General features: G+C 37.7%; 3 protein-coding genes and 1 pseudogene across 5 annotated transcripts; all 4 read right to left on the bottom strand.

Annotated features, from left to right (window-relative positions):
* Positions 1-405: 405 nt before the first annotated feature.
* On the bottom strand, positions 406-2,129 carry LOC131682331 (retinaldehyde-binding protein 1-like). Of its 3 annotated transcripts, none has more exons than XM_058963720.1 (7): positions 2,105-2,129; positions 1,662-1,843; positions 1,394-1,488; positions 1,180-1,333; positions 803-1,107; positions 579-729; positions 406-520 (listed from the first exon to the last, which is right to left on the bottom strand). In XM_058963720.1, the coding sequence occupies exons 2-7, from the start codon at positions 1,840-1,842 to the stop codon at positions 483-485; spliced, it is 924 nt and encodes a 307-aa protein (XP_058819703.1). In that variant the 5' UTR covers position 1,843; positions 2,105-2,129; the 3' UTR covers positions 406-482. The 3 variants fall into 3 exon arrangements, with proteins under 3 accessions (XP_058819703.1, XP_058819704.1, XP_058819702.1); XM_058963721.1 differs by lacking the exon at positions 2,105-2,129 and adding an exon at positions 1,978-2,034; XM_058963719.1 differs by lacking the exon at positions 2,105-2,129 and having other exon boundaries at positions 1,662-2,027.
* Positions 2,130-2,348: 219 nt separating this feature from the next.
* On the bottom strand, positions 2,349-33,927 carry LOC131682329 (clavesin-1-like). The gene is made up of 4 exons (XM_058963717.1): positions 33,170-33,927; positions 3,182-3,486; positions 2,966-3,116; positions 2,349-2,903 (listed from the first exon to the last, which is right to left on the bottom strand). The coding sequence occupies exons 1-4, from the start codon at positions 33,600-33,602 to the stop codon at positions 2,854-2,856; spliced, it is 939 nt and encodes a 312-aa protein (XP_058819700.1). The 5' UTR covers positions 33,603-33,927; the 3' UTR covers positions 2,349-2,853.
* An 18,360-nt stretch (positions 33,928-52,287) lies between these two features.
* On the bottom strand, positions 52,288-53,344 carry LOC131679393 (retinaldehyde-binding protein 1-like). Its single transcript, XM_058960106.1, has 3 exons — positions 53,129-53,344; positions 52,606-53,067; positions 52,288-52,538 (listed from the first exon to the last, which is right to left on the bottom strand). Exons 1-3 carry the CDS (start codon positions 53,342-53,344, stop codon positions 52,362-52,364), a joined length of 855 nt encoding a protein of 284 aa, XP_058816089.1. The 3' UTR covers positions 52,288-52,361.
* A 413-nt stretch (positions 53,345-53,757) lies between these two features.
* On the bottom strand, positions 53,758-54,829 carry LOC131682335 (alpha-tocopherol transfer protein-like; annotated as a pseudogene).
* Between the last annotated feature and the right edge of the window lie 6,119 nt (positions 54,830-60,948).

Below are 60,948 nucleotides of genomic sequence, written 5' to 3'. Positions count from 1 at the left end.
GGCCAGGAGAGAATTAAATGGTCCCCATGACGCAGCAGGCGAGCTGCGAAAGAAGGTCTCCGCTCGCAATAAAAAGTTGCGCGCACGAGGTCCAACGGACAATCAATAATATTTGTTTTTATTTTTTACATATTGTAAACACATAAAAGATCCACGGCTCCGTTAAGCTACCGCTATGTGCCGTGTCAAATAAACGAAATAAAAAGGTTTGGTATTTAAAAGAGAAATGGAAAAACAGTCTATAGCTCGGGAGGATGGGGGGGGGGGGGGTAAATTCCAGTATATGCGGTATTCGTAAAGAATTCAGTGAAAGTGGGAAATTTTTCATCAATTAAGTAATCATTTGCTAATCGTATTTTAGAAGAGCTAATCTTTATGAATACAAAGTATTCTAGGTAATTTCATGCGACAGTGAGATGCTGTTGTAACGATCAATATTGCTCACAGAAAAAAAGCAAGAAACGCGCCAAGGAATAATTTCTTCATTTGCATTGATCCACATATCCGTATGAGTTAAGTTCTACAAATTGAATAAAACATTAGAATTAAATCTTTAGTTGTAAAATTTCACAAATTACCGTCAAACTTCTCCTGAAATTGTTCCATAAACTCTACCAGCACCTTTCCGTCGTACTCCGGCAGATCGCAGTTTCCACCGAGCTTCACAGGCAAACTGTCCGGATCAATCTCCTTATGCAGAGATCCCATGTTTGATCCGTGAAAATGAATCTACAATCAAAAAAACAAAAATCCATCACCACTCGTACATCTTCAATTATTAGCAATTCAAATTCACACTTACCCGCTGGCCCCACTTCTGCCCGAGAAAAGGTTTACAGATCTTGAACAGCATGTTGAACAGTTTTGCATTGTTGATCAGATGAATCGACTTAATTCGCAACGGAGTGTACTGTTGCCCACAGTCGAGCACATTTTTCATAAACTTTGGCGCAAACTGGCCGAGATGGGAAAAGCTTAGCTTGTCAAAGTTCGCAATGACAACTAGACCGTTCAGCTGGGTGCTCGGTTCCAGCGAGAGCAGGGTGAGCAAAGCATGCTGCGCTCGAATTAGCTCCGGGAACGGTACCTTGGAACAGTTCCAGCTGGCTGAAATGGAGGATGTGTGTACGGTTAGGGTTGTGAGTTTTCAAATTTAGAGATTGCGATGTGAGGAGATACCTCCCGTTTCCATGTAAACGATTCTTCGCCCGTGTTGGTCTCGCTTTGGATATAGCTGAATTACGCGTTCTTCGAGAGCCACGGTGATGGCTTTGGCGGAAATGTTGTCCAGGATGAAATCTTTTTTCGCTTTCATTTTGTAGTAGCCTTTGATCTGTGCGGAGGAATAATAGAGTTAATGAAATCGGTTTTATTGTAAAATTTTAATACATACCAGTTCGTATGCGCTTTCAGCGTAGTATTTACGGGGTCGTAGGAATCTTATCAGGAAAGTGTCATCATTTATTGGAATATTCAGATTTTTCTCATCTAGAAAAGGACAGAAAAAAAAATTTCCAATAATATCACTATCAATATCACCTGGTTCAAAACAATATAGCTCACCAACACTATCAACTATTGCTCAATCTTTTGGCTACATAGTATAATATCACACAGGTAGTCAAATCACGTACAGCATAAATCTGATCGATCATACTCACCTTTCAGCAGTTCTCTCAACTCCCTTAAACTACTTTCAACAACATCGGCAGTTTCGCGCAATTCTTCACTGGCTTTCTCGAGTGACATTTTATCGCTATACTCAGCAAAATCCAATTCAATTCGAAGACCCGAGCCCAGGTCGATGTAAGGCATTTTGTCGTCGTCGAAACGGAGGGCCATTCTGTGCGATTGAATTTGAATTAAGGGTCGGAATCAGACAAACGCTCGAAATTGACCTTCTCGACCGGCTGAACCACTTCGAGACACTGGCCAGCTGGAGCGTTCTTTTTCGGTGGGAATAGTTTGCAAACATACCACGAGAATGAAGTGTATGAAAGGTAACCAAAGCAAAATGGAACGAGATCTTGTCCGAGGATCGTTGAAAGAAGCACATCGGAAAAAAGTGTAAAGAGAAAGAGCATATTTATGAGTTCATCAGTACCCGAATAAAACATAACTCCGGAATAGTGAAGAGCACACTGAACCGAGCTGCCTACTTGTAGGCGCTTGCAAGATGCGAGCAACACGATCGCCAATCCAAACTCGTCGATCGGTCGATTTTGAAAACGTGTTCCTATCTACCTACTTTTAGACTGAGGCTAGATGCGAATTCACTGATTATGAATTCAAACAGCATCAGAACAGTTTTACCATGCATGACGACACAGCAATTCGTCAGCCTGTCTGCAAGACTATTTAGCTCATACGTGGATCATTGTTTGGACCGGCGGTCCAACCTCGGCAGAGGTCATAAATTTTATCGCATTCCACAGGTGCACGTTCGCCCTATCGTCTTGGTCTTCTGCCTCAAGTCATACTACTTATGCCACTCGCAAATGCGCACATTTTGCAACATTCACCAATCACAAATAGTAGGCGATTCTTTTTTTCCGCGCTGACGTTAGTGCTAGATCTAAGCGAACTTTGCGTTGTATACACGTTAAAAACTAGTTTTGATTTTTATTTTGAATCACCTTCATCACATTGACATGTCGTTTCCGACCGTGGAAATTGAATATGTTTAAAATGAATGAATGCTAGTGTGTCGGCACCGTTCTTGTCCGTCCGACGTAGAACGACGTGACATCTCGTTTGCTGAAGAAGGGTTGTTGGCTAAGTAGGCGTAGTTGCACAGCACATCAACGAAAAGGTCACTGCTCGTCGGTGCAGAGTTTTTTTTCTTTCCAGCGCTTACTTTGACCTCCGCTTGGTGCATTCTTCGTAACCGTACGCGTCGAGAGCTACGAAAGAATAAACATACATATAACGATGCAGCTGGATTCAATGGTAGGCGGCGACTTACCATCAAAATATTTATCATAGAGCTGCAGGTAATCTCCTAGTAGGCGACCTTCATACTCGGGAGCCGCTAGCGTTCCGCCATACTTGGGCCTCAGACAGGCCGGATTGATCAGCTTCGTTAGAGAATTCCAGTCTTTGTTGTGGAAAAATATCTTTAAAAGAAAAAAAACAAACATCAATTATAATGCTGTCACTAATTTGAAATATAGTGACTAACCTTTTCACGCAGCTCTTTCGAGATGAATGGTTTAAAAATGGCGAACAGAATGTTAAAAATCATCGAATTGTTGACCACGTGGATGCCTTGCATCCGGAAGGGGCTGGCCTTCTGGACCCAGTCCAGGATCATCCGAGCGTGTTTGGGGCTGTTCTGGGCGATTTGTGCCATCGACAGGCCGTCGGTGTCGAAGATGACCTTCATGCCGTGCAGTTGCGTTTCCGGATCCAGAAGGGCCACCTCCACGCATAGCCGGATGGCCGCGATCAGTTCGATTATCGAAACCTTTGAGGTGTTCCATTTTTCTGTGGAGAACAGAAAACATAAATGTCAATAGGTAAATTGTTTATTGCATGCCAAATTAGCAAAAAAATGTAACCTTCAACAAACGCCACGTCGTATGTTGAAATTATTGACAAAAGAGAAACAGGTTTGGTCCCGATTTGCCTAGTAAACAAATCAGATTCTTTTGGAGTCTTTGTCGTGCAGCATTCTTGACTCGAGAAGAAACCTGCCGAGGACTGGAAGTTAGATTTTTTGCTGATTTACTAATGATAAACAAATATACGGAGCTGTGGTTTCAAAATTTCTTTAGCTTGACTTACATAAAAGATATTTGACGATCCATTTAAAATTGAATTGTTGATTGTGCTCGGCTTCTGGACTTCATTTATTTGCTTTAGTTTTAAATGTGGAATCAATCTCGCCGACAATTTCGATTGAAAGCTAATGACCTGACAGAAGGTTTGATTCGGAAGCTTCAAAATTCCTGGCTTCGCGATGATGAAATTGTAGATATTGTGTGTCTTTCACCCGTTTAAGCATTTTTAAAAACTTCCAGGCTTTCTAAAACCTCTAAGCATTTTTTAAAACCTTAAGTATCTATATAAATCGTCAAGCATTTTTAAAACATTGAAGCATCTTTCGAAACCTTCAAGTAACTTTTAAAATAGGGTAGATGAGCCAGTCATGCTAATAATTAACAAGTAACTCAGATATTTATTCAGTTTAATTTATGCATTTAAGTTAAAGAGCGTTTGATTGATCTCTAATGTGCACCTACGTAAATTTTATTTTTTTTAACAATAATAATTTTGTATCATTTCTTTGACATCGTTCATAAAGTTATTTGTTATCTCGAAACCTACTTGTTCGTTATACAGCGGATACAGCACTTAACTTCACGGCATAACCTGATTATATAAGTGAGTACACAAACTTTGTTCCGATTGTTTACCCCCTCAAACCAAAGTGTTCTGTTTTTTTCTCAATGTGTGCTGTTTAACCCGACGTCTTCCAATGCGTCAGCGGAAATTAATTAATTTTCAATTAAGTCAGACGAGACATACTGATTTGTGACAGTTCGCAAGGGCAAAATTATTTCATTCTGTAGCAACTATAAAGTGGACGAACACGTGTAAATTCATTAACCGGCACATGCGGAATTGGTTGATCTCGGATATATCTTATTTTATTGTTATGTCCGGTAATTATTTTTAGCAAGTCATCAAGCCGTACAAACTAAGTGCTAGTTTGCAAAAATTAATGGTTTCTATGAACTTGGGCAAAGTAGGTCAGATGATTAGTCATCATTTCGCCTAATGGAAAAAATGTATTATTATTAATCCTACAAAAAATTTCTGAATTCATAGAAAAAAAAACAAAATGGACACTTTTCAGGCTACGATGCAGAAACAAGCTGTTATATCACATCAGGGATACCCAAGGATGCTGCATATATCATCAAAAAGATAACCAAATTATGCGGAAATGTGCTTTATCTAGGAATTCTGCGAGAAACAACACAATAAAAGGTATTTGCAATCTGCAACATATTCGAAATCAAACGTGTCGAGAGATTTATTTGAGCACTTTGAGAGCAAAACATGTTCTCTGTTGAACAAGGAAATGCTACGTAAAGTACATCTTTGTGTTTTGAGCGATTATTTTGTTGATAAGCATAAATTGGTATAAAACACACATGAATATCAATACATTGTTTTTCTTATTTTGAAAAATCAATGAAATATGAAATATGAAATATAAACAACCAAATTTTTTGGTTGGATGAATACCAACCTGAAACTTAATTCAAAACAAAGTATTTTTTTAGTTTGTTTTTGTTGCTGTCATCACTGGTGTTGCTTCTCTTGGCTGTGTCCGTCATAGAATATTTCGCGTTACGATAAAAGCGTTGAGTGATAAAAACTAATTAAGCTGTGTTGATTTTGGAAGTGTTGATCTTGGCCATCACGGATTTTTTGCGAAACGCAGATATAGAGCTACAATTTCTTAAGATAAGAACAAAATGTATTGGCGCTTCTTGAGGCGGCAAGACTTCTATTAGGTTATGTTTAAGGCTAGAGCCTATCGCACACCCGTTATGGAAGTCAATAAATTCATTGCATGATCGTTCGACACATAAAATTACTTGAGACCAGCTTGCACATTTCCTTTGGGGCGAGTTTCTCTGTTAAGTCAATTTCGGATTAGCAAATATAATTTGCTGCGTGGTAGACTGCCATTCGTTTTTACCAGGGAGCCTGTCCTGTTCCATATCAACCATTTCTTTACATAGGGATTGAATACCAACAATCGAAGACGTGGATTAGACATAATGAAGATGAATGGTCCGGTGTGATGCGGAAATGGGAGTCAACGAGTCAGCTACGTATTTACGAAATATCTAAACTTGAGAAACGGTCTTGTGAATTGATCTTAGAGTTATTTCCGACTCTTCGAAAAGCAGACGGATATCAACTAGCGCAAATCGATTTTAACGCAAAGTTCCCAATAAAACAGTCTGCACTATTCCAAAAGCGGAATGATTTCATCGTAAAAGTAAAGCCCATTTTGTTGGCGAATGTCACCGATAAATCTGGAAAAGTGATCATTAGGTTACTGGAAAGTGATCTAACTGAAGGTAAACATTATCGTTCAAAATCAATAAATTCTACTAAAACCATGCATCTTTTTGTTTTCAGACTGCCGGGATGCTGCATACTCGTTGCTGTTACCTTATATTCTACCATGCTCTGTGCTAACTCTTTCGGCTAAATCAAAATGGAAACCCAGCTACATTGAAAACCGTAATAGCTTCCTATTCTGGGTGAAGAACACAACGGATCTACAGTCAAAAGTTCAAACCTTTCAAAACTCACGTGCTCAGACTAGGGGTATGATTCACTGTCCATTGGTGATCATCGTCGGACTGGAACTAACTTTGTTAAACTTTTTCATTGTATCGTTTGGAGACACATACTACCAACTCCCCACCTTCCTGAATGCTTTGGATATCTGCTACAAACTCTATAAGGCATACAATCTGTCGTTTGCTCCGGAATGTGCAGGATCTTGGAATTTACTTAATTACATTATTTACGAATTCCAACTTGAGCCCGCTTGTAGAGCGAAAATACTTTCGATCAGTAGTGTGATCAAAGCCAAATGTTAAAAATGCTTCATTGACCATTGTTCGGTTGTCGATTGGAAGGTTTTTCCAATGAGCAATATTTTCGCCATGTCCAACGGATGCATGATCCTTTGAATGGTTACATGTGCATTCAAAACTGCGGTCGTGTACTAACATCGATTACAAGTCTACGAAAGCATGTGATTTCGTGTAGAGAAAAAACTATATCAAACGAACAACCTACCGAGGATCTAATTAACTATTCTGAACGAAAATTATCTGTAGCGTGTACCCAAGACAAAATTGAATGTGACAATCAAACTGATTCTGGAGAAAATGAACAAATAGCAATCGAAGTCGGTAATCAGCTCTGTTATGGTATTGATTCCAAGAAACTGGGTATTGTAGATGTACATAGAGTGCCTTTGAGAATGACGTTAAAATGGTTGAGTGAAAATGGAATGGCAAGGAAAGTAGCATTTGATATAAATAAAGATATTATACAGCATGTTATCGAGCCGCTAAGTGCCGTCGTTAATGACTTACAAACGGCTGGATCTATGACGCTTGAGTGTAAGAATCTACTTGACTCGATGCTCTATAGCTATACGTTAACTGAAAAAGGACGGATTATATGAAGATCCGATATTTTTCACCATAAATGAACAGCCACTTACACCGTATGCTGATCTATGTCAGAAACCGGTAATTAATTCACTTTTTCATTACTTTACTAAAATCAGTTAAACTATTTCCTACTGTTTTTAGGATTTGGAAAAAATACAAGGAGTACTTATGCCTGTTAAATTCATACTACGAACATATCTGGAAGCCAACGGAGTTTTTAGTATGATTATCAATAGTTTAAAGCTATCAAATGATGGAGTGATCCGCACAATAATCGATGGTTCTATCTGGCAGGAAAGAACGGCAAAAATGTGCTGCAAAACCGTAATTCCCATCAATATCTATTTCGACGACTTCAACACCAGCGACACATCATCTTGTCATTCCAAGTCAACCTCTATTTGTTCGATCTACCTGAATATACCTCGCCTGCCAGCTTATTTGCAAGGAAAATTAAGTAATATTTTAACCGTAGGATTTATCTCGAGCAAAGATAGAAAACGTTTCAGTAGCGATAAAACCCTGCCCAAATTGATAGATCTTTTAATTGATTTAGAGGAAGAAGGCATTACGGTCCAAATTGAAGGAGAAGAGAAAAAAGTGTTTTTTGTTCTGGGTTTTATACTTGGAGATAATTTAGGTGTAAATGGAATCCTAGATTAAGTTGAAAGTTTCAGGGCGACGTTTTTCTGTAGGCTATGTAAAAGGAAACGTATTCAGACTGAGACAGATATTGAAGAACACCCAGAAGCTTTTCGCACAACTGTTGGCTACGAGCGTGATGCTCATTTGAAGATTGTTTCAGAAACAGGCATCAAAGCTGCTAGCGTTTTCAATAAGATTCCGTCATTGCATGTAGTTTATAACTTTGTATTCGATATAATGTACGATATTTTTGAAGGAGTTGGAATCTATGATCTTCAGCATATGCTGTTTTATTTTATTTATACGAAACAATATTTTGCCTTAACGATTTTAACGAGAACAAAAATAGTTTTATTTACGGTAGTCAACATTCAAATATAATACATGATATTCAAGAGTACCATGTTAAAATGAAAATAATCAAATGCACTGCCAACGAATCGAAGACATTGATAACATTTCTTCCATTAATTATTGGTCCTCTGGTGCCTGAAACAGATGTTGTATGGAAGCTTGCACGTGCTTTAGTAAAAATTCTTCACATTTTACTTCTGAGAGAAGTTCCATTTGTGTTGATCAATGAGCTAAGATTACTTATCACGTTCCATCATAATCAATATGTAAAACTATTTCTAGATACTCTTAAGCCCAAGTATCACAACATGATACACTATCCAAGCGCCATTTTAAAAGAAGGGGCTCTTAAGAACACATTGGTCAATGATGTTCGAGGCTAAACATAAGGAATCGAAAGCATATTGTAGAATAAACAGTAATCGTATAAATATGTGCTCATCGATTACCATAAAAGCCGCTTTGAAATTTGCTTATGATTGTATCAGTAATAATTTTTCAACCTCAAAAATTACATACGACGGAAGCCAAATATATTTTAACGAGTTCCAGCCCGAACAGCTTAAGTATATTGATTCTGATTCATTCAATATTACTAAAGGATCAATTAAGTTTTTGGTTAAATTAACCAAATGTGAATCGCTGTACAAAAGAGGATCGATATTTAGCTTAATATGGAATGATACAATTAATATTTTCAAAATAATAGAAATTTTCTTCAATGACGATAATGTTTTATTGATGCTTTGCGCGAAATATCAGATGGTTAAGTTTAACGAGCATTTGCAATCTTTCGAAATAGATTCAGAAACTAGAGCTGCACTAGTAAGCAACATTGAATCTGCTGAGAGTAAAATAGTCAATTTATATAATGTAAAAGGGACCACATATTTACGGCTTTGTAATTATTACAAAACTTAAAAGTAATACAATCTATTTTCCTAGAAAATAAAAAATGAGAAAAAAAATCATTTCGATTTTAAGAATCCAGCTGTCGTTTAACTGTTTATTTTACCTTACTTCAACTAAATTGCTTCTTGACTCCAAAAACAGTGTTGATTACATTCACCTTTCTGTTGTTTATTTCAAAAAAAATTCTCAGTTCACGTAACCCAAATTTTGTTTGAAATAAGTTCTATAGTTTGATTGAATTTACTAAGAGTTGTCAGTTGACAAAAATCAACAACCAACATTATGGTTGTTCAAAACAAAAATTTGTTGAATTTATGTTTAAAATGGAAGCAACACGCTCATTTAAAACTACTCAAAATTTGAGTTGCTAATACTCAATTTCAAAAACTGGGGCGATCTGTCAAAATATGAGTTTCGATTTGAGTTGAACTAACTCCACTCTTGAGTAACAACTAAATTTTCAATCTGTTGGGTGAAAAAAAACTTTGTTAAAGTTCATATGGTGGGACGCCAACTACGCAATGTTAAAAAACTGATCTAGCAGGGCAAGAATCGGGGAGGACACAATCAGAATCTGAAAGGTAAGTTTCGACAAGTTTGTTGATGTTTTGAAATAACATTCCTTCAATTTTTTGGTTGCTCCTGCCCGTAGAAGCGGTTCCGGTTCACAGCGAGAAAAGATCTCGAAATAGATTTTTGGGCATCGCCATAACACCATAAGATTCAGGTTAGTGAAGTTTTAAACAGTGATAAGTTTATTTGTTAATGTTATTAGATATACTAAATGGTTATTTTCCGTATTTGGCCTTTGAGTAAAAAGTACTCAAATTTGACATTTTTATCACGAACTCAAAATTTAGTAAAATAGAAGAACTCATCTTTTGACTACGTGCACTTTTTATGAAATTGAGTGGCTGGCTACTCACTTTTGAGTTATTTTTAATGAGCGTGAATAGCAACCTAATATTTCAGTTTATTTCTAGGTTCCCTGTTTGTTAAAGCTAACCAAAACTATGGTTGTGCAAATTTCAACGCAGAAATTCGATTGAATCATCCTAAAAAGTGGTTGTGTTTGCCATATTTTTTTCTCTGTGTACACTGGGCCAGGGCCAGGGTTCCCACGCTTAGAATGAATATAAAACCATTCAATAGACTAATTTTCAAAAAAAAATTGTTCGTAACTTTTCAGCGTGGGGGTAGATCTATAGATCTGTAGCTGCTTGGAACCGCACATTGCACCGTATCCCAGCTGATCTAGATGTTTATAGGGCATCAGAGCGGCAGGAAACGAGGCACTGCATGACTATTGAGTATTGAACCAATTAAAACGTCAATTCAACATTTCGATTTAAGTTTCAATTTATTTTTAACTACAGCAATCAAACTAACTAAAATATTTATTTCTCACATATGAGTCTGAAAATTGACAAATTCACATGGAAGTGCCTAAAAGTGACTTCTTTAGGCCTTACGAAGACTCCGCACTTTTTGGTGGGATTTTGTATGCTTCATTTTGCCTGGTCAGTTTTAGATTGACACAAGACAAATAATGTTGTTCTTTAGTATATCCGTCTTATCTAAAAAAAAAAAATTCATCTTGAAGACAAACATCATGAAATCCCAAAAAAAGGTTGAAAATGCCCTTTTGAAAGTGTTTACACATATCAACCCTGGCTTTCCTCTAGATTTGAATAAATGAGTCACGGCAAGTGTGCGTGTGTTTGAGGATATTTGAAGAGCCGCGGACATTTGATAACGTTAATTTTTTTATATATCATCAGTTTTCCTAGCTAAATTCAAACCCTCAGTTTTTGGACAAAAGGCGAATGCTAAGGTATATTGGTGGTCGCAGCAACGTGCACTCGGCGTCTTTTATATACCTGATATTGAAACAAATTTTACCGATCATATTGATAGATTCGAGTAATCTTTTGTGTCGTTTTGAAAGCAATTTCAAACAAACTTTATGTTACAACTAAGGTATTGAACACTTCTTATATCGAATAGTGAGCATGTTAATGGCTGTCTTCGAAACACCAATTTGTTGAATAGGGATACTGTTATTATTACCAGTTCTTTTTCTACTCCTCCCCGAACCGGTACACAATAAAAGAATGCACAAAGCGTCCGTCGGAATATATTTCAAAAATCTACAACAATTCATGCAAAAAAGAGACAATTTTTCAAAGAATTTTCGACAGAACCAAATGCGTACAAAAAGAAACAAATTTCGAGACGATTCGCGCGCTTGCACATCAAAATCAACGTAGCTTCCAACGTCATAAATCAAGTCACACTCCTCACCACCAACCAAACGTTAGCTGAACAGAAAAAAGTCATTTTCCAGCATCTACGCCAGAACGACTATTTAACTTCACTCATCAATAGATTGCTTAGCAAAATTCACCGATGCAATCAAATCAGCCGAAAAACTGTTCCAGAATCACCATCCGAGAGCATACAATATCCTAATTAAAAAGCCAAAATAAACGAAATAACGTACCGATCTCTACCATACATCCCGATATTGACCAACACACTCGTTCGATGCTTGAAACCAGACTATCCCAACGTCATAACTGCCCCAAAAAACAATCAGAACCGTCTCAATGACACTAAACAACATCAAAGATCCCGTTGATCCCTCACTACATTGCAACATCATCTACAGCATCCCGTGTGCGTGTGGTATGACAAAGAATTAATTAAAAACACGATTTAGCGGACACCGAACCAGCACCAAAAAATTTAAAAAAAATCATCGAAGCTGGAACAACCAATACAGATGCCGAAATGATAGAATTTGGAGAAAAAAAACAGCTCTCATTCTGCACAGCATCCAACACCAACACGATTTTTGTTTAACCGCAACTGAATTCATCGATCGAACCTACCGCTCATAAACATTACCAGTGCTGGTGATGTGTCATATAATCAACACACCCAACACGGTAAATCATTAATTCGAAAGCTCCTCAAATCCATATGCACTAACGCACAGTTCAGCTAAAGCTCACTATTCCCGAAGATCCCCGCTGGACACTTTGCGCTCACCATATCACTGTAGTTTTTTGAAAGGGATCTGAAATATCCATGACAATAGCGACAGATAGATAAGTGAGTTCACATGAAACACTAGAAATCTAAAACCAAATATCTAAATACAGATTCATTATAGTTTTCCTTGAAAAAGGCCACCAAAAACGGCCGAAACGTCGGACTATCAAAAAATAAGTTGTTTGACTGCGAAAGCCAATACCCAAGCGTATTCCAGAAATTATTAACACCAGTCTGCTTCGTTATGGTTGCACATTGTGGAGTAGGGGAACATGGTGAGACTTGACCAAGCGCAAAATTTTATTTTCGGCTATTGCGTCTTCTATTCGATTCTTAATTTTTTTTCAAAAATATTTTTATACTTGTTTCGATCCCTTAAGGTAATTTTGAAAGTTTGGAGTAAAAAATCCTTTCCTTGCAGAAAATATTACGTGATTAATAAATTTGCATTAAATGATGTAATTTTTTATCAAACTTTGTATGGACATATCTACTCAACTACTAATTACTATTAAAGGACTAATATACCATCTTAATCCTTGTGAAGCAGTGAAATGATTTTACATAAACTGGAACATTGGAATAGTTATTACTAGAATTTGCATGACATTAAACGCAATAACTAATGTTGGGGAGACTTGACCAAGATTTTATGGGGAGACTTGACCAAGTGGCGATCAGCTGAAGAAAAATACAAAATTCCTAATATTTATTATGCTTTGGTACCTACTGTTAATGTTAATCACGCCATAAAAAAACCCACCCCAAACATATATCTTTATATTTTAAAATTTGTAAGCAAAGTTAGCAATAGTGGGACTGATTTTGTGACGTGTGAACATGCAATGCAAGCAGTACAGTTAATCCTTAAAAAGAAATGCATTTAAAAAAATCAAAATTTATCAAATGCAACTCTTTTATATTTTTTACTGCTACCTAAGGATCTTGACAATAGGGAAAAAATAAGTACAGTATGTTTTATGTCATTATTTTTTGTTATGATTTTTCAAAATTCTCTTGGTCAAGTCTCCCCACGCCTTGGTCAAGTCTCCCCGCAATGGGGAGACTTGACCAGAAAAAACGATCACAGAAAAACTTTTGTAACTTTTCAAAAATTAAATTAAAAATTCTGCAAAAAATCATGAAGACGCGCAATAACTTTGCGCATTATATCTGAATGATTTTTGGGGGATTGAAGGCTTTTTTAGAGATTCATGCAGTTTTAGCTGAAAACCTGGTCAAGTCTCCTCATGTTCCCCTACTGTAAATGCAATGGACAATGGCAACCATGTAGAAACGCTCTACACGGACTTCAGTAAAGCATTCAACCGTATTGACATACTTTTATTACTTTTCAAACTGCAAAAAGATCTCAAAGAAATCATATTTAACGAAACGTGAACAAACAGTTCCCTTTAAGAATATATTCTCTGAACCAATTCGTGTAACCTCTGGCGTATCCCAGGGCTCCCACTTAGGCCCTCTTCTTTTTATTTTGTATATAAATGGAATTACCTTTAAACTCTAACATCTAAATGTTCTTATAAATATATGTAGAAAACATGAAACTATTTATGGAAATAAGAAATGTCAAACAGTACCGTCTTTACGCGTGCGTACATTGGGCCAGGGCCAGGGGCCCCGCGCACAGTGGCTCAAAACAGCGTTTTGAGGTACTTAATTCATTGGAGTCAAAACTGTCCATATTAGCGATTTAACATATTCTACGGTGTGTGTGTATGTAAAAAGCGCCATCTTTTGGCAATATTACTTTTTATTAAAATTGATCATAGTAGGCTACAGAAAATTTAACTTTTGAACCGAAAGAGATAGCGCTTGGCTGTCTTCGACAAAGTTGTAGAGGAGAGTATTTTTGTAAATTTTGCAGAAGACATGCTGTCTCTGTCACTCATAGTAATCGAGTTATGAGAAGTTCTCTATGGTGAACTGCTTTATTTCCTATTTTTACTTATAACTTTTTTATTTCTGATTTTTCGCATTATCAATGTACTAAGGTATTTTTTATCATCACAAAACACACAACTTTTCCGAAGAGACCAGATAGCTGTGAATGCTGTGTAAAGACTTATAGCTGGTTTTGATTTAATTTTGGCCTGTTTTCGAACCCGTGTAACTTCACTATCGGCAAAAATTGTAATTATGCTAGCAATTATTATAATAGGACAGGGTTTCACCTACAAAACGAAGGTAAAATTGTTTGTCCATAATCACCCGTTCAAAAGTTATATACTTTTGAAAACTTTATGTCTGGCAGTTTTGAAGTCGAGCGTATGGCTCACTGAACGAGTAGGCGCTGGTGTTCAAAGACGCTTTCGCTTGATTTCCTGAGTGACGCGCACTCTGTGTACTAGCGCGTCTGCCGGAAGTTTAACACTGATTTTGAATGATTTTCCAACGGGTGATATACAATTTCATCTCGGTCCGATTTACCGCATGAATTTTAGTTTCAGGATATGGATAAAGAAGTAAAAGATACACATTTTCCATATAATTGCTGCCTTAACCTGCTGGATATTTTCAAATATTTCAGACTGTGGTGAAGGCAGCAATTTTATGCATCATCTTTTTGCCCTGAAGCTAACATTCATACGATAATCTGGACCGAGATGAAACTGTATATCACCCGTTGGAAAATCATTCAAAATCAGTGTTAAACTTCCGGCAGACGCGCTAGTACACAGAGTGCGCGTCACTCAGGAAATCAAGCGAAAGCGTCTTTGAACACCAGCGCCTACTCGTTCAGTGAGCCATACGCTCGACTTCAAAACGGCCAGACATAAAGTTTTCAAAAGTGTATAACTTTTGAACGGGTAATTATGGACAAACAATTTTACCTTCGTTTAGTAGGTGAAACCTAGTTCTATCAGAATAATTGATGGTATAATTACAATTTTTGCCGATAGTGAAGTTACACGGGCTCGAAAACAGGCCAAAATTAAATCAAAATCAGCTATAAGTTTTTACACAGCATTCACAGCTATCTGGTTTCTTCGGAAAAGTTGTGTGTTTTGTGATGATAAAAAATACCTTAGAATATTATTAATGCGAAAAATCAGAAATACAAAAGTTATAAGTAAAAATAGGAAAAAAAAGTTCACCATAGAGAACTTCTCATAACTCGATTACTATGAGTGACAGAGACAACATGTCTTCTGCAAAATTTATAAGAATACTCTCCTCTACAACTTTGTCGAAGACAGCCAAGCGCTATCTCTTTCGGTTCAAAAGTTAAATTTTCTGTAGCCTACTATGATCAATTTAAAAAAAAATAATATTGCCAGAAGATGGCGCTTTTTACATACACAAACATTGTAGAATATGAGAAAGCGATAATACGGACAGTTTTGACTCCAATGAATTAAGTACCTCAAAACGCTGTTTTGAGCCACTGTGCCGCGCTTAGGATGAATATAAAACTATTCAATAGACTAATTTTCAAAAAAAAAAATTGTTCGTAACTTTTCAGCGTGGGGATAACTATAGATCTGTAACTGCTTGGAACCGCACATTGCACCGTATCCCAGCTGATCTAGATGTTTATAGGGCATCAGAGCGGCAGGAAACGAGGCCCTGCATGACTATTGAGTATTGAACCAATTAAAACGTCAATTCAACATTTCGATTTAAGTTTCAATTTATTTTTAACTACAGCAATCAAACTAACCAACCATTGGTATGCGATCGGAGGATGTGGAAAAATATTTATTTCTACGTCACATATGAGTCTGTATATTGACAAATTCACACGGAAGTGCCTAAAAGTGACTTCTTCAAGCCTTACGAAGACTTGGCACTTTTTGCTCGGATTTTGTATGCTTCATTTTGCCTGGTCAGTTTTAGATTAACACAAGACAAGTAATGTTGCTCTTTAGTGCATCCGCCTTATCTAAAAAATGAACCAGCTTGAAGACAAACGTCATGAAATCCCAAAAAAAAATTGAAAATGCCCTTTTGAAAGTGTTTACACATATCAACCCTGGCTTTCCCCTAGGTGTGAATAAATGAGTCACGGCAAATTTGCGTGCGTTTGAGGATATTTGAAGAGCCTCGGACATTTGGTAGCGTTATTTTTTTATATATATTCTAGTATGGTGACTCATATCAGCAGTTCTCCTAGCTAAATTCAAACCCTCAGTTTTTGGACAAGGGATATTAGTGGTCGCAGCAACGTGCACTCGGCGTCTTTTATATACCTGATATTGAAACAAATTTTACCGATCATATTGATAGATTCGAGTAATCTTTTGTGTCGTTTTGAAAGCAATTTCAAACAAACTTTATGTTACAACTAAGGTATTGAACACTTCTTATATCGAATAGTGAGCATGTTAATGGCTGTCTTCGAAACACCAATTTGTTGAATAGGGATACTGTTATTATTACCAGTTCTTTTTCTACTCCTCCCCGAACCGGTACACAATAAAAGAATGCACAAAGCGTCCGTCGGAATATATTTCAAAAATCTACAACAATTCATGCAAAAAAGAGACAATTTTTCAAAGAATTTTCGACAGAACCAAATGCGTACAAAAAGAAACAAATTTCGAGACGATTCGCGCGCTTGCACATCAAAATCAACGTAGCTTCCAACGTCATAAATCAAGTCACACTCCTCACCACCAACCAAACGTTAGCTGAACAGAAAAAAGTCATTTTCCAGCATCTACGCCAGAACGACTATTTAACTTCACTCATCAATAGATTGCTTAGCAAAATTCACCGATGCAATCAAATCAGCCGAAAAACTGTTCCAGAATCACCATCCGAGAGCATACAATATCCTAATTAAAAAGCCAAAATAAACGAAATAACGTACCGATCTCTACCATACATCCCGATATTGACCAACACACTCGTTCGATGCTTGAAACCAGACTATCCCAACGTCATAACTGCCCCAAAAAACAATCAGAACCGTCTCAATGACACTAAACAACATCAAAGATCCCGTTGATCCCTCACTACATTGCAACATCATCTACAGCATCCCGTGTGCGTGTGGTATGACAAAGAATTAATTAAAAACACGATTTAGCGGACACCGAACCAGCACCAAAAAATTTAAAAAAAATCATCGAAGCTGGAACAACCAATACAGATGCCGAAATGATAGAATTTGGAGAAAAAAAACAGCTCTCATTCTGCACAGCATCCAACACCAACACGATTTTTGTTTAACCGCAACTGAATTCATCGATCGAACCTACCGCTCATAAACATTACCAGTGCTGGTGATGTGTCATATAATCAACACACCCAACACGGTAAATCATTAATTCGAAAGCTCCTCAAATCCATATGCACTAACGCACAGTTCAGCTAAAGCTCACTATTCCCGAAGATCCCCGCTGGACACTTTGCGCTCACCATATCACTGTAGTTTTTTGAAAGGGATCTGAAATATCCATGACAATAGCGACAGATAGATAAGTGAGTTCACATGAAACACTAGAAATCTAAAACCAAATATCTAAATACAGATTCATTATAGTTTTCCTTGAAAAAGGCCACCAAAAACGGCCGAAACGTCGGACTATCAAAAAATAAGTTGTTTGACTGCGAAAGCCAATACCCAAGCGTATTCCAGAAATTATTAACACCAGTCTGCTTCGTTATGGTTGCACATTGTGGAGTAGGGGAACATGGTGAGACTTGACCAAGCGCAAAATTTTATTTTCGGCTATTGCGTCTTCTATTCGATTCTTAATTTTTTTTCAAAAATATTTTTATACTTGTTTCGATCCCTTAAGGTAATTTTGAAAGTTTGGAGTAAAAAATCCTTTCCTTGCAGAAAATATTACGTGATTAATAAATTTGCATTAAATGATGTAATTTTTTATCAAACTTTGTATGGACATATCTACTCAACTACTAATTACTATTAAAGGACTAATATACCATCTTAATCCTTGTGAAGCAGTGAAATGATTTTACATAAACTGGAACATTGGAATAGTTATTACTAGAATTTGCATGACATTAAACGCAATAACTAATGTTGGGGAGACTTGACCAAGATTTTATGGGGAGACTTGACCAAGTGGCGATCAGCTGAAGAAAAATACAAAATTCCTAATATTTATTATGCTTTGGTACCTACTGTTAATGTTAATCACGCCATAAAAAAACCCACCCCAAACATATATCTTTATATTTTAAAATTTGTAAGCAAAGTTAGCAATAGTGGGACTGATTTTGTGACGTGTGAACATGCAATGCAAGCAGTACAGTTAATCCTTAAAAAGAAATGCATTTAAAAAAATCAAAATTTATCAAATGCAACTCTTTTATATTTTTTACTGCTACCTAAGGATCTTGACAATAGGGAAAAAATAAGTACAGTATGTTTTATGTCATTATTTTTTGTTATGATTTTTCAAAATTCTCTTGGTCAAGTCTCCCCACGCCTTGGTCAAGTCTCCCCGCAATGGGGAGACTTGACCAGAAAAAACGATCACAGAAAAACTTTTGTAACTTTTCAAAAATTAAATTAAAAATTCTGCAAAAAATCATGAAGACGCGCAATAACTTTGCGCATTATATCTGAATGATTTTTGGGGGATTGAAGGCTTTTTTAGAGATTCATGCAGTTTTAGCTGAAAACCTGGTCAAGTCTCCTCATGTTCCCCTACTGTAAATGCAATGGACAATGGCAACCATGTAGAAACGCTCTACACGGACTTCAGTAAAGCATTCAACCGTATTGACATACTTTTATTACTTTTCAAACTGCAAAAAGATCTCAAAGAAATCATATTTAACGAAACGTGAACAAACAGTTCCCTTTAAGAATATATTCTCTGAACCAATTCGTGTAACCTCTGGCGTATCCCAGGGCTCCCACTTAGGCCCTCTTCTTTTTATTTTGTATATAAATGGAATTACCTTTAAACTCTAACATCTAAATGTTCTTATAAATATATGTAGAAAACATGAAACTATTTATGGAAATAAGAAATGTCAAACAGTACCGTCTTTACGCGTGCGTACATTGGGCCAGGGCCAGGGGCCCCGCGCACAGTGGCTCAAAACAGCGTTTTGAGGTACTTAATTCATTGGAGTCAAAACTGTCCATATTAGCGATTTAACATATTCTACGGTGTGTGTGTATGTAAAAAGCGCCATCTTTTGGCAATATTACTTTTTATTAAAATTGATCATAGTAGGCTACAGAAAATTTAACTTTTGAACCGAAAGAGATAGCGCTTGGCTGTCTTCGACAAAGTTGTAGAGGAGAGTATTTTTGTAAATTTTGCAGAAGACATGCTGTCTCTGTCACTCATAGTAATCGAGTTATGAGAAGTTCTCTATGGTGAACTGCTTTATTTCCTATTTTTACTTATAACTTTTTTATTTCTGATTTTTCGCATTATCAATGTACTAAGGTATTTTTTATCATCACAAAACACACAACTTTTCCGAAGAGACCAGATAGCTGTGAATGCTGTGTAAAGACTTATAGCTGGTTTTGATTTAATTTTGGCCTGTTTTCGAACCCGTGTAACTTCACTATCGGCAAAAATTGTAATTATGCTAGCAATTATTATAATAGGACAGGGTTTCACCTACAAAACGAAGGTAAAATTGTTTGTCCATAATCACCCGTTCAAAAGTTATATACTTTTGAAAACTTTATGTCTGGCAGTTTTGAAGTCGAGCGTATGGCTCACTGAACGAGTAGGCGCTGGTGTTCAAAGACGCTTTCGCTTGATTTCCTGAGTGACGCGCACTCTGTGTACTAGCGCGTCTGCCGGAAGTTTAACACTGATTTTGAATGATTTTCCAACGGGTGATATACAATTTCATCTCGGTCCGATTTACCGCATGAATTTTAGTTTCAGGATATGGATAAAGAAGTAAAAGATACACATTTTCCATATAATTGCTGCCTTAACCTGCTGGATATTTTCAAATATTTCAGACTGTGGTGAAGGCAGCAATTTTATGCATCATCTTTTTGCCCTGAAGCTAACATTCATACGATAATCTGGACCGAGATGAAACTGTATATCACCCGTTGGAAAATCATTCAAAATCAGTGTTAAACTTCCGGCAGACGCGCTAGTACACAGAGTGCGCGTCACTCAGGAAATCAAGCGAAAGCGTCTTTGAACACCAGCGCCTACTCGTTCAGTGAGCCATACGCTCGACTTCAAAACGGCCAGACATAAAGTTTTCAAAAGTGTATAACTTTTGAACGGGTAATTATGGACAAACAATTTTACCTTCGTTTAGTAGGTGAAACCTAGTTCTATCAGAATAATTGATGGTATAATTACAATTTTTGCCGATAGTGAAGTTACACGGGCTCGAAAACAGGCCAAAATTAAATCAAAATCAGCTATAAGTTTTTACACAGCATTCACAGCTATCTGGTTTCTTCGGAAAAGTTGTGTGTTTTGTGATGATAAAAAATACCTTAGAATATTATTAATGCGAAAAATCAGAAATACAAAAGTTATAAGTAAAAATAGGAAAAAAAAGTTCACCATAGAGAACTTCTCATAACTCGATTACTATGAGTGACAGAGACAACATGTCTTCTGCAAAATTTATAAGAATACTCTCCTCTACAACTTTGTCGAAGACAGCCAAGCGCTATCTCTTTCGGTTCAAAAGTTAAATTTTCTGTAGCCTACTATGATCAATTTAAAAAAAAATAATATTGCCAGAAGATGGCGCTTTTTACATACACAAACATTGTAGAATATGAGAAAGCGATAATACGGACAGTTTTGACTCCAATGAATTAAGTACCTCAAAACGCTGTTTTGAGCCACTGTGCCGCGCTTAGGATGAATATAAAACTATTCAATAGACTAATTTTCAAAAAAAAAAATTGTTCGTAACTTTTCAGCGTGGGGATAACTATAGATCTGTAACTGCTTGGAACCGCACATTGCACCGTATCCCAGCTGATCTAGATGTTTATAGGGCATCAGAGCGGCAGGAAACGAGGCCCTGCATGACTATTGAGTATTGAACCAATTAAAACGTCAATTCAACATTTCGATTTAAGTTTCAATTTATTTTTAACTACAGCAATCAAACTAACCAACCATTGGTATGCGATCGGAGGATGTGGAAAAATATTTATTTCTACGTCACATATGAGTCTGTATATTGACAAATTCACACGGAAGTGCCTAAAAGTGACTTCTTCAAGCCTTACGAAGACTTGGCACTTTTTGCTCGGATTTTGTATGCTTCATTTTGCCTGGTCAGTTTTAGATTAACACAAGACAAGTAATGTTGCTCTTTAGTGCATCCGCCTTATCTAAAAAATGAACCAGCTTGAAGACAAACGTCATGAAATCCCAAAAAAAAATTGAAAATGCCCTTTTGAAAGTGTTTACACATATCAACCCTGGCTTTCCCCTAGGTGTGAATAAATGAGTCACGGCAAATTTGCGTGCGTTTGAGGATATTTGAAGAGCCTCGGACATTTGGTAGCGTTATTTTTTTATATATATTCTAGTATGGTGACTCATATCAGCAGTTCTCCTAGCTAAATTCAAACCCTCAGTTTTTGGACAAGGGATATTAGTGGTCGCAGCAACGTGCACTCGGCGTCTTTTATATACCTGATATTGAAACAAATTTTACCGATCATATTGATAGATTCGAGTAATCTTTTGTGTCGTTTTGAAAGCAATTTCAAACAAACTTTATGTTACAACTAAGGTATTGAACACTTCTTATATCGAATAGTGAGCATGTTAATGGCTGTCTTCGAAACACCAATTTGTTGAATAGGGATACTGTTATTATTACCAGTTCTTTTTCTACTCCTCCCCGAACCGGTACACAATAAAAGAATGCACAAAGCGTCCGTCGGAATATATTTCAAAAATCTACAACAATTCATGCAAAAAAGAGACAATTTTTCAAAGAATTTTCGACAGAACCAAATGCGTACAAAAAGAAACAAATTTCGAGACGATTCGCGCGCTTGCACATCAAAATCAACGTAGCTTCCAACGTCATAAATCAAGTCACACTCCTCACCACCAACCAAACGTTAGCTGAACAGAAAAAAGTCATTTTCCAGCATCTACGCCAGAACGACTATTTAACTTCACTCATCAATAGATTGCTTAGCAAAATTCACCGATGCAATCAAATCAGCCGAAAAACTGTTCCAGAATCACCATCCGAGAGCATACAATATCCTAATTAAAAAGCCAAAATAAACGAAATAACGTACCGATCTCTACCATACATCCCGATATTGACCAACACACTCGTTCGATGCTTGAAACCAGACTATCCCAACGTCATAACTGCCCCAAAAAACAATCAGAACCGTCTCAATGACACTAAACAACATCAAAGATCCCGTTGATCCCTCACTACATTGCAACATCATCTACAGCATCCCGTGTGCGTGTGGTATGACAAAGAATTAATTAAAAACACGATTTAGCGGACACCGAACCAGCACCAAAAAATTTAAAAAAAATCATCGAAGCTGGAACAACCAATACAGATGCCGAAATGATAGAATTTGGAGAAAAAAAACAGCTCTCATTCTGCACAGCATCCAACACCAACACGATTTTTGTTTAACCGCAACTGAATTCATCGATCGAACCTACCGCTCATAAACATTACCAGTGCTGGTGATGTGTCATATAATCAACACACCCAACACGGTAAATCATTAATTCGAAAGCTCCTCAAATCCATATGCACTAACGCACAGTTCAGCTAAAGCTCACTATTCCCGAAGATCCCCGCTTGACACTTTGCGCTCACCATATCACTGTAGTTTTTTGAAAGGGATCTGAAATATCCATGACAATAGCGACACACAGATAAGTGAGTTCACATTAAACACTGTAAATCTAAAACCAAACATCTAAATACAGATTCATTATAGTTGGAAAAGGCCACCAAAAACGGCCGAAACGTCGGACTATCAAAAAATAAGTTGTTTGACTGCGAATGCCAATACCCAAACGTATTCCAGAAATTATTAACAGCAGTGTGCTTCGTTATGGTTGCACATTGTGGAGTATGTATGATGACATTTATGCTACTCTTGATAGCGTTCCAATAATAGTCGTTCAACACACCTTACCCAAACATTCCTCCTTCTTTATGGAAGCACCCTTAATCCTCAAACAACGTCTTCCAACTATCAAGGTGAGATTATACCGCCTGGCAATACTACAGCGTAGTTAATAAGTCCATGACAATATTTGGACATCAGCAACGTTGCTTATATTTTGAATCCCACTTTATTTTTTTAAATAATGTCAATATGGTTGACTGATTTGGCTTAAATTTGGGAAAGAGTCTCGGGGTGGTATGAAGTGGAAACGATACTGTGAAGCTGGGAATATTTTTTGATCATCATATTACTACAGTTGTTTATACTTGTTCAATTATAGGGGCCCCTTAGCCAGAGATGGGTAAGAAAATCAACCGGTACGTACATTCACCGGTACGGTTTTCAAAATCTCAACACGTGTAAACGAGTGATCCACATCGTGTTAGGTTTTGTTTTCGTTTACACAGTAAACGAAATGAAAACCTCAACCGAATCTCAGTATCTAAAACCAAACCGAGTCACTCAGCACCGTGTACATTAGACTGCCCAGAAAAATAATGAATTTTTGAAAACTCAATCGGCCCACCCCTGAGTCGATTCCTAGTCCCACCAAGAGTATTTGCTCCAAATTTGAAGCAAATCGGACAAGTCTAGCAACCGGTCCAACGTGCTTGAAGTTTGTATGGGATTTTTCGACAATTTAAATGGAGAAAACTCTCTTGCTCACATTTTCGCCGCTAGGTGGCACTGTATTCATCAGATTATCACCAAAAGTGAAACTTAAGAAGATAATTTTATTATCTACAACTTTGTTGAAGACTGCAAAGCGATCCGACTCCAATAGGAAAAGTTATTAAACTTTTAACGAAGTGATGTCTGAGTCAGTTTCGCATGGGGTCTAGCAGTGCATGATAGTGTATCAGTACTAGGTTCTAACAAACTAAACATTTTTGTGGATTAATGGTTAGATTTAGTTGAATAGTATGTTCGGAAGAATTGCAGTACCATTATTCCATAAAAATGTTTAGTTTGTTAGAACCTAGTACTGATACACTACCATGCACTGCTAGGCCCCATGCAAAACTGACTCAGACATCACTTCGTTAAAAGTTTAATAACTTTTCCTATTGTCGGATCGCTTTGCATTCTTCAACAAAGTTGTAGATAATAAAATTATCTTCTTAAGTTTCACTTTTGGTGATAATCTGATGTATACAGTGCCACCTAGCGGCGAAAATGTGAGCAAGTGGGTTTTCTCCATGTAAATTGTCGAAAAATCCCATACAAACTTCAAGCACGTTGGTCCGGTAGCTAGACTTGTTCAATTTGGCTCAAATTTGGAGCAGACACTCCTGGTGGGACTAGGAATCGACTCAGGGGTGGGCCGATGGGGGTCATTTTTTTCTGTCACTTGTGTTGATGTATTCTAAGCAGCGGTTTCGGTTCGACTTTAGAAAACCGAACCTGGTATTTTTTTTTCTATACACGGTGCTGCGGATGAAAGAAGAAGCAGTAAATTCGTGTGCAGTGCTGCCGAATAGACATCTGAATTGAGTTCAATTAGTTGTTGAGAGTCGATGGGGCAATATCGAAATGGCTGGTTCTGAGTAGTTGTTAACAGTTCAACAAATGATGTTTGTTTCAATACTGAAAACCAAGATGGCGTACAGCAAACTAAAAACCGCTATCTGGCGAATAATTGCTTGAAACCGATAAATGTAGATATAATTGATTCGGCTAAATTGTCTAGAGCATGTAAATTGATGTTAATGTCAAAATGTTTAAATTGAAATTAAAGAAAACAATGAAATCATCGAAGTCAATGAAATAACAAAAACAATAAAATCTATTAAATTAATGAAATCAATAACTACACATTCATTCAAAGAGGCATGTTGTATTTATAACGCAATAGTCGTATCAATGAAATCTAATCCATGTCTGGTTGTGCTGGTAAGGCGATTCTCGAATAATCTCGAATCTCGAACATTACGTAGGGGAACCCGGGGCTATTAAGACAGTGGGGGTAATTCGGACCCCCTCGATTTCTCAGAAAATAGCAAGACTTTCTGACTATCGTACATATTCGTGGAACCGCTACTCTGAAACATTAAATTTGAGTGATGAAGTTGATTCTTTGTTCTTTGTAGAAAGGAGATAAAACGTTTTTCGTTGTTTTGCCATTCTCAAAACAAAAATCATTATAATGGGAAAATCGTGATTAAAGCAACAAATAAAAGTGAAAAAATAAAAGGTAAGTGTTTTGGAAAGCTTGAGGCTCCTATTTTATGGAATGATTTTTGTTTGGGTGAAAATAGAGATATTTTCGAGACGCTCACCACCTTTGTGCGACATGAGCGAACGGGGCTATTCAGACCCCCTATTCCGTCAACCACCGTTCAGCGGCTTGCGGCTGCGCACACAATTGCACACACCACAGAAAAGAAAATACATGGGCCACCAATCGACAGCTGTGACATACCAGATTAAGTTTTTGTAAAGTAATTTATTATTTTTTTGCTTCTTAATAGGTAAACATAATTCCATTGTAAAAAAATTAAAGAAAAATGACGGTCTGAATTGCCCCTTAGGGAGGTCCGAATTACCCTTACATTGTAAAAGGATGGAAAAACGTAGAGGTTTGTAAATCGTCGACTAGTGCTGCCATTGAGTGGAGTAAATGAACCTTTTATGGCACCAAAATTTAGCTGAGGCTTCAAACTAACAATTAGGACTTTGGATCGGTAACTTTTTTCACATCTATCCACCTAAAGGCCCAGCCAACATTTTGATTCACTTTAATAAGTTGCAATTTGATTAACTGTACTCTTCAACGATATGAATTGATTGTATAAAATGCACAGATCTCTTCTATGTGAACAAAAGTGGAGGCCATATACGTAAAACAAATCGGTATAGTAGAACTATGTGATTTACGACGAGTTTTGATCTAATCAGAAGCATTATACAATCATCTAGCTTATCATTTATAGTTTATATATGATCAACTTTACAATCACACATGAAGGTTTATGCAGCTTAAGGTCCCCAATGTGGTAACGAGAAGTATTTTTTTTAAAATAATATGAAAATAAAAAATCAGGATGAAATTTCCATAATTCTGTTATAAGACACAGTAACGCCCACACTGGTAGATAGATATGTTTTTCATGGGTGAGGTTGGAGTTACTGGAACATCAATTATTAAAATTACCTGCTACGATTTACTTCCAGTTTCGAACCTGAGATCTTCGTATTCCCAGCATAGCCGCTATGTACTCATCTATTTATACACTGTCAAGCAACGATTATATTTGATCATTTTTATCGCTTTGTCAAATCACAACTTACACTCTGTACTCAAGCCATTTTTTATTGCTCAAATATTGAACTAGTTTGGCAGAGAATTTGCGAAGTGCTATAAGAAGGTGACTATTTTTTTGAACGATTTTGCAGTTTAATCCAATTGCAAATTAATTTCTATACTATGTTTCAAAATTGTCTTTATTATTCCGCATGTACAATTTTGTTTTAAGTTGAAGTGGACTAATAAATAACTTCAAGTCAACATTGTATTTCGATCACAGATTTGCATTTTATATGAACTTTTTACAACAAAACATAATTTTTGCTTGCACTATTTCTAATTTTGATGTAGTCTGTCATTATTTGTAAATTTATTGTTATTTATTGTAAACTTTTTTATACGATTGCTGGTTTGCTGGGGGGGCGATTTGCTTAAGTAGGTCCGAATAGCCCCGGGTTCCCCTATACATATATCCTTATTATTACTGTATGGCGCATCGTATTGATACATATACCTTGCACAGAGGCAATTGCGTGTATGTGTGTGTTATTCACATATGGTAAGCAACTCAGTCGCAAGTGGGGGAAACTCATTGTTAAACGATTAGGTCCTTATTTACTGAGTGCTGGTAAAACGTATTTTTGTTATTGTTGCTGTTACTGTACATCGTTTTGACACATTATGGAGGTCCTCTAGAAGGTTTGCTCGCGAACATTCGAGTTAAGAGAAAACTACCACTCAATTATTCAATTACTAAACAAACTTAATTCATTGTGAACAGCAACTAACTAACGAATAGTAAGAATACTTTCATTTAATAGGCCGCCGTTGGAAACTAAGTTTCTTTAAGGACTAAATATTTCCGGCGATACCAGTCGATGTGTGTATACAAATCTCCTGCAGAACAAATTTAAAAAAAAATGTTGTGCAAACATTCGAATGAAAAAAAATTGATTCCCGCATTGTCACCAATCACGAAATTGTCTGTCTCATTACAACAAAACATATACAGTGACACAATCTCATATTCGTACACATCTAGTGTATATGTTTAATATTGTTCCATAAAAATTTGTGCAATTTAATATAGGTATTGCTTTGTAAATGTGGTAGTAGAATCATCATCTGTCATTTTCTTATCATTTGTAATCTAAAGTGTGCAAGTTTCCGTACACTACACATAAAAAATCATTACTTGGTGTGAAAATGGCACAATTTCATATTCGTACACTTTTGAAAAGTCATTTAATTTGTAATTTAAGGCCTGTTATTTATATTTTTTATTGTTTTACTTAGAAAAATTGATTTCATGACTACAAAAAAGGTTCATTGGCACAGTTTCCTCTACACTAGTTTAAGAAATTCCCTCAAATTAACGTAATGGTCAAAAAAGTAAACTAACTGCCATTATGGGACGGAAACTAATTATTACTCACCAAAATGAAGCTAAATCACTTCATAAAACCTTTGAAATTGTTCAAAGGTTGCGTCCAACTATTTAACATGTTGTTAAAAACTTTGAGGTGGCGAAATGCAGAACAGATATTGCGAAAAACTTGAACTGTAAACAATTTACGATGAGGGATAAACGATTTCTAATTAGCAAACATTTGGGAAAATCGAAATCGGAAATTAATGTTATATACATGATAAATAAATTGAATCATAGCATTTAAGTATAAGTCTGCTCTGGTACGGCTCGTAATGTACGGAGAACGGACAATTACAATTCCTGTGTTCTGAGCAAGAAGCTGTTCATCAATGAGAAGAACAAAGAATTGATTTTTTATACACTAAACAACTTTATTGGAATATTGGAAAGATGTTAAACCTTGTCTACGACTCCAAATTCAACATCTTTGATGGCTGTTGTTTTGGGTGAAGAAAACCGAACTCAGACCTGGACGCAATAGTCTTATTGCGTTTCAAATATATTTGTTCGATTTAATAAATGCAACAGTTCCGATAGTCGGCTATCCGGAGTTTAAGTTGTTTATTTCAAGCACCGAGTATTTCCATATTAATACAACAAACGATAAATTTGTTAAAATTTCTCGGCAGCCGGCTGCTCAGAGCAATAAACACATGATAAAACTTCTACAAGTTGCATAGATTGCATCACTTATCAAGGTAAATCCTGATTTATGTAACCCATTCCCTCCCGCTAACAATAACTCCTTCCCGCGACAACCGTGGAGATGCAGAGGTATACACGGTCTCCATAATAACGGTTGCCACACTAACATTTCCTTCCTTCCCCGATGACTGTAAGGATGTGGCCGTTATGGACACATCAAAAATTTGAGCTGTCGGAACGTGCACATTGAGGATGGAAAGCAACTCCCAGGCTCCATTCGTTGATTCCTTGTGCAATTTCGCCAGCTCTTGCCAATCACGGAGTAGCAACTACGAATTGTATGGTCATCATGCTCATAAATAAAATGTCTCGTGAACTAATTTTTACTTGTAAAATGCATATAAGCATTCCGCACAGCGGTGTACGAAAATGAGATTGTGTCACTGTATTATGCTAAGCCAAGAGTTTCGGTTTCACTGTGTCTGATCAGCATAAACAGAACATCTGCTCGGACGGGACATCACTTTTGACCAGTCGGTCGATTGAAACGCAAAGTGTGTTTTAGTTTTAGGGATTTAACGTCAAGCCAGCGCTAATCTATTCCGACAAAAAGTTAGTGTCGGTTTCTGAAGAGACGAAGTCGAAACGCACCCATGACTAGTATAGTATTGTAAAGTGCAATATTTTATTATGAAGACGAAACTATATTTTTTTCATTGTCCACCGACAAAGTTAGTTAAACATATTACAAAGGGTAATGCATGAAAAACCAAATTTTTAGTATAACTTTTTCGGTTTTTTTATTTCCAACCTATTCTTCAGATGTTTTCTGAAAACAAGTATTTTTTTCTGGCACATAAAACCTCTTGTGTCTATTATTCAAAAGATATAAGCACTCATAATATCAAAAATAGATTTTTTGAAATCAATTTAATGATTTTTTTAAAAAATATCGTGTTCGCCATTTTTTTGCTCAATTAGGATTCTAATCATAACTTTATTTGTAGTCTTTTGTTTGTTATTGATATTGTTATTCGAAACAACCTAATTGTTTGTTCATAACTTTTCAACGAAAATAGTAAGACATGTGGTACTACGCCTTGAAGAAATTTTGAAGGATTTTTATTATTTTGCTTATAGATGTTTTAATCTTAGGGTCATTCACCTCTTTGTCGGGTCTCTTTAGAAAAATCTCTAACCCTATATGCGGGGTTGGGAATTGAACCCATGTGATCTGCGTACAAGGCAATCGATTTACCAACTACACTATCTCCCCCCCTTTTTGAAGTTGTTTGAAGACAATTTCAGTTTCATATTAATACCATTAAAGTTATTTGAATAAAAGTTTTTCTAAGAAACACGCTCACTTTTCATTTTAAATTTGTTGTTGAAAACTATGAAAGATAGAGCTTACATGACTTCAGCAAACTTTTCTAAAATTTGTCGTTCTACAACTTCGTTTAAGGTCATTTCGCTTTAGTCAGAATGAATAAATTGTTAATTTTGGTAGAATTAGAACCACCCTGACAGTTGCTTTAGCAAAAAGAAGGGGTTTACAAACAACGAAATCTTTTCCAAACACTTAATATGGCTAAGTTGTTTAGTTTTAGTAAAATCTCTTTTCTTCTCGTCAGTAACTAATACAAACTTAATGTTAGTTGGTGTTGGTTTAGACATATCTAACTAGCATTAAGTTGGTGTACGTTACTGACAATGAGAACCGGAAACACAAATATAACCAAACTTTTATGCTAGGTATTGTGTTTTCATACCCAAAACATTTTAGTCTTGTCCAAAAAAAAGTTCCCGCTTGGAAAGTTTTGCACAGCACAAAGTAGAAAACTTTCTTCGTGGAATGCTACTATCAATGAGTTTGTCGTATCCATGACATCATTCAAGTCGTCTAGTTGACCAATTGTTGGAAAATATCCATGACATTAAGTCGCCAAATTAACCAAAAAGAGAAACCAGATTGTAGTTTTAGGGTTACGATATGTTACCCCATTCAAGGGTGCTATCAAGATGATTCAAAAATATCTATTTATGACCGGTTCAGTTTCATTTGGAACCTGCCAATTTCCCAGCTCATGTGAAACTCTTTTAGAGCTAAGCGTTATATCTAATATCTCTTCTCTCCCAGATCTCGCTATAGTTGGTCAATTTTCTACATTCCGAATATGAAGATTTGTACTACTTATGTACTCCATCAGATCAGAGCCTCTCTGATTGATGTCTGAGCTGCCCCAACTGATGTGATGAGTATTTGCATCACTGCCCATAATGAGCGGAAGCCCCTTTTCTGCTACAAAATGATACAACGCTTTTGAAATCATTAGAAGGAGATAACTCGTTATGCGGTAGATAAGCTGAATAATATATATGCTTTTCGTCTATGTTATCGATAGTCAGTGTAATTGTGACTGCACAGATATCCCGAGGTTTGAGCTGCGATATTGCACAGGCGTCAATAGCCTTATTTGCAAGAATGCATGACCGAGGCATTTCACGTGGATTAGTAATGCCTGTCTTGTTGTAAGCAATGAAGGCAGTGTTGAGTAACTTTCCAATATAGAAGTTTCCTTTATGAAAGTACGGTTCTAGAACCAATGGTATGGAAGCTTAATCTTCGCTTCCAGAATAGACTAAATGGACACATAGCCAAAGTACTTGTAATCCCTAGGAATACACCTAAACTAGGTTGCTTGAGCGAGAAGGCCTTTTCAATGTTGTAAGTAACATCGTAAAGCAGAGTGATCGTGGAGGAAAAGAGCTTCAGCTGATAGGCCCAAAGCTCTTGGTTTCTTCGTAACTTCTTCCTCCTTGAAAATAAATCTAACAGTTATTTTTTGCCATACTTTTGGAACTTATCCGGTAGCAAGACTGAAAAGTATATTTTTTTTAAACATATATGAGAATATCAAATCCCTTTTGCAGCGACACGGGAAAGATGTGCGTCGAAGAGACAATTAAGAACATCTTTTTCGTCCGTCACATGAACACCATCTCTGGTTTTAAGGAGTTTTTCTGATTATCTTCCGATTTGGAGAGAACTTTATTTAACCTGCTAGCCTCGTTAAGCCCAAAACAGTACCAAATTGGTGCCAATTTGGTGCTGGTTTAATTTTATCTAACTAGCAGTAAGTTGATGTTAGTTACTAACGATGAGAATCCGAAACACTAATAAAACCAAACGTTTATGTTGGCTGTTGGGTCCTCATGCCCAAAAATTTTGAACTGGTCCAAAAAAAAATTCCGCTTGGAAAATTTTGCGAAGTACGAAGTAGAAAAACTTCTTCGTGGAATGCTACTATGAACGAGTTAGTCGAACCTGTGACGTCCTCCAACTCATCTAGTTGACTAATACTTGAAGTTAGTCGGCGAATTTTCTAATAAGAGGTACCAGTTTGTAGATTTAGTTTTACGATATATGTCCGAATGAAGACGGCTCAGTTACATTTGGAGCTTACCAATTTCCCAGCTCATGCGAAACTCATTCAGAGCAAAGCGGTATTTCTAACACCTGCTCTCTCCCAGACCTCGCAAAAGTAGGTTGTTTTGCTACATTGTATATTTGTACTACCTATAAACAACTGTTCAGAATATCTCAGATTAATGTCGGAGATGCCCCAGTTACAGTATGATACAACGCTTTGAAAATAATCAGAAGGCGATGACTCGTTATACGGCATATATGACTTCTATGTTACCAACAGTCAGAATAACTGCGACAGCACATATATCGTGAGTGTTGAACTCCGATATGAGATAAACGTAAATAGCCTTATTTGCAAGAATGCATGCACGAGGCATTTCACTTAGGTTAGTCGTTATAAGTAATAAAGGCAGTGTTAAGCAACTTTCAAATATAGAGGTTGAGTTATGCTATTCCAATTATTATTGACTAGAAACCTATACATTTCATTTACAACATAATATATTGCACAAAAACGAGTGGACAACAAGCAAGTTGGGATGTATCCGTACATCGCGAACCATATCAGGTTTAATAATTGAGACACGATCATAATTGGATTCCCACGATTTGCGAAGAAAATAACGGTTCACTGTGTCAGATATTCGCATAACACAGTAAGAGTTAAACCCAAAATGCTCCCGGCGTGACTGGCATATTTTAGAAATCGACACGAAACTATACCTTGTCCTAGGGACTCCTGTTTTCAGTCTCCACCTACGATAAGGGAGCAGTAACCCAGAGGACTAATACTGGGTGTTCAACAATTTTAACCTTAGCACGGGTCGCATGACACTATGGGTTTGTGATTTCTCCTGTTTGATGCGTTTTTACTACCGAAACAGCTGGTCCGTAGTGTTTCTTTAAAATAATTATTATGTGAACACATATATTCAAAAACGCACTTGCTAACGAAACATTTCTATGAAAAATGAATTCAAAGTTTGCATATTAAGTTCGATCGGAGAATACATCATGTTCCTTTCTTTGGAATAATTTAGAAACTATTCTATCACCTTGTTGCTCGCCCCAAAAACTATCAACTCACTTCCAACTTCGATCACACACAGCGCAGCTCCGTCGCTATCACGTTCCGGCATAAACCACACCATTCCCTCCTCGAACACATGCCGAACCGAGGACGGATTCGGTGTATTCTCGTAATATTCCTTGCTCTTGGCCTTCAACCGGTAGGTGAACTGGATCATCTGAAAAGCCTTCCGAGCATCGTAGCGGCAAGCTCGCAAAAATTTCACCAGAAACGCATCACTTTCAATCGGCACGAAAAGGGTCGTTTCCGCCCTGAGCAGCTCTCGCAACTGGGCCAGAGCATTCTTCACATTTTCCGGTGTTTCATTTAGTTCCCGTTCCGCTTTAGCTTTCAGCGCCGGATCCGTGTACTCGTCGGCCTGCACGTATATGGTGTAACCGTCGCCCAAATCGATATAAGGATAGTCCTTTTCGTTGCGTTTTATCGACATCACTTTCGCTGAATAAGATTCACTGTTTTTGTTCGCCAATCACTGCGATGCGCACTCTTGCTCAAACGTAACTAAACTTCTTGAACATAAAAGTCAACTTGTAAGCTCGCCACACGCGCGCACTGGGACAGCTTTGGGGCCCCACCTTTCTTTAATAATAAACAAATACCGATCTTCGCTGTGGTGCGATCGAAGCAAACCACTCACCAGCTGCCGGTAGAATAAAGCCTGCCGCGATTACGTCCGTCTGCTTTATACAGAAAGGTTGTGCTAATTTTTGGCCGCGGTTCGTGCAAGTTCTTTTCTTTCGTGTTTGGACGCTTTTTTGGAATTACCTGCGTGGTGGTGGTGACGCGGCAGCTGTTCGGTCGGCGGTGTGGTGACGTTTCGTGCGCATCTCGATGCTTGAGGCGTTTCGGTCCACTGTCATCCGGTTAGCCTTGCCACGATGCGTAGCTTTTTCCGACTTATTTTTTCTGTTCTGGTGCTTGAATTCTCACAGTCGGAAGTTTCCGCTGAGTGCGAGATCGTGCAGATCTTTTGCGGAGTTTCGTCAGCATTACGCAGCAGAATGACATTTTCGGTCATTAGCATTTGGAGTTCGGTTGGGATGTTTATGTTTGTGATCGATCATTTGCTTGATTCAACACTTAAGCATGTTTTAATTTATGGACAAACATCCCTAACTTTGACACCTGCTCTGATATATCGATGATTAACATTACGATAATTTGTTTATTCAACTTTTCGCACACATAGGAACAGGAAACATGTAAAATTTTGAAAAAAAACGAGTCAGAAATTAGGCAAAACAAATTTAGGGATAGAATAGATAGGTTGCCCTAATACGTGAATATATTGTTATGATGATAGCGATTATTAACTTAATTAAAATCTTCTGAAAACGGAACTAAATGCAATAGGGCATCTGAAAGGTAAAGCTGATTAGCGGGTTTGCATTTCAAGATCATCGCTTTATACAACCATGCGCTTCTGAAATGTTATATAAACGAGTATAATTTGATGATTTGTTTTATTAGCAAGGCTTTTTATCGACCACTGATTAGATACTTAATAGTTTGCAACTGGTAAAGACTCTGGTCACCGCTTGACGCTTTTGCAGTAAATGGATTGTGCTTTTCGGGTACATTAACATTCCTTCCGAATACACCGATGAGGGTAGTAAACAAAGAAACGAGGTTTTATGACGTCCAGCGATGTTATGCCGACCTCTGTTGTGCCGCTTGGTTGATAAACATCCAAACAAACACACAGAAATCTTGTTCCAAAAAGCGCTGAGCAGTTGAATCACGTGGGTAGCGATGCGTTTTGGGGATCTGCTTGAAAAGTATTAGATGCCTGTAGGAACATCAATCATGTCATGATGAGGGGTCATAATATTTGAAGAATTAATTGTTTCGCATGATGAAATAATTTTAAAACTTGCTGATCATATTCTAGAATGCACTTGAGCCGTTTCATTTATTGTTTTGTCAACATCAGTTCGAACCGTTGCTATAGACTCATCTTGCATAAACTTATGCATTATGACAACTCTTGGGGCACTCCATTTCCGTATATATCAATGTATCTTCTGTGTTTTTTTATTCAGTTTGTTTATTTGACACGACACGAAACGTTAGCTTGGGAACATTTTAAATTCTTTAATACCAGAGAGTAACACTTTGAAATTATTGGAAAGTAATGTTCAAAGACTATTGAACAAGTTTTAGACAATTTTAAAGCTAGATGTAGCAGTCACCTGTGGCTCACTTGTGAAAGAAGTCGTGTTCAGGTTGTTCGTCTAATATGAAAGGAGCAATCATCAGTTCTAGCTCCAATCAGGGATCATATGAACACAGAATAGCCTGCTGCAAATATTTTTTTATTTAATTCGTTTATTTGACGCGGCTCATAGCGGTAGCTAAACGGATCCGTGGAGCTTGTACAGATGTAGATCGATATAGTAACCGAACCAAAATTCTGCGCGATGGAAAACTGAACCGATCTTCCTGAATTTCTTCAAGTGATGCATTTTTAATATATATTTTCCTATTCAAACATTCAGGTTAAATCGAGATTTTTGTTAAATCGAAACTTTATAGAAATATTAGTTTTCGAACATAATTATTTTTTGAACTAATTGCACGAGTTCATGCGAGCAAGTTTCTAATTGGGTAATTAATAACTCTGCCATTTTCAACCGCACTGCATTTACCGTACCGCGCGGTAATGCGGTAAAATTAATGTATTTTCAAAAATGGTGTTGAAATAATTCATTTGTTCTGTATAACCATATATAATAAAGTGTTATTCTTATTTACACGAAAATTAACTTTGACTGCCCTGTACGCAGCTCACCTGGGTTCAATTCCCAACCCCGCACATAGGGTTAGAGATCTTTCTAAAGAGATTTCTCTAACCCGACAAAGAGGCGAATGACCCTAAGGTTAACATCTCTATAATCAAAATTAAAAAAAAAACTTTGACGGACTCCTCAGAATGTAACATTTATGAAGAAATACATCTTTTGCAATTTTTATTGCTAAAATACCCTACATTTTGAGACAAATATTTTCGAAACAAGGTAAAACATTGTCATTCCTCTAAATATTAGCATAGCGCTGAAGTCCTATGAAATGTAGCTTTATTTTATCATTACACATACAAAAACGTTCTTCCGCAGCAATTAATAGGAAATCTTTTAATTTAATTATTCTTCGGTTAATTGAAAAAATGGAATAATGAAGTTGTTTTTTTTTGTCTTTCAATGTTCATATTTGCAATGACTTTGACACATGAAAATGAAATGAACGTTTTTGCATTTTCGTAGTAAAAATAAACTTTAATTCATAAAGGAAATTCACAAAAAAATTAAAGAAAAAACACCCGTACTTCTATACAGTATCCCAATACAGTGATATAAAACATGTTGAATTTCATCAATAATAACGACGCCATATTTGACGAAAAAAATCGTTCTAGACATAACATCTAATCAGGAATCCATCCCATCTCAACCGGTACAGAGTTATTGAACATTTGAAAAACTGCAAAAACTGTACGATTTGCAGCATACAGCAGAAATGTTATTACAAATAGGGGATTTTAGAAACAAAATACCACAAAACCTTAACTTTGTATTTCTCAAGAAACGGATGTATTCTTATTCAAATACTACGATTTCTCCCATAAAAAATGCATGTGATGTAATTTTCTAACGACTAGTTGGAAAGTTCTAGCATTTTATGTATTTTTTCTAATATTTTTCCGTAATGTCAATGGCAAAATCTTCAATGGAAGTTGGCAGGGGTAAAAAATTGTCCAAAATATGCGAAATTTGGCATCTGGGCTAACTTTGACACTTGTCACAATATGAAGGGAGGCTTTGAGAATTACAAAAAAAAATCACAATACCCTGCACTGTAAAAACACTGACTTCGAAAGCGTTACTTTCAAAAAGTTACAAAATACTTCTAACTGAAAAATATTAGTTGTCAATTTGATAGAAAATACTCCCGCTTGGACGAACAATGGACGTAAGTGAAATAAAGTTATGTAACATACTTGTCGAGAAAGAATCTTATAAAACGGACTGCAGAAAAGTTCATTGTGAATTTACACAGAAATCAAAAGAGATGTTGAAGAACGAATGATAGGGTAATCAGCCTCCTCTTATTTTGGACGCTTTTCGTACATTTGTCTCCTTTACTGCCAATTCCTCCAAATTCGTTTGGTTTGATGAAGATAATTACATTTTTTGATGGGTTGTTTTTAAGTCTCAGTATTATTAATTCATTAAGTTCTCCAAATTAAACAAAATTCACAGTTGAGAAAATATCATCGAAAACGATTCATAAATTCCACGATTGCCAAGAGGAATCGGGTGAAATAATACATTTTAAAATTGGATTTAACAGTACAATTCAATTATTTTTCAATGATTGGATTGTGCGTTTTATGTATTTGAAATGGTTCGTTTGTAAATTTTTGTTTTGGAATATAAAATAAATAGTGTTCAAAATATGTCTTAAAATAAATGGTGCCAAATTATATTGGACACAGCTTATAGATTTTATTTCTTAGTAACAGTATGTTTTATCATATTAGAATAACCAAAATATAAAAAAGTAGCGATAGTTCGAATACAGATTATATTCGAATTTCTTTTCAAATCATTGTCAAGTCTATGAAATCTAGAGCAATCAAATTTTTTTCCGTTTCTCTATTGTAGGGTAATAAGTAAAACTCTGACGTTCTGATAGAGCGTTTTTCCTACTAATGACATTGCTAAGCATTCGTTAAGAAAATAAATCTAGTTTCGTCCTTCACAAATGGTAATAGTCATAGCTTTAATTCACATTTTAATGCATACCGCAGACTTTATTAATTATTTTTTGATGTGCGGTTGCGGTAATACCGCGCGGTAAAAGCTCATTTCCCGCACCGCATCCGCGGGAAAAAGTGTTTCATCGTACCGCAGTGGGGTGGGGTAAATACTGACGAATCCTAGTCGTTGGACGCGAAATTGAATGCTCTCTCTCCAAAATTTTCTTAAAACAAAGACGCTTCTTTAGAAGAATGTTGAGCTATTTTCATAATTTTCATGGCAGTCTACTTTATACTTCTGCTCAAGTCAGACGTACAATCGAACCAAGTGAACAACGACTAGCAATCTCTCGATCTAGTGTGTATTGTCTCGAGAACAAAGGAAGCATTTCATTTATTCTTGCCATCATGAGTAAAGTTGACGAAAAAACTCTGCTCCGACCCAACACAGCGGTCGTTGACTTTAAATTCTGTTCAATACGATTGAGTTTTCGTGAAGTGGAATACCTGCTGAAGGTGAAGATGCAGCTAAGGCTTAAGGAGGTTATGTATCTTCAGTATCATCATCTTCGCAATGTAGTACTCATATCATTCAACACGTTAGCCCAAGCCGAACGTTTCGTTTTACAGAACAACTTGAAGCACGTGGCTAAAAGTGATAAAGTTGGAATTAAAATTCCCGTGTATAAAGAAAAAGACTACGTAGATGTAAAGCTACATGACCTATCACCACGTACCCCTCCTGATCTAATTGCAAAATTAATGTCGCAATACGGAGAAGTAGAATCCGTTACACCTGATACGTGGAGAAATTTCTTCCCGGGTACACCTGGTGTTCTTGTGGAGAGGACGCGGATCGAAAGACCTATCCCCTCCCACTTGACTATAAAACTCAAAACCCACGAAGCCCCTATTAATCAAACTACGTTATGCACCCATGAGGGGCAAACGCCTACGCGCAAGTATTGTAATCAGACAGCGCACCACGGACAACCTTGCGCGGAAGATACAGAGGAGAATGCATCTCTACCGTTTACCGACGCATCCACTGCAAACCAGCCCAAAAAGAGTGTTCAATACCAATACCTTGAGCCACAAACGGTTGCCAAATTTGTGGCAGCTGTTCAGTCCATATTGACATCTGCAAAAGCAGCATCCAGCACTCCAAAAACCAATGTAAGCAACATCGGTGAAAAAGATAATAACAATAACGACGGATTTACATTAGTCTCCCGTAAGTCCAAGAAGCAGGAAAGAACATCTGATCGCGAGCACCAAGTCACTTTTAACCCTTTCATGCCCAACTTTTTTCTAGTGCATGCAGGGTTTCAAAATTATTTTTCCTTTAAAACGGTGGGGTCAAGAAACTCGAAAAACCTTTTTTCTTAAAGGTAAGTGCTTTCCTTGCAGTGCTTGAAGCTGCTCAATTTTTACCTTCCAATGCTCACTACAATTCTCCTAGAATATTTACCATAGTCCAACTGCATGGAAAACATAGTCAAAAATGGTCTAAATTGATAAGTTTTATCAGTTTTCACTAATATTACAACATAACGAAGTTATATGAAAAATTCATTTTCCGTCGTCAACGTAAGCGGTCCCTGGCAGCACTGCTCCATCGGAGTTCAATCAGACTAATTGCAATAACTTCAGTTCTAGAGCTGATCCTTGTAACAGTTAATACTCAAATGAAAGCCAATAGTCACATTTATTAGCCTTACTTGTTTTTGTGAGCAAATCTTGCCTCAATCAAAAATTATAGTTGTTTAAAAACGTTGTTGTCCACAAACAACATGGGCATGAATGGGTTAACGATGATAGCCGCCTTGATGTGAAGGACAGGAGAGAATTAAATGATCCCCATGACGCAGTAGGCGAGCCGCGAAAGAAGGTCTCCGCTCACAATAAAAAGTTGCGCACACGAGATCCAACGGATAATTAATAATATTTGTTTTCATTTTTTTATATATTTTTTTAACACACGAAAGATCCATGGCTCCGTTAAGCTACCGCTATGAGCCGTGTCAAACAAACGAAATAATAATAATAAAAAAAATTTCATGGCAAAATCGTAAAATTATGGTTGATTTCATAATGTTGACCCGAAACCGCAAAGTACCTTTGACAAAAGAACATAACATAGCATACCGTTGGAAAGGTCATTTCTTCTTCTTACCATAACCATAACAAAATTGAAATCAGTTGAAAAATGATCGCGTAGAAATATTTTTAATGCTGAAAGTCCCGATTTTTTTTGGCATAAATTAAGATTTTGAAGGTATACAACATTTTTCAAACATTGTCTTGTGTTGTATTTGACGAGATCTACAACCTATGCTACGTCACTTGAAAAGTACAAAATCACTGTATCACCGTGTTATAAATGTAGCTAAGGATCCATTTGGGACAGGTATGCCATACCTCATGAGGCGTCATAAGATGCCTTCCAAAGTATCGCTCCCTTCGAAGAAATTGTACTGCACAATTGCAATGGCGGGCTCGTAGTTACAGAATCGACAAATGCCATCTTGACTTTTGCCAATTTTTTTCAGATGATACTTAGCAGGACAATGTCCCGTAAATAAACCTGTGATTATACGTAAATCATTTCGTTTTAGATCCATTAGTTTTTTGGCTCTCGTTGTATCTGGATGAATGAATTTCTTAGCTTGTCGAGCGTCTACTACGTTACGTCAGTTGTTAAGAAGTTGGTCTCTTGCCCAAGCCAAAAGTTTTAGTTTGATGGCACAAGTAGATATGCCTAAAAATGGTTCTGATCCAACAAACATGTTTGACGAACCACGCCTGGTTAATTCGTCGGCTACTTCGTTACCATCGATTTCTTGGTGGCCAGGTACTCAGAATATCATCACTTTATTCCAGTTGTTGTAAAGACGTGATGCACTCCCAAACCAGTTTGGACTCACATTTCTTCATGCCAATAGAGCTGCTTGACTGTCCGAGAAGATTGCGATTTTTGCATGTCTGTAGTTTCGTTTCCTACAGAACTCCGAGCAGGTGTATATTGCATATACTTATGCCTGGAAAACTGTTGGCTACTTTCCTATTGATATCACTTCTTTAATTCTTGGTCCGTAGACACCCGAGCCAGTCAGATCACCCATTTTAGCACCATCCGTATAGATTGATATTGTACCTTGAGGTAGCGTAGGACCCCCCACATCCCATATCTGGCGATCCACTATGTGTACCTTATATGAGCAGGACTGCTGAGAGAATTTGCGGGCCCGGGGGTCCAGCATAAGGGCCCCTCCATCATTGTAGATTTTTCAAGCACACAAACGGTTCAGCTCGAAATCTATCGAAAAATAGCCAGAGAGGTGATTGTACAAGCAGATATCGGTTCATCAACACGTGAACCGATGTCTACAGCTCTACTTCCCTTGCGAAGAAAGGCATGACACAGAGTTTTCACCTCAGAAAATCGCTCCGACCTAGAGTGGAATTGAATCCAGACCAACTGGGTTAAGTGGCATTCACGCTTTCCGCTCATCCACCGGCGCTATTTTTTACAGAACAATATTCAGCTAAGCGTTCGGTTGAGCGGCTAAGGCCATCAATTTTTATACAGCCACCTCGTTCACTTTGTTCGCCACAGGCAGTTTATTGGAACGGTTTTGGGTCTTCATCAGGTTCCGCTTGACGATGGACTAATAGTTTTCGATTGGGTCATGCTCTAGTGTGTAGAGAGGGTTCTTGCCCTTAGGCGCCACCTGAACGTTGTTGGTGGCATACGACTACATGTACTTTTTCCGTAATAATAGGATTCAAAATCCGGCCAAAATAGCATAGAACGATCGTGCTGCTTCATGAAAGGTAGCAAACGTTTTTTCATGCACTCTATCGCGTAAATTTCTTGGTTGAAAGTTACGGTTGCAATGAAAATGTCACTTTTCAAACCACAAATACAGAAAGCCGGCCAAATTGGATATTTTTGTGTGAACTTCGACAGCTTCAAATGCTTGAAAATATCGGCCATTTTTCCCTTCTGGTTGGGATTACGCTGGTGGCACTTTTAAGGATTTCGCTAACTCGACGTATAAGTAGTTCGGATTCAGGCGATACGCGAGCAAAATCTCTTTGTGTTTGGACGACATGTTTTTATAACTGAAGAGCATCTTTCTGCACACTGGCAAATAAGGGTTTTTCAGTTTTTTGAGAATCATGCAAAGAAATGCTTTTTGTCGATCAAATTTTAATTGCAAAACCTTTTAAATATCTCTATGAAATTTTTAGTGGTTTCGAGAGGAGCCGATTTCCCAATAATTCATATTTATCCAGGAGTCGATATTGCATGGATTTGTTTGTTCGGCTAGTTTCACTTAAAATACCTTAAAGAAAAAACACATTCGGCCAGGTTGGTGTGCTACAACATTTCCAGCGCTGAAAATACAACATCTAATTTGCTCAATACTGTAGCTGACTTTCTTCGGTTTCGGGGAAAACTGAATTTTGCCGGTCCTTCATTTACACATTTGTTACAATATTGTTTAAGAACTCACAAATTGCAAATTGCGAGAATAGTACCAAAATAGAAAGGCAATCTTTAAAAAAATAACATTCAATGGAGGTAAAATTTCAAGAGAGAGAAACAAAAAAATGAATAAGTAACAAACAAGGAAAAAAATAGATAACATGGAACAAAACGAGAAAATTGAAAAGTTACATTTAACATAATAGAACAATATTTATATCATGCAAATAGTCAGAAACCTACCAAATTATAAAAATACAAAGCGAAGAATCAGGAATCAGTAGCGACTGGCTCAAATGGCACGTTCTCCATGTTGATCGGAGATTTGTGCCTTCCCATGATTTGTCTTTTCGTCATTTCCCTGATGGGCAGGATTGCGGAAGTGGCAAGGTTAGGGATAGGGAAAATGACGAGACAAAGAACATAGATAATACGGAAGTATTCTTCACTCCCAAGGGAATAAAGATACTTCTCGATGAGCGGATATATCAACACCTCCGAGGGGATATTGAGATAACAGAACGACAACACCCCCGGAGAGATACTGTCAATCAAATTCGACTTAAACCGATGTAGGTTTATAAACTATCGTCGTGACATTTGAAAGCCATAGTTCAGTTTATAACCCTACGCTAGAAATTTCAGAGAACGGTCGTTGATACTGCAAAAATACTGCATTATTTTCTCTGTGAGCAGAACTTTCCAGCAAACTGCCCGCGAACTAGGATTATGGAACTCTAGCCTCACCAAAACATCAGTACTCTTCAAACATTCCTTGTGATTCCACGGAATGTAAAGGAATACCGTATCCCAAGTAGCAAATCGCAACTAGTTTTAATCGTCTAAGTCCGAGCTATGTTGCAACGAGAAAACATTAAAGTTATTTTTGTTGCACTGGTTGAGTATAGATAACATCAAGGTTATTTAATAACATCTTTTGTCACCAAATAGTCATTTATGTTGCCGGCTATAACATGTTCTGAACTGATTGTTGAGGCTGCAGAATTTGTTGAAATTTAGTTACGAATTTGATTTTGTGATATATATTTTGACAATTGCACATTTGTCCAACACCAAGATTCTTACTGAAAACGTTTCAGTTTACAAAGTCATATTCGTGTTATACGTATGTATCCGTCACATACCATCATTACGCCTTTCAGCACAAACTCATATGTATTAATAAAATGCTTTCGCAACACTGGATCAACAAATTCACAACTAATGCTAAGCAAAATGAAAAATAAGTTGTGTTTTTGTTGGCATTACATTGCGAAAATTCACCGGCGACACTTCATGCGCTCCACTCAACATTATACAAGCATTGAACTGTACGGTGGCGCCAGCTATAATATGTTCGATGTTTTGGAAAAATATAATCAAATAGCATGCATGTTATTGCTGATTTTAAATGAAACGATTAATATTATATTATATTAACTAATATATTAGAAAATAAAATAATTTCGGAACTAAGAACAAGAAGGGTGGAACGAGTAGTACGAATTTGAAACAAATCTTTTACTTAGAGTACCTTCCGAAAACAAAATAGTGTGATCTTAGGAGTAATACTATTTAGCGAATTCCTTGTTTAATATGTGCAGCGTATGAAAATACTAGTCCATGATATGTTAATTTAAAAAAAATTGTAATTGTTTTGCTGAATGAAATTTTGTCTATGAATGTAAAAATTTCTTGATAACGCCACCCGGAAAGGGTCAACAATCCGTGTAGACAAAATTCCGGCATTTTTAGACCCACTAGACTTTTCTCAACAAAAAGTATTTAAAAATGTTCCACTAAAACATTTTTTCCAATTCGTGCGGCGGTATAATGGGTATTTTGTAGTATTTAATTTACAATTGAGATTATTTACCAAATGAGTTGATGTAGTATCCTATTTTTTTTGTTGCAGCCTTCATGAAAAAATCTACGCTTGAACTGCCTTCTCGAATTTTGATATTTTACATAAAACAATTACTTTTTAGACGAGGCTACTTTTTGGTTAAATGAGCACGAAAAACAAATAAAACGATGTTCTCGGTATGATGAGTGGCCTAAAGATATCCTAGAAACTCCGTGGCATCCTTTAAATTTTGAATTTTTTTTTTTTCAAAAATTATGTAGAGAACTGCTTGTTTCAAAATATTGTGGTACAAGGTTCGCAACACCTTTAGTTTCAGTTTTAGTAATGTAATAAGTCATACGGCCGACCATCGAGTTCTCGAGAAAGTGACTAAAAAGGTGAACTAGGGAAAGTTTGGTTCAACGGACTGCCATTTTTATAATAATTCAGAAGATAACGAAAACTGATATAATGAAAAAAATTGATGATCACATGCCAACTCAGTCGTCATATAATCTAAAATAAAAATAAAACGTTGAAAGCACCCTTTATCGAAAAATGTATTACTAAGTAGAAAAATATTGCAGCAATCAAATACTCTCAATACCAATATTTTTTTAAAATATCAAAGTTGCGACTAAATTTATTTTTTAATTTGTAATTGCGTTATTACCAATTTCAGTTCCTATAACCATTGAGTCCTTATTCCTATCCATTCATTTTTATAAGATGCGCAAGTATAAATACATTTGATTTGCCGTTGGTTTAAAATTTAAAAGCTCCTATTTCAGTGGAAATAGTTTATTTTTATTGTGTCTAGTAATAATATTTCCCTGTGCTTCGCATAGGAGTATAACCCAATAGTTCAACTATTGGTATTAATGCTACTACTGCGGCAACAGAAAGATTTCGTTAAAATCATTCATGTCACATGTTTACATTTTTCCGATACACCGAACATGTTATAGTTGGCGCCACCGTACAGTTCGACGCCTGTATAATATGAAGTGTAGCGCATGAAGTGTCATCGGTGAATTTTCGCAAAGTAATGCAAACAAAAATACAACTTAATTATTATTTTGCTGAACTTTGGTTATGAATTGGTCAATTCAGTGTTGCGAATGCCTTTCGTAAATACGTGTGAGTTTGTGATTCAAGGTATAACGATGACATGTGTCTGATACGTGCGTATGACAAGAATACGACTAGAGCGTTTTCAACTAAAATAGTATAGTACAGGGTCATATTAAGGAAAGGTATGTTTTGATGTGAACTGAAAATTGTTCGATGGAGCGAAACGTATGCTGGAATAATAGTTGTTTACAAATAGAAATCTTTGCTCATTGATATAAATTTGTTCGAAAAGCACATTGTTTCGTATTCACCCAAATCACATCCTGAATTTGGCCCTGGATGGCTTGAAAGCCATGTTGCTTATATGCATCATTTTCTATTGTATTGGAAATAAAACCTCAACCGGCTCACGAACATTTATAAGTCTACCGTTAGAGCAATTTATTTTCCTGATTTATGATTAATTTGTGTTTTATTAAATAACAAACTTCTAATATGATTCGGTTTTCCCCTTGAAAAACTGTTTTTAAATACTATTTATAATTTGGTTTCACCAAGAGCGCGTGAAATAATAAGAAGTAGAATAAAATATCACTCGATAGACACTGATGCGCAGTAAAATTTGATGCTTCATTGGCAATTTTTGATATGAAGAATGACGCTACTGTTCATATTTAAATAATCAACATGTATTTTGAGTTGGTCTTCATTTTCATTTCCACTGGTAACACAATCTTAACTAATTGCATGAAAATATGTTACTTTTCAGTTGCGATTGTCAGTCCAGGTCAACGACAAAAAGGTATCATTAAGTAATCTTGTGGTGATATACATTCAACATATTGACAACAATATGATTTCATTTAGCTATTCTCGAATCGTTATTGCAACGAAACGGGAACTAGTTTTTACAATTTTGCTCAATCATAATTATGTTGAAAATCGGACTAAAACTGCGCTTTTTGGGTCGCGCAGGAAGTTAGATGTCAGTTGCAACAGCACCTATTTTTTGTTACCAACTGGTTATGAAATAGTTACTGAAACAAAAATTGCTATTTGGGATGCTAGTGAAGGCTATATGGTTCGACAATAAAACGGAAGTCCTCTGTCTTCTTACTTATCTCCTCCAATTTCTATTTCAACCAGGTATTCGTTATCCGGTGAGAACCAAACAATACCACACCTAGCCAAACTTACTGAAACTGGGGACGAATGAGTTAGGAGGGATTGAAAGGAGACAACCCTGAAGATCTTTTAACAGAGACTGAAGTCTCTATACAATGAGCCGAAGCATTGTTGAAGAGAGCACCTCTGCGATTTTGCTTTTTTTTTTCTTTGTTTTTTTTTCATTTGTTCTCCATTTTAAGGTAAGCACGTTTCTCGCAACTACCAGTATTTACACTTTATGTTGTGAGAAGTGACTCAATTTTCTATTCTCCGAAAATCCAAAAAGGATCTACATGCATGCATCAACGGTTTTATAAAAATGAGCGGGAATTTACTAAATCCGATTTTTCTACCACTTATTCAAAATTGAATTATCATGCAGTAGAACCGCAAAAGGTTGCTACATCTAGGCGTTCAAATGATCATAGACAATGTACTTATGATAAGATAATGACGGTTCGAGCTCGTTGGGTACGAGCCAGTTTGCCAACTCATGTATAATACAGTCAGAGCAGAGGGTTACATCTAACACCTCTTCTCTGTCAGATCGTGCAAATGTTGAGAGATTTGCTAGATTAAGAATATGCATATTTATGCTGCTTAAACAGTCCATCAATTCGGAGCCTCTCAAATTGATATCTGGGCTGCCTCAAATTATATGGTGGGTATTTGGGTAGACGTATTTCCTGTTTATGTTATCAACAGTTACATTAACTGTGACTGACGGCGCCGGTTGTTGAGTGGTAAGCATGACCGCGACTCATTCCAGTTCGTCTGGGTTCAATCCCAGCCGAGTTCGTTGAGATTTTTCTGAGGTGAAAAAATCTGTTGTCAAGTCTAGGTCTAGGAGTTGATGTATCGATATCTAGTCCAGATAGTGGAGTCAAAAAAAAGAACTCTTTAGGATTACCAGGAGTTGCACATTGAAAGATGTTTCGCTACTCCCAAGCATAATTATCTACTGATTCCCTGTGCAACCTCAGCTAGTCCAGATCGATAACGGAGTAGCAGCCAGGCATTGTCGCACAAGCTTAAGCTCAAGTTCAACAGTCACAATACCATACCTAGCTACGAAGACGGGGGTTAAGTAGCTTTTCAACATAGAAGTTTCCTTCATGGAAATACGAATCTTGAACCTATGAAGGCTTTTGCTTCCTGCAAAAGGGTGGGATAGATCCATAGTTGCTGTACGTCTATGCTGAAAATTAATTTGGGCTACTCGAACCACGGTCGATCAGAGTATTGCACATTTCATCACCCGCACTAATTGTACAGCTACTAGAGGATACCAAACACGTTGGCTTATAATCGCCTATAGCGAACCCCGAAGTGGGCATTAGTGACATGACCATAATTTGAATCTCACGATTTGCGAAGAAACAAACGTCCACTGTGTAAGAGATCCGCTTAACACAGCATGGACATTACCCACGGCACTCCGTGAGCGACGACTGGCATATTTTAATCATGCCAGCCATTCAGTCCTCGACATGGAGAAACACTTCGACTCGATTTCAGTCCTATTTTCAGTCGCCTCTTACGACATGGGATCTGCAGCCTAGCGGATCAATTCTTGGCTGAGATACTTTAACCCACCGGATGCCATACGGCCTCTAGGCTGGTTTAGACAGGAGAAAGATAATAGACTGTTATGAACCTCCTAGTGGAACACAGCCACATCTCTTGTTAGTCGATTATCAACGATCGCCTCTTACGACATGGGAAAAGCAACCAGCGGGTCAATTCTCGGCTGAAATACTTCGAGAGATTCCAGCTCACCGGTACCACACGACAATTTTACCCCATTTAACATGTTTAATGTTATATTTTAATTATGTATGCTTTCTTTTATTTTAATTATTTTGCCTAGAAGGTAACACTTTCTCAAACAACGTCATGCAACTATGAATGTCAGATTACCACATGCTAATTCAGACAGGTTACTGCTATATTATGCAACTGCTATTAAGAGAAACGCCACGCAATATCTTTTATTTCTAGCCTTTGAATTCCAGTTATCTTTCCAATAGCCTTTTTAATGTGCATTGTTTTGGAAATCTTAGATTGAAACAGGAATCTTCTTTGTAGTTTACGGGTACGCGACGTTAGGCATAAATACGTTAGGCATAATTACGTTAGGCATAATGGATGTTAGGCATAATCGACGATTGGCATAATTCACTAAAATAAAAGAGTAATCGCAAACCTCTCATTATTGTAGGATTCTCAACCTTAAACTCGTTTTTGTCGGCTCAGAAAACACTACGCTTGCTATACCATGCCTTTTAACGAGAGACAGCAAAAATACCGTCGGTTCTCATGGTAAAGAAGGACAGTCTGTCTTTGCCTTGAGATATGTTAGTAGACTTGAGCGATTCGTAGTAATGCTTCCTTAGCTCGACTTCTGCCAGCAGAAGACAAAAGATTAGTCCATAAGATTTTAAGCCACTTCTAGTTTTCCGATCTGTATATTTCACATTTCTAACTTGAGTACTATGGCTCTAAATTTTCATAACTCTCCCTATTTAGTAATCTCTAGCTAATTGAAGGTCGTTAAAGGTCGTTAAAAGAAAGTTTGACTACATATTAGTCGAAATAAAAAAGGCTATTAATACAATTGAAATATTGAAGTGAGAAAAACTAACGACTGTTGGTGGGGTTATGTTCGGCTTCCAGTCTTTGAAATATTTAACAAACGAAATGTTTACTTTTCATCCGACATTTCGGCGGCATGTATTGCGCCTTTTTCAAGGAATTATGCTAGTTACCGTGTTATAGTCAAGCAATTCTTCGTATATTGGTACAATAGTCATATTCAGCTATTTCTGCGTATTGCCACTGACTCACGTACGTTACGGTTTAGTGATTATCCGAAAACTGTCCGTAACGAAAAAATCTATGTTGTGTTATTTGATGGCTTCTGAATAACATAGGAGATAATCAATATAGAAGTTGTAATATTCGTATATTAGTTTAATGAATAATAAAATTCGTCATTCTTTCTTCATTGAGCTGTTCTTCAAAGCATATATTTTTTTCTTTGACCTTTGCACCATTAATGTGTGTAAGAACTAATCTAAGTTAATGTACATTATTCATACCTTAACCCCTTCATGCTCGTGTTGTTTATAAACATTGCGCATTGCAATTAATCTGATTGGATTCCAATAAATCAGTGCTGCCAGGGACAGTTTAAGTTGACGACGAAAAATGAAAATTTAATATATCTTCGTTATTTTGCTATATTATTAAAAAATTATAAAACCTATCAATTTAGACTGTCTTCAATTACGTTTTCCACGCACTTTGACTATTGTAATTATTCTAGCAGAATGTTATTGAGCAGAAGGCAAAATTCGAGCGGCTTCCAGCAATGCGAGGGAAGCACCCCAAGTAGCACGCTTTGTTACTGTATAGTATTTGTAACTCTCTTGGTAACAACTATGTTATGGAAAAAGCGCACTTTGTTTGTATGTTGTGCAACATGTTCCCAATTGCAGCAAAATAATGGAAACAATAGCTGTGCCATTTGTCGAGTACTAGGTAGTTTGACAGTTCTGTTTTAGGGTGGAATGGCAAACAATTGCAACTTGTTAGACTGTTTGTGCATTTGCAACTTGTTAGACTGTTTGTGCAAGTTAGCAAAGTTTCTGATTAGTTTCACAACTGTTATTGATGTTTGCATATTTAACACTATTGGCCAGCTCTATAGTTACATAGTTGTACAATCAGTTTAAAAACCCGTGGAAATACTTTTCAAATATATCCAACAATAAAAATATTGTGTAGCAGTTGTGCAACATTTAAAACTTTCAACAAGTTGCAATTGCTACTTGGGACATATCCTAATGGAAAAAGGTTTTTCGTGTTCCTTGACCCCACCCTTTTCAAAGAAAAATAATGTTGGAACCTTTTATGCACTATAAAAAAGATGAACATGAAAGGGTTAATACATCTGGGATTGATTTTAAACAAAAGTGATGAAACAATTTTAGTCATGTGCAATTTATTGGTTGTACGCCCAGAAATTTACGCAATCTGAGTTTCCGCATGCCAAGCATTCGGTATGCTGTTACTTGAGCAAATATTTCTTCAAGTACCTATATACAGCAGAATAAAATGTTGACCGAGGTTGATCAGTTTCCAGTATAATTCTTAAACATCAATAAAGTTCAAACATTCATACTCTTACCACCCGAGGCCATCATCGCAAAAAAAATCGTTTAAGTGATACTTCAACATGATAATTTATGCCTATCGTCCATTATGCCTAACGTACGTATGCCAAACGACCGTATGCCTAACGTATTTATGCCTAATGGGGTACACCCGTGGTTTACGGTTTTATCATTTTAATCGCTAGTAACTCTACTTTAGGGTGTCCAAGATTTTGATTTTTTTGAAAATCCGTCGTATGGTAGTTACTTTCTTTATAATACCACCTGGTGTTGAATTCTAGAACCATGTATTTTCTCCATATATTTTGACAGTTTTTTCCATACACTTAATTGTTGTACTTGGTTCAAATATGTAATAGTTTTCGAGTGGCATGGAGAACAGCTATTAATACATGTTTAATGGTAGGGGCACCTCAGTTCAACAGTGTCCAGGAGCCCCGAATGGTCTTAAGACGGCTCTGCGGGACATGGTTATAAATTGAACGTAATTCTCGCACTAAAGGAGATTCCAAATTATTTGACACTAGGCGATATACCATTTTGGAAGAAACAAAGCTTTTGTTGAACGAAAATGAAGATGTCGCGTTTCTCAGACGAAGAAGGTCTGTCAGTGGCGACATGACCTGAAAACGAATAATTTTGCCGCAGAAAAGCAAATTAGACCAACTAGGGAACATAAAATTCCAAGCCACCTCCAAAACTATGTGTTGATTATTGAGAAAAAATGGCTTATCACAAGAGTCGAACGAATAAATTTGCATTAAACTAACTCCGAAAGCATCGAAAGAGTGACAGAGCGAATTTGGCGGAATACTGAATGTCTGGCTGTAAAATTCATTTTTTCATAACAACTTCAAACAATTTGCGAAAATAGAGATCAAGTTACACGATTTGGCACCACTTATTTGCAAAGTGGCTATCAACATATTCATGCCGTATTTCTGAGAAGTGGAATCCGTTACGGTGTTTTCCAGGTATTTTAACTTGATTTTTTGTGGTGAGAACGGGTATGGACCGATTCATATCTTCCCAGCACTACAAAACACAATGCGGTTGTATAATTGCACGGTAAACTCTTTATACATATCAAGGACAAATAGTACGTGGCAGTTCTGTGGACAAATATCACATTACGGACAACCCTACACAGAAAGCACTGTTGAAACCTCATCTACGAAATATATTCCGACACACAGAATCCAAATTGATTACCTGAATCGATATTTTTAGCTGCAGTTCAGATAATAACACCCACTGTGAAAATTGCTTCAAGCATCTCAAAACCAAATCCAGTACCATCAGTTAGAAAACAACAACCAACGACTCGTGACACGTAAGAGCAAGAAGCTTGGAAGAACATTTGATCGCGAACATGCCGACAAAGACGTGTACGATTTGAAGAGATATGAATGACCCCCCAAGAAGCAGTTAACGATGGTTTCACACTCGTGACCGTAAGTACATTGAACAAGAGAAAACATCACTCAAACGCATTAGATTACTGGGTATTTCTTACAGAACACAATGCGTTAACGATATTTGTCAAAATTAGATCTTTTAACATGCGAAAGCCGCGATGACAAACGAAACAGTCCATAGTTAAAACACAAAATAAGTGAAAAATGTTTCAAATGGCGTATAATTCGAACATAAATATTCGAATGCAGGCCCTACTTAAATCCAGCAGTGTTGAATTTCTTGATATCGTCGGTGTGCTTCTCCATCGTCGGATACCAATCCTTCGATGCGTAGTCCAAAACAGGCATGGTTCCTCCGTAATTGGCAGGCAAGCAATCCGCGTCGATGTGTTTGTGCAATTTCTTCATATCGTCACCATGGAAATACATCTAGTCAAAACAAAATTAATTATCAATAACAAATACAACAAAATTCAGCTATTTAATAAATACTTACCCTGCTCTTTAGCTTCTCCTTCACGAACGGCTTCATCAACGTCCAGACCATGCTGAACAGCATCGGTTCCTTGACGAAGTGCACCGCCTTCATGCGCAGTGGGGCCGCCTCCTGAATGAAGCTCAGAAGTCGCTTGGCCGCACTCGGAGCCATTCCCTTAATCTGTTTCATACCGAGCCCTTCGAAATCGTAGATCACGACTACTCCCTTGATTTGTGTTACCGGTTCCAGCACGGCCAGCTTGTGAACGGTGTACAGGATGGCGAACATTTTATCCTCGCTGATCGCCTTAGGGTCCCAAGCGCTGCCCATCCGTACAATCATCATACGGCGACCATGCTGGTCGCGGTTTTTCAACACCGAAACCACGTCCGTGTTCATGATCTCGTTTTTCAAGTCAACTGGCAGTAGATCCTTCAGCAGGTCCGAGTGTGTCTTTTTGAACTCTGCTACGTTGCGCATCTGGCGGAGGTAAATTTTTTGCATCAAAGTAGCCGTTGAATTGATTCACTATTATACTTACCAGTTTCAGTGCACTTTCCGGATAGAAGTGACAAGGCCTTAGAAAAATTATCAGGAATTCATCATCGTCGGGAAAATACAGGTCTGTGGCAGCCTCTAACAGCTTTCGTAACTCTACGATGGCCGCTGCTCTAACTTCTGGAGTTTCGCGGAGTTCCTGACGGGCGACCTCCAGCAGTTCGGCACTGGGTGGACTAAGATCAAGGTCGAACGACATGCTGGCGGATTGGGTTCCTACACGGTAAGAAACTTTCTGCAGACTAAGCTTCGTTCTGGTTGATTAAACGGTATAAGTAGCGGACTTGGATCAGTAGCTTATCGTACCAACGCGTCGGGGTTAGATTTGTTTTGATTATATAATGTACACTTTTATTGACATCTTTGCCGGGTGTCTTGAAGGGGGTATGAGTTGCGATTAAAGACTGCGCGGTTCTCTATCTGAATTTTATTTACGGGGGTCTTATCGATGATAAAAAGAATGAAAGTACGAAGCAAGTACCTAATGCTTATCGCCGTTGTTCAACTGCCCAAGATATTTTTATAAACACAATGCACTTTGCTCGATTCGGATGAGATTGTCATTACTATTTTTTTGTTTAACAAAAGTAAATGAATTTTTATTTTATTCGCCTCGGATAATATATAATGCTTAAGTCATGGTTTTACTGAAATCCAGCAGAGTTGAACTTCTTAATGAAGTCACTGTGCTTTTCCAACGCCGGATACCATTCCTTCGAGCCATAGCTAAGTTCCGGCATTGTTCCGCCATAATTCGCTGGTAAACAACTCGGATCAATGTGTTTGTGGAGCTTCTTCATGTCATCACCGTGCAGGAACATCTAGAAAATATTATCCAAACGATTAAATAATTCTTCGTCGATTGTTTTCAGAAATAATCTTAACTAACCCTTCCCCGCAGCTTCTCCTTGACGAAGCGTCCAAACCAGACTGAACAGAGCTGGTTCCTTCACGAAGTGAACCGCCTTCGTACGAAGTGGTGCCGCCTCCTGGATAAACGTTAACAGCCGTTTCGCACCGGCTACCGAGATGGCATTGACTTGCTTCATACCCAGCCCTTCGAAGTCGTAGATAACTATTGCCCCGTTAATCTGTGTAATCGGTTCCAGGGCGGTTAGTTTGTGCACCGTGTACAGAATGGCGAACAGTTTATCCTCGCTAACGGCTTTCGGATCCCATACCTCACCGGCTTTGATCACAACAATTCGGCGGCCCTTCTGGTCCCGGTTTGTCAGTACCGTAACGAGGTTATAGTTTAGAATTTCATTCTTCAGATCCGATGGCATTAAATCCTTCAGCAGGGCGGAATGAGTCTTTTGGAACTGAGCCACATTTCGCATCTGAAAAATTAAATTTTAGTTCAAATGTACATTTTTACCGTTGATCAATTAAACTCACCAGCTTAATGGCACTCTCCGGATAGAAATGGGTTGGTCGTAGATAAAGCAGCAGAAAATCGTCGTCATCGGGAAATCGCAGATCGGTGGCTGCCTTCAGCAGACTTCGTAGTTCAGCGATGGCCGCTGCTTTGATTTCGGGAGTTTCGCGCAGTTCCTGGCGGGCGACTTCCATCACCTCCGCGCTGGGAAGCGAAACGTCAACGTCAAACGGGGCAGACATTTGCGGGGCTCTGTTTAAGGATGATATTCCAAGGGTTGAAAAGTGCAGATGGAATTAACTGCAGTTTTGTTTCACGGGTTCTCTTTAAATAACAGATTTTTTTTTTGAGCCGGACTTATCTGTTCACTTGGGATTGCTTTGTTTTGATTATGTAATACTTATATCGATATCAGTCTCAATAATCCGGGTGTGATTAGAGTACATAGGAGGACTCTTATCGCCAGTAACAAGAGAAATGTAATTTTTCTCCTAAAAGTGACCTTTAGTCATTTTTGAAATATTTTTTGCCAGTCATCAATTTACACAGATAACTTAAGGGGGTATAGGAAATCCTCGAAAATCCGTCCGAAAATCTTTAAAATCGTAAACGACTATCTTCGATTCTGATGAAACTTTCCATGTTTCACCGGCAGGGAAGACTGAACATTTTCCACAGTCAATGAGATCATTTTGACTCAAGAGCAATTTTTAAAAGGGCGTAGAAGTTTTTGCATGCAGCATTAACAGTTATGTGTCCAACAAAAAAAAACACCTTTAACAGGCCAACGAGGGTACCCGGGTACCCACAAATTGAAATGCTCATAACTATGGCTTCCTTTAACCGATTTGGACACTTTTAGATATTTTGGATTCAGGAACTCGTCCACTTTTTGATTCTGTACAATAGAACCGGAATATTGGATCTGGTTTTTGGTGATCCGGATTTTCCGGAGTAATGTTCCAGTACTAGGGTATGATTTGTAAATTTTAATAATGTACTAGCAATATGAGTATCAAAACTCTTCAAATTGTCTCGGAAGTCTGTTTTTTATTGTTTCGGGACCCTATGGCAATTTGAAAAATGGAATTGGAATGGAATGGCCACTCTCGGCCCCACGGAATGTCCGTTCCGGGGTCAAATCACCAAATGGTTCCAAAACCACGAGATACAGCCTACTGATGCAATTCCAAGAATTTTGATACCCATATTGCTAGTATTCCATTGAAGTTCGCAAATAGTACCCCAGCACTGGAACCTGCTTCCGGAAACCCGGATTCCCGGGAACCGAATGAAGTAACCCGATGCACTTTTACCAAGTCCAAAAGTGGATGAGTTACTGAATCCAAAACGGCCAAAAGTATCGAAATCGGTTGGATATTACCTTAGTTACGGTCATTTTAGTTTTGTGGGTACCCGGGTACCCACGTCGGCCTGTTACGTAGTAAAAAAATTCAGGAGCCCCTCCTCACTCCCACCCTTACTATAACAACAATATTATTAACCCAAAAGCTTGACTTAGTGAAGTTCGAAGATGTCACAAAGTTTCAATTTTCAGCTATGGATAAAACATAGGAATTTAATTAATTGAAACTTAAAAAGGTACCCGGGTACCGCGTCGGACACACAACGGTTAAAAAAAAGTAAATAAATCGATTACCGTATTTTTTGCAGAAAAACTATCTGAGAAAGAGTTACAGGGAATGAAATTTTCTGAACGAAAAAAGCTACACTGAAATAAAAGTTGACATTTTTCACAAAAACAACAGTTTTTGTTAAAAAATTATTTGACACAAAAATTTGTTTTGATTTTTTTTCTTTTGTCAACAAAAATCCAAAGATAAAGGAAGCATTTTAAATGTAATTAAGTTATGAAGAAACTACCAGTAAAAGATTTTCTAACGAATACTTTATACATGTTTTCAAATTTCATACAAATTGCCATGCAAAACTTTCATGATAACACTGAATTAACAATTTGCCTCCACAATTCTCGATTTGTAGCTGCAACTCTCCAACGTCGGTTACGCCCAACACTTGCCAAACCACGTTCCACCGGTACCAACCGGATCATTAGCGAACACCATATTTGCAGGATTGTTCTCCGGCATTCTTGCAGCTTGCCCTGTCCACCGTATCCTTCCAGCTTTGGCCACCTTTTTGATACTGGGTTCGCCATAGAGTGCAGCGAGCTCGTGATTTATCCTTCGCCGCCACACACCGTTCTCCTGCACACCGCCGAAGATCATCCTTAGCACCCGTCGCTCGAAAATTCCTAGCGCTAGCAGGTCCTCCTCGAGCATGGTCCAAGTCTCGTGCCCGTAGAGAACCACCGGTCTTATAAGCGTTTTGTACATGGTGCATTTGATGCGGGGGTGAATCTTTCTTGACCGCAAGTTCTTCTGGAGCACATAGTAGGCCCGACTTTCAATGATGGTGCGTCTTCGGATTTCACGGCTCACGTTATTGTCAGCCGTTAATAAGGATCCTAGGTAGACAAAATCCTCCACTACCTCAAAGGTATTCCCGTCGATCGTAACGCTGTTTCCTAGTCGGATCCTGTCGTTTTCGGTTCCGCCTACCAGCATATACTTTGTTTAGGACGCATTTACCACCAGTCCGACCTTCGCTGCTTCGCGTTTCGGGCGGGTGTACAGGTCTGTCACTGTTCCAAATGTTCGGGGATAATGTCCAAGTCGTCCGTGAAGCATGCAAATTGGCCGGATTTCGTGAAGATCGTGCCCCGGCTGTTGAGCCCGGCTCGTCGCATCAAACCTTCCAGAGCGATGTTGAATAGTAGACACGAGAGTCCATCACCTTGTCTCAGTCCCCGTCGAGATTCGAATGGACTGGAAAGTTCACCCGAAATCCTTACGCTCTTTTGTACACCGTCCATCGTTGCTTTGATCAGTCGAGTCAGCTTCCCGGGAAAGCTGTTTTCGTCCATGATTTTCCATAGCTATACGCGGTTGATACTGTCGTATGCCGCCTTGAAGTCGACGAATAGGTGATGCGTTGGGACCTGGTATTCACGGCATTTCTGGAGGATTTGCCGTAGGATGAAGATCTGGTCCGTTGTCGACTGATCATCGATGAAGCCGGCTTGATAACTTCCCACGAACTCATTTACTTTAGGTGATAGACGACGGAAGATGATCTGGGATAGTACTTTGTAGTCGGTATTCAAAATGGCGATCGCTCGGAAGTTCTCACACTCCAAATGGTCGCCTTTCTTGTGACTGGGGCAGATCACCCCTTTTTTCCACTCCTCCGGTTGTTCGTCAGCATGCTCCCGTCCTTATTCCTACATATTTCGGCTTGCGGCACGAAGGTGTTGCGGGATGCGTTGAGCCTCTGGTAGAACTTCCGTGTATCCTGAGAACGGCACAGCACTTCCATTTCCTCGCACTCCGCTTCTTCCAGCGGGCGTTTTTTTTTTCTCCCGAAAGAGGCGTGCCTCCGCTTCTGTTTGTATCGTTCCACATTCTGTCGGATTCCATGCTGCATTCTTCTCCTCCGCTCGTGCTGCATTCTTCTCCTCCAAAACCGCTCTGCACTCCTCGTCGAACCAATCGTTCCGTCGTCTCCGTTCCTCGTACCCGACAATGTCCTTAGCTATGTTTTTGATGGCTGCTTTTACTGTTCTCCAGCAGTCCTCTAGAGGGGCCACGTCGAGCTCTCCCTCGTCCGGTAACGCTGCCTCGAGGTGCTGAGGCGGCCGTCGGTATCGTACATGATTAATGACGGATAGTTTTGGGCGCAATTTGACCATCACCAGATAGTGGTTAGAGTGATCTATTTTCTTATTATGAAACATGCTTCTAAATGCCATTTCAAATCAAAATGCTTTTAACAAAAATTTAGGAAAATGAAAGTTTTAGAGATATTCTAAATTTTATTTCAACAAAATCAATTGTTTTATTTTAGAGACTTGGTTTCTGTAGTCCCATTACTAAGTTAGTGTCGGATTCTGATGAGACCAAATCTAAACGCAAACCCCACAACTAATTTACTACGTAATGTTCTTTTGTTTCTTCTACTCTGCAGCTAATTCCAGGAGTTCTATCACAGACAGCCCTTTGTTAAGCGTCCATTTTTATGGTCCTTTAGCATCCTCCTTGTAAAAATTAAAACAATAAAGAAAAATAGCAATATACAAAATGATTGCTGTGTGGCAGGGCCGGCGGAATATTTTTTTCCCGAGTGGGTAGTAAGATTCGAACTGATGTAAGTTCAGGCATGGCGTGAGTAAGTGGATTTCAAAATTCCTTGCCACCAATTATTGACTATTTGGAAACACCTTTTGTTAATGGGCTGTATGTGCTTGTTGATTACTGTAACTACAAGTAACAATTACTGAGATAAAACCTTCTTTTCGTGTGTACTGAAGCCCGCAAGATAGTATTAACTAATTGGAAGGTATCTCCGACGACCGACATCCGTTCAGGATTAGTCGATTTGAATATTTCTCCGATAGGAAAAATAATACTGATAAGTCACCTTTTCAATACCAATTATATCCATCTAATACAAGCGACCCCTGGATAGTCTACTTCCGGACCAAAAATAAGCCATTTAACATCATCGATATATCGCGCGACGTAACTAAACAACACTCAGTCGTGTGCGAAGAAGTATTTTGTCTACCCGGGAAGTATAGATTATTGGTGATGTCTCCGACGGGTGCCCTAATTACGAAATATGGGGTTGGCTCCTTCCACCTTTTGTTTCAGTCAGTAAAAATTCTGGTATGCAAGCAAGTGCATCCAGCAAACATCGAGGAGTATAAGAAAACAACTTTGATGAGCCTCACTTTGAACCTTTCGCTTGATCTGTTCTTCCAAACATTTTTCTTTTGAACAAGGCTCGTCTACCTGTTCGCCTTTTTGTGCTGCGGGGCATGAACTGCTGTCGTTGCAAACAATGGGGCTATAGAGTTACTCATTGTAGAAATAAGGCAAGGTAAATGCAGAGAGAATCATGAAGTTTTCCTTCTATGGAGAGACTCCGCATGAACTATCGACATATCCCACATATAAATTGTGCGGGGAAAACCTGAAGCATTCTTTCAAGGAATCCTTCGAGAAGAAATTCTACGCCAACGACCACGACTAATTTCTACGTTCTCCTGTTCACTAAAGAGCGAGGTTTTGAATCATTTCCTCTTCTAAGCTTCCTCGTAAATACCTCAAAGTATCTTTTGATGGGTGCTGGCTAAGTGGCCCTGATCTCGGATGTTCCACTTCGATCCTATTATTTTCCTAGGTTCTACACAATGATTTTGTAGTGTGTAAAGCCTGGTTAACTTCCGACGAAGATCTTCTAGTATTTTAATATTATTCGCCAGGGCCACGAAAACACTATGGAGGAGCTTTTTTCTTGATCAAAATGTACTATTATTTTAATCGGATTAGAAACGCTATCAAGGAGCTGAAAATAACAAATCTGCGAGGTGGGACCACCTCCCAGCTGAACCTCTTAAACACGGCAGTGAGCAACTATATGAAGTCCTACACCATATTATGTCAAAAATATGGGAGGAAGAAGAAATACCTGCTAGCTGGCTAAACGGCCTCCATTTTGGATTATTCTAATTACCGAGGAATAACCCTTTTTAATTCTGCGTACAAAATCCTATACCAAGCCGGTTTTCGTGAGGGCTGATGAACGACGGATCAAACCCTGAGACAAATCCTCGATAAATTCCAGGAGTGCATCACCTGTTCAAAGATTTCAAGGCAGCGTATGATTCAGTGAAACAAAATGAACTATGGCAAATTATGCTAGAACATGGTTCTCCGACGAAACTAATACGGCTGATTCATGTAACGTTGGATGAATCGAAATCAAGTGTAAGGGATGCGGATGAAATTTCGACATGTTTCGAATGGATTGAAGCAGTACTGTCATGATAAATACCGAAAAAAAGCACATAGTCGCTGGTAAATAATGTGAGTCCAGTAGTCGTAGTGGTAGTGTAGTGGTGCTGGATGGTGAAATATTTGAATTTGTTAATGGATTTGTGTACCTTGGAACCCGTATTCGTCGTGACTTCTTTCGGGTTATACGTTATACGTTATCGTTATACGTTAAACACGCATCTCCAGCGTATTTGGGTTGTGGACAACAGTCTCTGCGCTTGTGGTAATAGTTATCGCGACATTAAACATGTTGTCTGGTCGTGCGCCTAGAGTTACGTTAAAAAAATCCCTTCGGCCTCGTTCCAGTCCGAGATGTGCTGGCGATCCTTGATATCCCCTATATGTTCCATATGGGCTCTACTACCCTTATGTTGGAATCAATCCATGTATGTCTTTTGCTTTACTTATAAAAAACCTAATAGTTTTTTCCCTTTGTTTCAATCTTTTTCAAATAATAGTTCTTGTTAAAAAATTACAAATTGTGCATCTAGTCTTTAAAAGTAT

This window comes from Topomyia yanbarensis, chromosome 2 (genome assembly GCF_030247195.1).
Source record: "Topomyia yanbarensis strain Yona2022 chromosome 2, ASM3024719v1, whole genome shotgun sequence".
Taxonomy (NCBI): Eukaryota; Metazoa; Arthropoda; class Insecta; order Diptera; family Culicidae; genus Topomyia; species Topomyia yanbarensis.
This window is presented reverse-complemented; position numbering and strand designations above follow the sequence as displayed.

Bases quoted from the DNA above. Each gene is read 5' to 3' on its own strand.
- LOC131682331 (XM_058963720.1), bottom strand. From the start codon at position 1,842: ATGGCCCTCCGTTTCGACGACGACAAAATGCCTTACATCGACCTGGGC. The intron at 1,108-1,179 runs GTATCTCCTCAC...CCTCCATTTCAG, and splicing joins CGTTTACATGGAAACGGGAG to CCAGCTGGAACTGTTCCAAG. The intron at 730-802 runs GTAAGTGTGAAT...TTTTGATTGTAG, and splicing joins GGCAGAAGTGGGGCCAGCGG to ATTCATTTTCACGGATCAAA.
- LOC131682329 (XM_058963717.1), bottom strand. From the start codon at position 33,602: ATGTCGATAAAACGCAACGAAAAGGACTATCCTTATATCGATTTGGGC. The intron at 3,487-33,169 runs GTGAGTTGATAG...TGTTCTCCACAG, and splicing joins GTGTGTGATCGAAGTTGGAA to AAAAATGGAACACCTCAAAG. The intron at 3,117-3,181 runs GTTAGTCACTAT...TTTCTTTTAAAG, and splicing joins CGAAAGAGCTGCGTGAAAAG to ATATTTTTCCACAACAAAGA.
- LOC131679393 (XM_058960106.1), bottom strand. From the start codon at position 53,344: ATGTCGTTCGACCTTGATCTTAGTCCACCCAGTGCCGAACTGCTGGAG. The intron at 53,068-53,128 runs GTAAGTATAATA...TACCTCCGCCAG, and splicing joins CGGAAAGTGCACTGAAACTG to ATGCGCAACGTAGCAGAGTT. The intron at 52,539-52,605 runs GTAAGTATTTAT...TGTTTTGACTAG, and splicing joins AGGAGAAGCTAAAGAGCAGG to ATGTATTTCCATGGTGACGA.